The sequence below is a fragment of the Mytilus californianus genome, unplaced genomic scaffold (assembly GCF_021869535.1).
Source record: "Mytilus californianus isolate M0D057914Y unplaced genomic scaffold, xbMytCali1.0.p SCAF_9, whole genome shotgun sequence".
In the NCBI taxonomy this organism is placed as follows: Eukaryota; Metazoa; Mollusca; class Bivalvia; order Mytilida; family Mytilidae; genus Mytilus; species Mytilus californianus.
The window spans coordinates 27,224,275-27,296,363 of record NW_026262745.1 but is presented as its reverse complement, the minus strand read 5'-3'; the positions used below and the strand labels follow the sequence as shown (position 1 = coordinate 27,296,363).

Below are 72,089 nucleotides of genomic sequence, written 5' to 3'. Positions count from 1 at the left end.
AAACTAACGGCCTGATTTATGTACAAAATAATGAACGAAAAACAAATATGATATACAGCAACAAACGACAACCACTGACTTACAGGTTCCTGACTTGGGACAGGCACATATAGAATAAGGCGGGGTAAACTAGTTTGAAGGCGCCAACCCTCCCCCTAACCTGGGACAGTTGTGTAACAGTACAACATAAGAACAAATAACAATAAGAAAAGGGCTTAACTCATCAGATGCCATCATGGATACACAGCAGAAATACATCTAACAAAAACACAGAGTGGACGTGGCAGGGTACTTATACCTCCCCACAACAAAAAGACACTAAGTACAGATCTGAGAGTACTCGCAGTTACTGACAGCTAGTTCAAAGCCAATAACAACTAATAGAAAATATCATGCATCTAAGACTGAAATATCAATCAGTACACATCCAACGTCCAACGGATTCAATGTAAAGACGTCATTAACAGTCAGAGAAAAACATGACCTTGTGCAATGCCAAGATACAGGTATTTTACAGCTTGTAGAGCCATGAATGTGCATATGTACGTAAAAATGATATTTAGTTTGATATATATGTAAATATTCGTTTAATTTATGTGTTATAATAAAATAATATTTAGAAAATAATATTTATTCTACTCACGATATTAACTCCTAATTTATCAAATAAATTGACTAGTTCATTTAACAGATGAACGCGTGCATGTAGATCATTATCAAATCAAAGGTAAAACCTTGCAATAATCATCATATGAGACAATATATTTTTACTAGGCATAATTTAATAGGTCAAAGTAGTTCCACTATTGTTTCATTAGCATGTTAACACTGAGGTTGTGAGTTTGAGCCCTGCATTGGCTGGTGCGTTCGACTCTAATTTTAACTGAATAGTTAGAATAGGATTGCCAGTTTTCCTGCCGAAGGTCTGTTGTAATCTCTGTCCCCTCCGGTTTTCTCCACCAATAAAAACTGGCCGCTCCTATATAGTCAAAGTGCTGAAAGTGGGGTTAAACACCAACAATCAATCAATCAATCAACCAATCTAAAAACAATTGATCGTCTATGGCATTATAAAGGAAGATATCTAAAACTGTGAGAAGCAAACAACCTGGATGTTCTAACAAAACATTGTTATGTCCAGCATGAAGCAAGTAGAAAAGCATGCGTTTCCGATTTTCTTTGATGTATTTATCGTTCACGAATAAACGGAGGTTCGGGTATAAGTCATTGAGAAAGCAATCCATACACAAATATCAACAAAGAATATATTGAGTGGAACAGTCTTCAAAAATAAACAGGTGTATTTATACCACATGTTCAGCTCCAAATACATCAAGGCTGCAAAAGTTGTGAATAATTTTAAGAGAAACAGTCAAAGATCTGACATTAACACAAGTCTACTGTTTGCTGATACCTTTAAATGATTTTCCATTAAATGAGAAATATCGGTACTCTAAGCTAATGCAGAAAAGAGATGAGGCCAATTTTCCTAAAAATGTTCACAAAAAGGTCATTATTCATTCTTCATTCTTTCTCAAAATATTTACACTTTCATAGATTGAAATTTGTACTGTAAGATTTAAACATCATTTTGGTGGGTTTTTTTTAATAAACATCAAAATTAATAATGTCTATAGATGGCAAAACAAATGTAATTTTTACAGATTTTGACAAATTTAGAGTATTTATCCAGAAGAACATCATTAACCATTACCAATATTATAAGGAAAAAACTATATTTTTTCGATCAATTATCAATTTATTTAATTGGTAAGAGACGTCCTTCGATGCGAAATGTTTTAAAAACATGTAAAATTTGAAATATTGTCTTCAAAACCAATATGTAATGCCTAGTATTTTCTTTTTTTATTTACTTGATTTAGTTATTCAAAATTATTGACAATTTACGTTGAAACATAATACAGACTCTTTAATATTCAAATACCATTTTCCGATTTCATCCCAGTTTGTAAATCAAATTATGACAGGCGAAATTTCCCTTTTCAGCAAGAGTAGACTGGTATTTTTGCATATGTCTTGTAAAATACACTATATCTATAGAAACCAAAGATGAAAATTCAAATTTTAAGTTTCAATCTAAGTTTTACTAGGTTGTTATTCATAATTCAAATAAGGTACAATTTCAATTATGTAGTGAAAGTTATCAACTACTTAGAAATAAATGAATCAAAATTCTTATGAAAATATGAAAATAGTTAAATGTTTACCTGTTGCTCAGTCTTTGGTTTTTTATGTTCTGTTTTGTATTCTGTTGTTTGTCTTTTGGTCGTTTTCTTTTTTTGCAATGGCGTTGTCAGTTTATTTTCGACTTATGTTCTTATTGTAACAATGTTTCTCTTTCCATAGATATGCAATATAGGTGTTCTTCAGGTATATGAAAGTTTTAAAAAATGAACTCTGGTTGCAGTACTAGTTTATTATGAATAAAAATAACAATCTATCGAAAATGACAATACTGAGCTGGATTGAAAATATAATGCAAGATTTAAAATAACCTTATTGACTGTCATTTGATAATGAAGCTTGAATTGATTTACTACAAGAACTTTGTTCAAGATCTCGTTATGCAACACCCCATATCCCAAGCATCTATACTACTAAAATAACGAGGTCCAATTTGTGAGCCGGCATGACGTAAAAACGACGAATCGAAGAATTCAACTTTATATATAACTAATAAAGGACAATGGTGTTGATTAAAATTACACGATTACAGTACCTTTTGTTTTTCACATAATTAATTACCGAGTCACATGAGACTCGATCTAATTAGTCATACAGGGCACGTCACAATGGGATAAATCTGTTAAGGTTTTCTCATTGGTAAATATTAGCTTATTCCGTATGAAGTAAAGGCTTTCTTAACGTCTGATTGGTTACTGTTGGGATGCATCTATTATATGTGAGCGTATTCGTAAGTGAGGTCATGAAAATGACAGTGAAGTGTTCAATCAAGTTGATAGTGAAGTGTTGAATCAATATTTTAATTGTGTTTGCATCAGATATAAATATTATATTAACTTTCGTATTCATAACTTATTTGTTAGTGTATTTTAGATCCGAAACAGCGATTTTGTTTTAAGGTGTATAAAATGCACACGTAGTGATTTAACTAATTTACGCTATACTAAGTAACACACTGTCGCTGTCGTGATTGTGCAGAGCCATTTACAAATCATGTTACGTTCATAAAAACATGTAAATATATGAAGGATCGCGTATGCTTCTGTCTGTAGTAAACACAAATTAAAGATAAGTATCGTTTAACTGATATAAATCAAAAGTATAAAAAATTCTGAAAACAGGTTTCTTCAAATGACTTCTGATTTTCAATTAATTTCAATGTTCTTTTATCCCGGGTATTTAGCTATGATAGTATAGGAGAGGGGTGGGTTGATATAGGCATGCGTCTAATTCCTTATCCCGCCAACGTCAAGGACGATATAGTACTAGTGGGGTTCTGGTGATAAAACAAATATCCCTCCCTTTCCGAAAAATTTACCTGCATTAATTGTATCAAGTCTTATTATTTTCCCTTTTGGAAGTTGACCTTATAATTCTACTACTAGTTGACCTTAGAATTCTACTTCTAAGGTCAACTTCCAAAGGGGAAAGTAATTAAACTTCGGGAAGGGAGGGACAAGGTCAACACTCTGGTTTCTTCAATGGATACATGTCTTTATAATATTTCAAGCTCTTATTTTAAAAAAAAAATAGATAATTGTTGATAATTTTACAAAATCTTCCAAAAATATGCAATCCACACAAAATCCATTAAAAAGCAAAATTAAAATACACAAATTTAGGAGACCTTAAGGCAATGAACAGGAACAAACTCAGTTTGCTAACATCTGATGAAACAATAATCACAGCTTCATGTAAATATTTGTGTCATAATGTTCTGACAACAAATGGTATATAGTTGAACTTTGATCGATGCATGTAAATAATACTGGCGAGTGTTCAAAACCATAGTTTTAGTAAATATGTTTTGCCACGGTCCAGAAAATTAGCCAGTCAGATATTTATAACATTAAAATAAGAAGATGTGGTATGATTACCAATAAGGTAAATATTCTTAGCAGAGACAAAATAACGTAGATGTTAGCAAATATACGTCAACCTACGGCATTTAACAATGAGAAAAACTCACACCGCATTGCAAGCTATAAAAGGATCCGACAAGACAAATGTAAAAAATGTCAAACAACAAAACCAACAATGTCATTGATTTATGTACAAAAGAATTTAAAAAAAATATAATAAGCTACACCAAATGACAACCAATGCAATCCAGACTTATGATTTTGCCACAGCCACACATCCAACTTAGCGGGATTAACCATGTTTTCGGGCGCCCAACCCACCCCTTACCTAGGACTGTGATGTTAAAGCGCAACACTCATCAATAAAAGCGCTGTTCTTTTGCTGTTTGTGTTTTTGCTGTGCATGAACTGATGAACTTGTGTCATGGATGGATACCACATATCCTTTCTTTTCTATTATGTAAGAACTAATTGTAACAAGAGTGCACACGCTGAAATTTCTCGCCTGTTTTACTTATCATTGAATTCATGTTGAAAGTCTGTAATATGAAGGTTTAACTACAAGTATCACATACACTTAACACTAACAATTTTATATGAAAATAATGTCACGGTCAGATGAACCTTGCCAGACAATCATGTACACCTTACAATAATTCAATACACCAAATATAGTGGTCATATTGCCAATAGAACCTGAGAAATAGATCAAACCACAAAATCTTAACATTGACCAATGAACCATGAAAATGAGGTCAAGGTCATATGGACCCTACCAGACAGACATGTACACCTCACAATTGTTTCATACACTAAATATAATTGACATATTGCTTATAGTATCTGATAAACTGACAAAATTAAGAAAACTTATCATTGACCAATGAACCATGAAAATGAGGTCAAGGTCATATGAACCCTACCAGACAAGTACACCTGAAAATCATTCCATACAGCAAATATAGTGGCTCTATTGCTTATAGTATCTGAGAAATAGACCAAACCACAAAAACTAAACATTGTCCAATGAACAATGAAATTGAGGTCAAGGTCAGTCGGACATGTACACTTTAAAATCATTCCATACATCAAATATAGTTGACCTATTGCTTATAGCATCTGAGAAACGAACTTGACCACGTAACTTTAACCTTGATCACTGATTCATGGAATGAGGTCGAAGTCAGATGAACCTCACCTGACGGACATGTAGACGTTGCAAGGAACCGATATACCAAAAATAGTTATCCTATTGCTGATAATAAGTGAGTATTTTACTTTTCCAAAAAAACTGTAATATTTTTTTTCAAGCAGTCACTGAACCATGAAAATGAGGTCCAGGACAATGGGCATATGACAGACGGAAACTTCTTACATAAGGTATGTGCACACAAGGTATGAAGCATCCATGTCTACTACCTTTGGAAATATAGAGCTTTAAACAAATAGTTTATGCCGTCGCCGCCACCGCCACTGAATTGTAATACCTATGTCTCGCATACTGCGACTTTCGTCGCAGGCGACACAAAAACCAGTTGAAAAGGGGTTAACTTATCTGATACAAAAAGCTAAAAAAAAGAAGAAGACCTATCTAACCGACTATAAACCGATTAACTCTTTAAACAGTTTTCGCAGGAACTATGTACCCTTATATACTACTAGAACCTGTTCAAGTAGGATATCGGGACAATTAGTTCCGGTATAATAAAGATTCAGTGGGATCTAAAACGTTTGTGAATAGATATAAAAAGATGTGGTATGTCTTTTGAGTGCCAATGAGACAACTCTCCATCTAAGTCACAATTTGTAAAAGTAAACCATTGTAGGTCAAAGTACGGCATTCAACACGGAGCCTTGGCTCACACCGAACAGCAAGCTATAAAGGGCCCCAAAAATGACTAATGTAAAATTATTCAAACAAGAAAACCAACGGTCTAATCTATATAAAAAACAAGAAACACTTATGAACCACATCAACAAACGACAACCACTGAACATCAGGTTCCTGACTTAGGACAGGTGCAAACAAATGCAGTGGGTTTAAACGTTTTAATAGGCGCCAACCTTCACCCTAACCTAAAACAATAGTGTAATATCATAAAATAGAAAGACACACTATAAAATATCAATTGCAATGGCTTAACTCAATCAATTTTTTTATTCTAAACTGGATTGGATAGATGTATAGGGGGAGGGATGAGAACTCACAAAACATGTTTAACCCCGCCGCATTTTTGCGCCTGTCCCAAGTCAGGAGCCTCTTGCCTTTGTTAGTCTTGTGTGTGTGTTTTTTTGGTTTTGGTTCATTTGTATTTTTCGAAGTTTAGTGTGACGTCCATTTTCGCTGAGTTGGTGCACATTTTTGTTTGGGGGCCAGCTGGGGTCCGCCTCCGGGTGCGGAATTTTCTCGCTGTGTTGATAACCCATTGGTGGCATTGGGTTGTTTTCTGCTCTTTGGTCGGGTTTTTGTCTCTTTGACACATTCCCCATTTCCATTCTCAATTTTATTTTTACTGAACGATTAAATTTGATCTATGACACAATGTAAATACAAAATTAATAAAACAAGGGGGTTTGATGTAAAACAGTATCAGAAAGACAACCATTACCTTGGACAAAATGCCGCCAAATAAAATAACGTACACAGGTAAATAAAAATAACTTTGTTGTAAGGTATACATGGAGTACGGAAATATTTTTTACAAAAAAAATAATTTTGTTGTTCATAGTACGAGAACAGAAAAGAAAATTTATCGTCATACTAAACACTTATCAAAGGTGGTAAATATTAAAAATAGTGAGACGAGTGAGTTGGTTTATCGGGACAATTATGGAAAAATATTGATCATACTTTTCCCAAACATAAACAAACAAATAGAGAGTAAATAAAATATGACATGTCTGCTGAAAAATAATTCATAAAAAAAGTTTATCGAAATTAGTGCTGGCAAAAACGCAAGTGATTTAGAAAAAAGCTCTTTCCGGAGGTTAAAAATCGCTACGCACAAAAAGAAAACTGTAACCCTCAAAATACTATATTGGCCTTCCCAATGTTCCACTTTTTTCACCCCAATCCAATTTATATGCAGAGGATTATCTGAATGGATGATACTACAAAAAAAAAAAAAAATGTTCAACATAATAAGCTATAAAACGGCAAGCTTTTTAGAAAAGCTATTACTTGTATTACCAATAATTTACATTGATTGATTGATTGTTGGTTGCTTAACGTCCAGTGGCAAATATTGCATGCATATTCAGGACGAGAACAAATTAACAATAAATACAATAGGTAGGTTCTGTAATAGAGGCGTCCGGGATTAAGGTCGGAGAAATTTGGACTGCCACGGGAAATGAGGGTATATTGGATAGGGACAGAAATTTAGCCTTGCAACAGGTCACCTACGGACCCCTCAAAGAGTTGTTGCAAGGGCTCTTAACGTGCAAAGAGCGTGACACTCTCTTTACACGAGGCATCGGATTTAACGTCCCCATTCTGACCGGACGTTGCTGCAAATTTGTACATCCCGCACAGCCAAACGGACGCCCCACTTTGGCAAGGGTTTTACTGCCGGTCGGAGGAAGACCAATGGGGACCATACTTCTATTCCCCAGTCGTCCTTGAGGGGGCCAATAATTTACAAGTTCTGGGTCGAATCCGATACCAATATAAATAGTATATGTCACGTGTTAACTGTTGCCTGTTACCTAATCTGTACGTTCCACCTCTGCCAGGCGCACCACCGAACGGTGTATTTGGGATTTGCTATATACACGGGTCATAATCACACATGAACTTCGTCATTATACAGGGATTGACACTACTAAATTCAATCAGTGACCAAAAATATATCTACAAGTAGTTTCCGGTTGTAGTAAGATAACCAGGACGGTTTCAAACAGAAAGATTTTGAAATCCAGGCTGAAAATAAGGCGTAAGTGCTTTAATTCAGTCACAGACACGCGGGTGTGTTCTAGTAATGCATTCAATGACTTTGTTTACATTCTGTCTCCGAGTTGGAATTGCACCATATTGAGGATGTATGTTTTTTTTTATCACACAGTGATTTTTTCAACACTGCGCTTACTACATATATTTTTCAAAATATCAATGGGTTCCCACTTATGCACATACACACATTCACTTTCGCCCTCCTGTTTGGATTCAATAAGCTTTTTCAACTTACCTTTGCGACATCGATAGCAAGCCAACTCTCTCCAGTCATTTATCTTATCCTTACAATAACACTTTTCTTCTTCTTCCTTTATATTCATATAAAGTGATATTTCTTGGAGCAGTTTTCAAACCTATCTTCCCACGGTGAAATGTCTATTTTAGATGTATTTTCTGTCTCTAATTAGATTTAGAGTTGAGTTCAAACAAATATCAAAATCGTCAACAAAAAAAATAATATGCAAATATTCGTTCTATTTGATTGTGGGCTGGTGAGATCAATGGTAACAAACCCATGTGTTTCAGACCAACATTGATTGTACAGCTGACTAAATATTTCTCGGATGATAGCACTACAGTGGTCTCGATAAATATGATCTTGGTGTTTTGTTGGAAGAGACAAATAAAGTTAGTGTTTTGTCGGAAGAGTTATACACAGTTGGTGTTTTATTGGAAGAGACGATTACGTTGGTGTATTTCCGAATTGTCTGTCAGGGTAGTTTTGAAACAACTTTGTGAAAAATATAGAGTCGATGTTGTTGTGCCGTTCACAAACATAGCAATCTTCACACTTGTTTTGTTAGTAACATTAGATCATAGAATGAATTTCAAAGCTATCAGAATACATTTGTATATATATATAAAAATCATGAAATTGGGTCAGAAATTTTCCTGATGGGATTGAACGAAGTTGATATCATTGTGATAATCTGCACAACTGACATCTAAGTTATTCTTGTATGTGCCGGACTGATAATTTGCGCCCGGGAATATTATATTAAGAAAAGGTCCTGATCTTTAATATTGTCATCATTCATGTCAAATGGATTAAATTCGTATGATTACACTCTTACAAAAATCCCGCCGCGTCCAAATAGTTCTTACTCGGAGAACGGTGTTAGAATGAAATTGATGGATCATACGGATAATCAGCGAGCGGCATTGCTTCCAATTAAAGAACAGGAAACTTCAGTGAGAGACATTCAGATAAGGGTGAACTCGAATGAGGATGGAATAGTTGTTGGCGTTACAGGAACCGGAACTAATACTCAATGTTATGAACAGTCACATTACAGTTCTAGTATTAACGGGGATCAGTCAGACGAAAAGTTATGCTCTACAACAGAAGAACTTGATAAAATGTGGATAATCCTATATTTTTTGCTGACGATGAGAGATTTATTTAAATATATTGTTATTAGAAATCAGGGGAAGAATGTACTTGGAAACCGAAAGTGATACTTTCAGAATTTATGGATATGTTCTCGGACCGTGAATAAAAACTTTGAATGTTTATCTAATTTTTTAAATGCACGAATGAATAAATGTTACTATAAAAGTGTTAAAGAAGAAAAAAAGACACAAGTAACTTTATACAAATATGCCAGTCTTGGTACAAATGAAACAAATGAAAATAAAACAAAGAATAGCATTATTTTGCTTATAATATATCAAAAGAAATAAACTATTTCTAAAAACTTATAAAATCTTCGTTAAAAGTCACAAGAGGAACCCCAATGTATTATGATTTTTAAAACGAGGACCAACAAATGAAGGAACTACAAGTATAATACCGACATGTATTGTTGTCAATCCCATAAATTTCTACATTGTTCTTAAAAATAAAAAAAAACATAAACTAAGAGATAAAAAGTAAAATAACAAAAATACCGAACTCCAAGGAAAATTTAAAACGAAAAGTCCCTTATCAAATGTCAAAATCAAAAACTCAAACACATCAAACGAATGGAATACAACTGTCACATATTTCTGACTTGGTACAGAAAGTTCCTTATGTAGACAATGGTGGATTAAATCTGGTTTTATAGCTAGCTAAACCACTCACTTGTATGACAGTTGGATATAATTCCATTATATTGATAACAAGGTGTGAATAAAAAAACCCAGACATAATAGGAAAAAATGTCAAAAATAGGGGTACAGCAGTCAACATTGTGTTATAATCCTAATCACTATAAAAACAAACAAAAATGTCAACAAAGAAAAACAAAATGGCATGTAGACGAAGCACATAAGCAAAAAATGAAAGACAAGAATACAAAATAAGGACCATAGCACAATAACATAATGGCGGGATGTATAAGTACCGAGCCACGCCAAAAGGATATTACCAAAAATGAACTAAACAGTAAAGGATAATAATTTACAACGACAAATATAAGAACACTATACCACGTACTTAAGATGATAAACAACGTCAGTACCTAGAATCTATACTTCAAGACCATCATGTATTATTTGTGAAGTTAATAGGGAATATTTATCAACAAGGTCTTGGTATCTTCCGATGATCTTTTATAGAAAAAGGACGACACATTCTTTGACATAACACTGGTTCATCAATTTCTGCTCAGACACAGGTGACGTTTTATAAAGTCTGAGTAGCAGCTGCAAGCTCTTGAATACCGAATGAGTTGGGAAATGTATATCTCATATGCAAATGAAGTTGGTATATTGCTACTAAGGTGGGGGAAATTGATAATTTCAAAATCAAAATCGTCTCGTTTGTCATAGATTCTGGTACTGAGATGACCGTCAAATTCGAGGTATAAGTCTAAACATGAGGCGAAGGAAGCCGTGTCTGTTGTTTCTTTAATTTCTAGTTCTGGAGGATGTATTAATGGAAAAAGAAAGATCGCGAATTAAAATTATCCGGAAGTTAAAGGACACCACCGAACATTACTTACATTACTGTATATCACACAACAACATAATTTATGTATGATAATCGCGTTATTGAAGAAAAAACTAATGAAAGATATACAAGGCTTTTAATGTTTTCACCAGACTACATAAGACTCACCAGTGGTGTTCCGATTATCAGGTTGTCTGCGTATTGCTATTGTAGAATATAAGCTGAGAGTCACAATATGAAGCTTTTTGTCAAATGAGCGCTGCGAACGAGTTCAAAAATGCTTCGTATTGTGTCGATCAGCTGACAATATAAATATGATGAAAATCTGAAAATCGACTTATCAGATTGTATTTGTGTATTTTGCATGATAGAAACAAGTGTTTTTCATTGGTTCAGAAGCAAACCGAAATTATGAAGTCGGTGCCATGTCCAAGTCAAAGATATTAAGGCCGGGTAATGTATTCGACGTCACAAAGCCGTCATATGCAATTTTATGAAGATCTGAGCGGAGTGATACAGACAATGGAAAAACCGATAGGCTCAAATATAAGTCCAAATCGAAACTGTTTCTATGATACCAAAAACACAACCATTCCATATATATATATATACTAATACGGGAAATTTATATTATAAAACTGTTCGAATAAAATGGTACATTAAAGTGCTACATCTTAAGAATTACGCTGTTTTTGTTATATCCGTTAGGGTCAAGAAATTTGCCGTTTCAGAATCTAATGCATTCTGGGTAATATTTTCAAAAGTGTACACCAAAACGTCGTGATTGGTTAAAAACGTCATACACGTCATAAACAATGGAAATTCAACCAATGACGTGACGTTATTTTCATTTTGGGGTACGAAAAATAGAATTACCTATATTCCTTTAGATTTGAAACTGCCAATTGTCAGCAATAACATGAATAGGACTGACACTTGATTCATCCAATTATTCAAGCAAGAACTACTTGACATTTCATCTTTTACAGAGTAAACACATAATATAATGTAATATTCTAATTGATAAACCAAGGCAAATGACACATTAATAAAAGGCTGTCAAAAAATAAAAGAGGAAAATCCAGGAATGTCCTCTTTGCGGACTGAAATATGCAAAAATCATGGTTTTATCAAAAACATCCAAATTCATCAACTGTTTGCCAATTTTTGTAAACTGTTTTTGATAACTTCGATGGTTAGAAGAAATTTCTTCTCTGTAAGAAACAACAACATTACAAACTGCGTAAAATATGAGAATATTCCACGTCAGAAATTTCTTCTATCAGACCGTAATTAGAAATACATAGAGAAGTCTGTTTAATGGAAGAAATTTCTTTTATTTGATATACAATAAAATTTATTGGAAAACATTTCATCTATCAAACGTTAAATGAATAACTTCGAGTTGCATTAGCTCATTGGAAGATATTTCTCCTATCAGATTTAAACCTGAAATGAAATATATAATCTAAGCCGTTAGTTCGTTGGAAGAAATTTCTTCCATCAAAACTACATTTAGATCTTAAATGAAATACATGTAGCTGTTATTTCGGTGGAAGAAATTTCTTCTATCAAACATACACCTAAAATGAAATACTTTTAGCAGTTAGCAAGTGGAAAGAAATATCTTCTAATGTCTTCTATCAAACCTTCAATGAAATATTTGAAGCAGTTAGTTCATTAAAAGACATTTCTTCTATCAGACCTACATTTATATCTATAATAAAAAAAAATGTAGCTGTTATTTCGTTGGAAGAAACTTCTTCTAATAGAAATAAACATAAAATGAAATAATTGCGACAGTTAGTAAGTTGGAAGAAATTTCTTCTATATCAGACCATCATTTAGATCTAAATTCAGATACATGTATCTGTAATTTTGTTGGAAGAAATTTCTTCCATCAAACTAAGACCTGAAATGAAATACTTGTGGCAGTTAGTGAGTTGGAAGAAATTTCTTCTATCAGACTTAGACCTTAAATGAAATTCATGGAGAAGTTAGTTCGTTGGAGGAAATTTCTTCTATCGAACTAATTAGAAATTCAGTAAATGTTTTCCAAAGTTATTAATGTCTGAAAAAAAGGTAATTAAAAAAAATAAATAAACCCAGAGTCTATCTAAATATTATCTGCAAAAAACAATTAGTCATTAATTTATCAGTAAAATACGGAAAAGGGGGGATTCAAAATTTTTCATGAAGAAGCTTTCCTCGAAGTTTAACCAAATTTCATAAAGACTCACAAAGGGTAATTGACGTCTACAAACTTAAACTGTAGCTATATGTTCAGTTCAAAAACCAAATTTATCCGTTAATCAATAAAATTTGGAAAAATTAAGAAACAAAATATCTTCAATATGTTGCTGTAGATAGATGCTGTCTCTTGCTCAAGGAATTTAAAGTTTTGACAAAGTTTTTTAGGTCTTCAAAAAACTTCACTTCACTTCCACTCTGATGGATAATTGTCTCATAGGCAATCATGCCACATCTCTTTATTTTTAATGTTAAAACACAGACTGAACTGAAAATGTTGACGGCAGCCGACGATATTTTTTTTCTCGCCTTCTTGACTTTTGTTGCACGCAAGACAAAAATGAATGTTTATTAAAAAAACTGTTGAACCCGAAATATGTCTCGCCTTTATGTAATTTTGGTAATATATTACAAATATTTAAATTGAAATGGCAATATTCAAACATGTAAATTGTGCAAAACATTTAAAGTTAATGAACCATGAATGAAGCTGCAGGGCCAAATAACTACCATAGAAAGAAGAAATGCCAATGCTTATGAAACTTCATATCAAGTACTATTGTTTTATCATAAGTTGTTCCTTTTAAACTACCATAACCACTAACTATACAAAAGTTTTAAAGTCAATGAACCATAATGAGGGGACGGCGAAAATAATCTCCATGGAACTTAGACTTGCATTTGATTGTACAACTGCACATCAAATATCATTGATCTTATCGTAAACAGATTTTATCATGTAAACTATGCAAAACATTCAAGCATGTAAACTATGCAAAACATTCAAGCATGTAAACTATGCAAAACATTCAAAGTCAATAGAAAAGGGGCAAAGTAATCTGTGAGATGTTTCAATGCTAAATACATCTGCATACCAAATAACATTGACCTACCACTATTGGTTCACCTTAAGCTGACCTTAATCACAAAATAATACATGTGAACTTAGCAAAAGATTCAAAGTCAATAGACCATTACTGAGGAGAAGGGCCATATGATCTTTATGGAAAATATAAGTGGTAAGAATTAGATCTAATGTAAAAGAGGTTACAAAAATGATATACCTTAAACGCAAATTACAGCCAACAAGAAGGTCGTAATGTCCCCAACGTCAGAGCCGTTCTTACTGATTTAAAGGTTGTAAGTAAAAACAGGGGAAGTATGCACACAGACGTCGTGCATGTTATTTGAAAATCCATACATATGAATCAAAATGATACACCTTTTAGTAAGCTATGAACATGAATTATAAAGTACATGCGAATCTATAAAGCCATGTTTACGAAATAAAAGTATAGATTTGTCTGGTATTTGAGGCCTTGTAATATTTTTTAATCAACCTCACTACTGTTTAAATACAGTCTTCCATTAATCACAAATGAAAACCTTCTATTGCAGTCCCTGAAATTATAAAAAAAAAAAGAAAAACGAAAACTATACAAAACTGTCGGAAATTAATATGCATGCACCAAATTCCGTTTACTTTTTTTATAAAGTCATTATATGTTTTCAAATATCTCTAAAGATCAACCAAAAGCACCGGAGATATGATATTTTTACCAGGATGAAAGGATTTAATAAACTTAGGAATATATAACTAAAATATATAAATACTAAAAATTACAATGTAATAATATTTCAAAATGTCAGTAAAAAACCTTTTAGAACTATAAATAATTATTGAAAACACTAGTTATCTGAAGACTATTCAAATTTGTCCTTTTTCAAATACAATAGCATTTCATAGGATTAAAATAATGGTAAATGAGTACTGACCAGACTAACTCTAGTATCCTGTAAATGCTTTTTAGTCCAAAACAGTCCAAAATATCATATTGAGACATATAAACTGTCTCAGATTAGTAGAATGTTTAGTATTAAGAACAATGTAGATATGACCAGGTTTACCAGCTGGATAGTAATTAGTTAACTAGTGTTAATTATGAGCATTTCTATCAAGCTATCCATGTGTCCGTTGAACCAGTACAGTAATCTTTAGAATTAGAACTACCACTGGTCGGTTCTTTTTCTCACGAATGCTATGTAACACGAACGTGTAGATATAGAACAACCATAAATTGTCTCGAAATATAAATTTTATTTGTACAAGGCTTAGAAACAGGTAGAAAGCGATGCTTTGCCGAGCATTTCTATCCTGTTTTGAGCCGAGTACAATTATATTTCGAGACAATGTATGGTTATTCTTTATATACTGCAATTCCTACAACTGTTCCAGATGAAATATTTTGGGTAAAAACCATTATTTTTTAAATTGGAGCGAACGACGTAAAAAATTTCGCGAACCTGTACTTTTAATGACGTCATAAATAAAACTCTACGGAAACGCATTGTCAACGTCATAATGCGATATACGGTCAGTGACTGTATATCACAAATGATTATACGACCAATGCAAATAGCACAGCTGCAGGACATTGTAGTTTATGTCCTCAATTGACAATATGTTGTGTTATTTTGATGTTTTTTGTTTCAAAGATATTGACAACTAAACCCATTTTAACCGAACTTAATATGAATTATCATTTAGCTTGTGTCTAGTATTATGATTTTTCAACCAATATTTCAATCATGACTGAAATAGAAGAAAGGGTAAAAGCAAATAATTGTCTTATGTATTGAAAACTGTAACGGATATGGAAAATGCACGGAAAGTCGTAAATCCATCGAAACTGTAAATATGAAACCTCATTGGATTTATACATGTTATACAAGATGATTTTTTTTGAATGAGTGAATGCATTTTATTTCCCATTAACTACAAATTACATAGTAACAGATAATATATAAATATATATATATATATATATAAACAATTACATTAAATATAAAAGCACATGCGAACAATACAGACATAAGTTTAAACCCGCTGCATTTGTTTGCACCTGTCCTAAGTCAGGAATCTGATGTTCAGTAGTTGTCGTTTTTGATGTGGTTCATAAGTGTTTTCTCGTTTCTCGTTTTTTATATAGATTAGACCGTTGGTTTTCCCGTTTGAATGGTTTTACACTAGTAATTGTTTGGGGCCTCTTATAGCTTACTGTTCGGTGTGAGCCAAGGCTCCGTGTTGAAAACCGTACTGTGACCTATAATGGTTAACTTTTATAAATTTTGACTTGGATGGAGAGTTGTCTCATTGGCACTCATACCACATATTCTTATATCTATAAACATTGAAATACAAACTAACAAGGAGGAGTGACCCTCACATTTATATTTTTTATAAATCTACATAGTTTTTCAAGAACAATATAGTTACTGGAGCTCCTTAATTGTTGAAATTTATATATATTTTGACAAAAAGTACAATAGTGTGGTAACAACCTATTTCTTCCTTGATTTAGTGCATTGCATGACATAACATAATGATATTCATCACCGATGTCTCTTGATTCGCAAAGCTGGCACAACCTATTATATCTGGAGATGTTTTCCACCTTCCTGTCTCAATAGGTAATCGATGACTTCCACATCTAAATTTACACAATAAAAATTGATTACATATTGACAATTTGGAAAAATAACTTTCCAATTTAATATCAGTTTTTAAAATTCTATAACACAAGCATTTAGGAGTAGTGTTAATTTCGCTTAGGCAATTCTGCAAAAACTGGTCTTTAAGTTTCAACTCAATACTTTTAATTACCCATTTATCTAACAATTGGTTCAATCAGATATTTGACATTCCACAAGTATCAAAAACATTTTTTACAAATGATATCCATTTACAATTAAAACCATAGTTGTGAAAATTAATATACAATAGTTTATATAAAAGACATGAAATTTTACTTTCTTTACCAAGAGTAATCTACATAAGAAACTAATCATACGCACTTTGGCATTAAGAATAACAGGATATCTACCCAATTCTGCATAAATATTCAGCTAGGTGTACCATTTTAAGTGTAGAACAAGCTTACAAAATTTAAAATGGACACGTTCTATCATATCAAAATTTTCAAATCCCCACTTTTTTAATATACCATACATTGCTTTTGTAGCTTGTTCACAAATATATTTTCGGGTCTTTAGAAATGAACCACTTCTAGTCAAAAATATACCGAGGTATTTATAATCAGTTACAATTTCTAATTCTCTATTCTGTATAAAAAATCTAATATTTTTGGATTGTCTCCCTTTGGAGAATATAAGAACTTTTGTCTTATTAATATTTATTTTGAGTTGTCATTTTTCACAATAATTACAAAATTCATTTAACTTTTTTTGTAAATCTTCACTACTCTCGGAAAACATCACAGTGTCATCTGCATATAATAACATAAATATTTTTTAAAATACTGTCAACTCGTGTTCAAGGTCATCACTAATAGAGCTAACACCAAGTATATCTTTGCCTTTAAAAGAATGCTGTAAATCGTTAAAAAATATTGCAAAAAGAGCAGGGGAAAGATTTTCTTTTTGACTTACACCCATTTCACAAGCAAATAACTCTGATTTCTCACCATTAAATATATTGCGTGATTTTACATTTTCGTACATATGTTGTATAATGCGGAAATAATTGCCGTTTATATTATTCTCTAAAAGTTTAAATAATAAAAAAAAATCTGTGTAGTGTATAAAATCAAAGGCCTTTTCAAAGTCGACAAAGGCAAAGTAAAATTTGTTTTTCTTAATCTAAGTAACTCAAATAGTGCATATAATGAAAATAAATGATCAGTAGTTGAATATCCATGTCTGAAACCGCCTTGATTTTCTAGTAAAATAGAAAACTCATCAAGATAATCACATAATCTAGTGTTCAAAATAGAGGTAAAAATCTTACCAAGACATGACAAAAGAGTATTAGGACGGTAATTCTGTGGTTCGGTATTACTACCTTTGTTCGTAAAGATTGGTATGACGTTACCTATTATCCATGCCTCGGGTAAAATACCCGAATCAAAAATAATATTAAATACATACATATAAATATCAATCATAAAATCAATAGTAGAAGAAATGTATTCATTTACAAGCATATCGTCACTCGACGATTTGTTATTCTTAATATTTTTTTTATAGCTTTCAATATTTCTTCAGCTGTTATACTTTCATTTAACATAGAATTTTGAGATTCTTGGCTAACATCATTATTAATATCATAAGTATCGCCCTCATAATTGTTTTTGTTTATATCTTTAAAAAAGTTAAACAATGACTCAGTAGTGATATTACAATTGTTTTTATGCTTTACTTTATTCCAAATTTTCTAAAATTCCCATGGGTTTTTGAATCGCATATTGCTCATCTTACTGAGCACATTTTCGTTACATAGTTTGATATTCTCGTCCATGACTTTTTTGTGATGTTTTTTTGACTGTCGAAGTCTTTCTTTGAATAAATTAGATCCATAGTGTTTATAAAGTCTTCGGCTTTTTTAAAATTCTTGTTTAACTTTTTTACCGTCTTTATTAAACCAATCTTTGTTTGAAAAGTTGCCTTTCCTGCCAGTGTTTTTAGAATTTTTAGTAAATATCCCAAATGTGTCTTTTGCAGCACACAATAGAACAGTCGTAATATCACTTACAATACCATCTACAGGACCTTGATCAACTAAACTAATAGCTTCATATTTAGACATTACATTAACACTAATTCATTTACCTTTTCAACATCAATGTTGTTTTATATTAAATTGTCTTTTCATGTGTCCACTTACCAGTGTGTACATTAATGTCATTAATTACTTCACTTTCACCTTGTGTATTATTAAAACCACTTACAGTTAAAGACAAGCACAAAGGAGAGTGTATATCTGAGAATAAATTACAAAAAACAGAAACATCAAAATTATGTACTTTACATAAAATATTAGCAGTACATAATATATAATATACTACACTAACACTTCGGCTTGTAGGTTTACCAAGTACTCGGTCTTTACCGACTATTCCGTTTAATATATACATGTGATTATGAATTAATCTTCTACCATATGTATGGATTACAGTATCAGTACTATTACGTATTCTTGGTATATTAAGATCGTCTAAGACATAAATGCCATAAAACTCATTTACATCTATAAACTAAACTTAAATGTTCTTCGAAATCAGATCTATCGAAAAAATCTTGTTCATTTGGAGTGCGACTATAGAAATCACCAAGTAGAAATATACAGTTACTCTTCTTTTGTAGTTCAAAAAATTCGATTTCAATTTCTGACATTCCATTTTCAGACGTATAACGGGTATTTTCAGGCGGGATATACACTGTACCCATTATTATATCAAATGCTGTTCTTAATAATTTACGATCTACACTAAACCATAAAACAAAAGGACAATCTGTTTCTATACAATGAGTACATTTTGCATACTGTGATCTATAGCCTAAAGCTATCCCACCTGATCTAAATAAAGGCAACAGTAGTATACCGCTGTTCAAAAGTCATAAATCGATTGAGAGAAAACAAATCCGGGTTTCAAACTAAAACCGAGGGAAACACATCAACTATAAGAGGAAAACAACGTAACAACAGAAACACTGAAGTGGAACAAAAACAAACGCCAACATACATAGAAACGAAATATTTGATAACTACTGCCTATTCCTGACTTGGTACAGGACATTTTAAGAAAAAATGGTGGGTTGAACCTGGTTTTATGGCAATAAACTAGTAAATTTTTTCCTGTTTTTATAACGAAAGGTAAAAACACCAAAATTGCACAGTCACAGCAATAGGGACCGATTTGTTTTTGTTGTGATATTCCCAAAAATATCCAAATCTAGAAAAGGAAAATTATTGCTGTTGCTCTAATGTTAGATTTATTCAAATAAGTTTATACGATGAATTTTTGCAGTACAATTATAGAATTCCTTATTATTTAGAGCAAAAAAATCATCAAGTTAACGGTAAGTGTTATTGAATTAATCACCTTAATGGAGTTAATCGGATCTTTACTGATTTTTGCTATAAAATTTGATTCAGGAACAAGTCTTCTTTTTAAAGGAGTGCAATTGGTGCCTAAAGGGAAACCTACGACCTAAAGATAAACTTCCGTAACATCCATTAATGTTGTCACATAGAACATTTACAGTTTAATCATCTCATCACAGTTCTAGAAATATGTCTAGCATAATTACCTTTCCATTCCAGAAGAAGTGTTGTGTTGGGTGTTGAATAGTCATAACTGTCAACTGAATTTATAGAACCATCAAAAGCACGTAATCTATAAGCATCAAACGAGTTTTTTGCACTAAAAAATAATTATTTATATTATTTTTATATGCTATATTGCATAACTTCTGATAACAAGTTCTTGAATTTAAGTAAAGGAACTAGTTACAAGCACTGAAAGAGAAGTAGTAGAACACTTACTTGATGTCGAGATAAAACGATATTTGAAGGATTTGTTGTGTACTTTAGTTAACCAAATACATATTAAGGACCTTCAGATGATTAGAAAGGAGGCCTCCAGTTGAGACGTGGTATTGGCATGATTGTTGTGTCACTCTCTGTGTAGCGGACTGCCCTGAATGTAGTAACATCGATAGTTTCAATCATAAGAACTTTAATGTAGTATTCACCTTTATCTAATACCTCTAACCACATTGTTGGTTGCTTTTTCGGCTGGTACGATCACACAACGCTTTGTTTGTTCCTGAAATTTTCATTCCCTGAAATGAATGTTGTGTTAACCCTTTTATTAGTTTCTGAGTTATTTTCGAAATGTGATATGAATATCCACAATATTCCAACATTAATTCGAATAGGAATCAAGGGTTTTGTCAGATTTCACCCGTTTTACATATTAAACAAGTATTTAGTTGTTCTTTAATCGAAATTATGGAATGGTAAGCTACCGCTTATTTGGAACTTCAGTAGTTATAATAAACAGACATGACTGTTTCAATTAGTGACCCAAGTTCAATTCCATTCATTTAATATGTAGAATTATTACACTAGTACCAATAAATATTTAATAATCATATTACAATGCGACGAAGGATTGAAGATTATATAACGTATATAATATATATTGGATCACAAGCTGTTCAAACTCCTGACATTAGTTGGTGACTGTAAAGATTGATGGATCTTTTCATGCCTGACAACTCTATTATATTCATTTCCAGTAAGTCATCATTTACTTATTTAGTTGTTAATAATTAAAATATGATATGAGAGTTAATACCATGGTTGATTCAAGAACTCAAAAGATAAATGTGTAAGGAATAATAAGAACGAAATTAAATCTGTAAAAATAAATTTCGTGCGGATATCATGTATGTGGCTTTTAATTAAGTTTTACATGTTTTATGTAGTTTCATTAACGTATAATCAATGTCACATTTTTTTACACTTTCAATGCCTTTAGCACGTATGCATAATGATTGAAAAAAATGAAATAATCAAAAGAAAATTACTAAAGTAGCATAAGAGGAGTACGAATGGGTTGATTTAAATCGAAATCCTATGATTTCATTATTTATGTCAGACCTTCTTAATTTTTTTAATGAGACTACATACTCTTATATCGGGAAGTTTAATATCATACACATATTAAAGAAACGGCGGAAGATACTAGATGAAAAATAAAAATACATTAGTTGAAAAGAAATCGACAAAACCATTTCGTTAAACCAAATACGACATTCTACAAAACCCTACTGTACGTAGAAAACTAAAAATTTGACAATACGAACCGCACAAAAACAGGGATAATCTCAGAAGCTCCGTGAGGATACACATATCCTGCTCTTTATGTGGCATCCGTTGTGTTGCTCATGGTAAATGCAAAATCGTTGATAAGTCTCATTCGATGATGTCACAATCGAGAAAAAAAATAAGTCACGTCTACTAACAGCTATTACGCGTTCTTCTTGAATGAATTACGTCGCAAACTTATGAGTTAAAGATACTTTTTTTATTTTTTTTTTTATTATCTTGCATTGGTTAGTTTTCTTCATCTAACATTAAAAAACGTTCAAGCGATGTTGCTATTAATAAAAATCCAAAATGTCGAGGAAAAAACTCATCAAATAATATTATCTGTACAGGGAAATGGACATTATACTTATTGAAGCACGTGTGATATACTGTTGAGCCTAAAGTTCAAGAAGGAAACTAGCTACTCTTCCGTAGTCGGTAAAGTTGGTAAAATCAGCCAATACATGACAATGATAAGTAAAACGTTGTTATATACGGTGCGAATGCCTGCAAGACAATTTATCATTTGGAATGTCCTTTGAAATTAGGGGACGAACATTTGTTTTTAGGGGGAGGGGTCGGGTCATAGGGATTTTGTGAAGATTGGATATTCATTTTTGCCTCTACAAAGTATAGCAGGTGGAAAATTCCGTAAATTTAAACACAATTCAAGTTGTCGAACAACCTTTGTGATTACGGACATTATGTAATGTACATGTACAGTGATTTTAAACGTGTAAATAGACATGCTCATTCGATGTTTTTAACAAATGTTCAATTTCTGTATACAACTGTCATTTCTTAAATCGATTAATCAGAATGCGTTCATGTATCATTTAATTTCTCATAATAATATTGTATCTCAACGCTGGAACATTTTAAGTGACTCTGAGAACAGGTAATGCAGTTATATATTCTTTTGAACATTGTTTTTTAAATTAGAAAATGTAAAGTGGACATATTCCTCGAACGCACCGATCATTCTCATTCTATCTGTGCAAATGTGGGATGCCTTTTTAAATGAATTATTTGTTTGTCAAACATATTTTTAAATATAAGTTTAAAGTTGTGTGATCCGAAAATACCCTTCCCCAAAATAGGACAAAACAATTCCATACCTAATTATGTTCAGCTACACTTCTTTATACTGTTTGATACCAAAATGTCAGGTAAATTCATGTGATTTCAAGATACATTGCCATACAGGAACATTAGACCAGTTTCTGAGTATTATTGTGTTACTCACAGTCACGTTATTTGCTTCATAATTAATAGAATTTCTACCAATGATCCAACTTTTTTTAGGCTAGGAATGTTTCCAACGAACTAAGTGCTCCCAATATTTTAATTAAGATTTTATATTTTAGGTCTAAGTCTGATAGTTTGTTTGACGAAATTTCTTCCAACTTTTCTAACAGCTACATGTTTTTCATTTTAGATCTGAATGTGATAGAAGAAATCTTCCAACTTACTAACTGCCACAAGTATTTCATTTTAGGTCAGGTTTGATAAAGAAATTTCTTCCAACGAACGAACAGCTACATGTGTTTCATTTTAGATCTAGATGTAGGTTTGATAAAGAAATTTCTTCCAACGAACTAACGGCTCTGATTAAATATTTCATTTTAGGTTTAAATCCTAAAGAAGAAATTTCTTGAAACGAGCGATCAGCTCGAAGTAATTCATATTACGTTTGATAGAAGAAATTTCTTCCAACGAACTAACTGCCATAAGTATTATATTCTAGGCATAAGTCTGATAAACGAAATTTCTTCTAATGAACTTAGTGCTGCAATGATTTTATTTTGTATCGAATAATAGAAATTTCTTCCATTTAACTAACCTCTCTATGTACTTCTTCTAAAGTTCGAGAGAGGAAATTTATGTAATGCAATATTCTCATAGTTTTACGCAAGTTTCTAATTTTGTTGTTTCTAACAGAGAAGAAATTTTTCTAACCACTGAAGTTATCAAAAACCGTTTGCAAAAATTAGAAAACAGTTGATGCATTTGGTATTTTTTGATAAATTCATGAATTTTGCATATTTCTGTCCGCAAAGAGGACATTCCTGGATTTTCCTCTTTTATTTTGGACTGCCTTGTAAAAAACTTTTAAGTGTGTCATGTGTAATTATAATGGAGGCATCTGGAGAAGCGACATAAATCATACATTAGTGTCGTATTCAGACAATGTTTTAACGCACCGAACCGTAAAGGGTAATGGGAAATATATAAAATTTAGAGTATATCTCACTGCTAAAGGTATATTGAATGTAATATATGCAGTGTCACTAAAATTAAATACTGAAAGAGGAAATAAAGGGCGGGGTTTTTGGAAGTTCAATGCTAGTATCGTGAACAATGAAGAACATGTTTATGTTATTAAAAAACTAATATCTAAATACGAAAAAGAATTAACCAATTGTGATGATTTGGGGATTATTTGGGATAATTTGAAAAAAGAAGTAAGGGATGCAAGTTTAGACTATAGTTAAAGAAGATCTAAATTAAAGAAAGATGAAATAAATGTTCTGGAAGCAAAGCTGAATTATCTAAATAATGAAATAGATAATAGCACTGACACAAATAAAAAACTACAAAAAGAAATAGAGAATGTTGAAAATAAGTTAGATAATTTGTATAAAGACAAGATTAAAGGTAAAAAAAGTAAGGTCACAGGTAAAATGGTTTAAAGAGGGCGAAAAAATAGTGCATACTTTTTAGGACAAGAAAAGAGTCGTCAAACGGAAAAAGTTCTGAAAAAAAAACTGAACTATATGATGAAAATGGTTTGGCGACCAAATATCAAAATAAATTTTAGACTTGGAAGTAAAGTACTATAAAAAAAACTTTATGAATCAACTAATCCCTGTGATAATGATGTTAAGATGTATATAACAGAACCAGAACTATCAAAACAGCTAGATGGATCAGAAAATGACCAATGTGAAGGGGGTGTGACTGAGAATGAATGTACAGAAGCAATTTTTATAATGAAGTTAAATAAATCCCCTGGCTTGGATGGTCTGACAGTGGAATTTTATAGGCAATTTTGGAATTATTAAAAAAAATATTATGGTCAAAGTATTCAATAATAATTATCAGAAAAAAGAACTTACCAATCCACAAAAAAAGGAGAATTTCTTTAATATTTAAAACTAATCACCCGCTTTTATTAAATAATTACCGTCTTATTACATTACTGAATATTGATACAAAACTGCTGGCTTATGTGTTAGCCTAGACCTAAAAGAGGAACGAAAGATCCCAGAGGGACAGTCAAACTCATACCTAACTGGTTATGTAAAAAAATAGATATTTTGGCTTTAACATAAGACAAATTCAAGACATAGATAATTATTCAGAGAAATTTAATATAGAAGGAGCAGTACTATTTCTAGATTTGAGTAAGGCTTTTGATTCTTTAGAATGGATTTTTATAATGGAAACTCTCAAAAAGTTTGGATTTAAATGTGGATTTATCAGATGGGTTGAAACTATGTATAACGATATTCAAGGGTGTATTTTGAATAATAGGTGGGTCTCAAGTCCATTTAAAATATATAGTGAAATACGCAAAGGATGTACGATTTCTGCTCTACTGTTTGTTATAACAGTAGGATTAATGGCAAGAAGATTGCGAAATAATAAAGAGCTAAAGAGAATAACAATAAAATTAGTTGGACAATCTTGTAATTAAAAAAATTTGTCAATAACAGATGACACAACATTATTGCTGTAGTCTCGTAAAGATATAAGTCTGCCTCTCATTATAATTGCGACATTTGGAAGTCAATCAGGGCTGAAATTAATAGGAATAAAACAGAAGAGAAATGGGTAGGGAGATTTAAAAGCCGTAAAGATATATATGAACATATCAATTGGACAAATAAACCAGTCAAAAGTCCTGGTATTTATTTTGGTTATGATAGTAAGGAATGTCAAACATTAAACATAGAAAAAGTCTTGGATAAAACAACAAAGCTTGTAGATAGATGGTCAAAAAGAAATTTAACATTGCTCGGAAAAAATTTAATTGTAAAAGCTCTTCTGCTACCAAAGTTAACCTATGTTGCTACTAACAGTATTATTACTAAAGATAAGTTGCAAATTATAAACAATATAATTTATAGATTCGTATGGAATGGAAGATACAATAAAGAGGTCAATATTAATTGTTGAAGGGGCTTAAAAATGATCGAGTTAGAGTCTTGCATAATGTCAATACATATAAAATGGATTAAAAGAATAATACAATAAGAAAATACTAACTGGTCTGTGTTGCCTAAATTATACCTCAATAAGTTTGGCAAAAAGGTGGAAATTAATGCACTTTATCTTGCCAAATATAGAGCTGTTGTTTCAATGGAAAATTTCAGAACATAGCTTTTGTTCATATTGTGATGAACAAGATAACTACAATGATTTTTCCTCACATGTTCATATAACACAACCTTTTGGAAATCAATGAAATATGTATTTCAAAAACTAGGTATTGACAAGCATGTAATACGCCTCCATTCTCTAGTAATAGGATACAAGATTCATGATGACGCTTATTTTGGACTTAATCACTTACTAAGTTTAATGTTTGTTTCTCAGTTTATGAATCAAATTATATATCCAATAAAAAGGCAAAAAAAAAAAAAAAAAAAAACTAAATAGGTATAATGAAAATTTTCTAATATGAAATCAAAAGTACAGTTGAATTATATTGTACGGCAAATATGGAAATAAACAGAATGTTAACAAAGGTGTTACAGATCTTGAAATAAGATAAAATTAAATTTTGGAAAAACAGTTTCTTGAAAAGCAGAATGCATGTATTAATATGTTAATATTTGTGTAATTGTCAACGTTTTAAAAGTATCAGTAAGTGTACATGTATGTATATATGTGTATGTATTCACATGTACATGTATGTGAATGCATGCATCTGTGTATGTGTATGTGTGAATGTATGTAATTGTATGTATAAATGTATGCATATGTTTGTGTGTATGTATGTATGCATGCATCTATGTATGTAAGTTATGTATGTATGTAAGTGTATGCATGTATCTGTATATGTGTGTATGTATGCACATATACATGTATGTGGATGCATGCATCTTTATATGTGTATGTGTGTATGTATGTAATTGTATTTGTATGTATGAATGTATGCATATGTATGTGTGTATGTATGTATGTATGCATGTATGTAGGTATGTAAGTTATGTATGTATGTATGTTAGTGTAGCATGAAATTAATTTGGTTAAGAAAAAGGGGGGTATTATAGACAAACATTTAGTTAATATATTTCGATACATGTTTATAGATATTAACACAGCTTTTTTACAATGTTATTAACATTTATATGTATATTGATTTGTTTTTTGTTGTGAAACTGTAAGAACATACATATGAGTATAAGTATAATTGTAATGTTTACAAATATAAAGATCACGGGTAGTTAAAGTTAGGTCAAATTTGTAAATGAAGTTTCACGACAAGAGCTTATAAGAAACAAATATTTTTAAATACAACTTACAATTTTTTATTATTATCCAACATTTCCAAACAAAATTGTATTCAAATAAATCCAAAGGTATAAAGTAACAAAAGGTATCAGAAACAGCTGTCTCACATTCACATATTCGCATGTTCAATAGATCGTAACAGATTATATTATTGAAAATATTGAAAACGTCAGAACAAACAATAATTCTTCGTAAATTTTACGACACAGCATGTGTAACATGTTGTACGGTATTATGATTATTTATTAAGTAATTATAGAAAAAAATTAGAACTGTATTTGAATGACTATGTATAAAATAAAATAAGTTTTACTGTATATTCTCCCAGGATATTCAGTAATAAATGTGTGTAACAGGGATACTTGATGGAATGCTGTGCATTAAGTACTTTGTTAAAACAGCAAGGAGTGCAATAAAGAATTTATAAATGTTAAACAAAATAATACTTTCACATTTTTCGTAGACTTTATCTAAAAAAATTTATTACCCGGTTTTTGATTGTACCAAATGTACTAGACAGTTTAGAAGTGGAACAACTGCTTGAAAACGAAATAAATCATTTTTTGAAAGGTGATTTGTGCAGCTTCGGAAGCCAGTACATAGTTTGAACTTTCATGTTAGATGGTTCTGCTAATAAAGAGGTAGCAAAAACATTATGTTTGTTACCGTCATTTTCCGAAAAATGAAAGTCAGTTGAAATGTTGGTGATCATTTTGCAGAACCTCAATTGAAAAGTATGTCTATTTGGCATCTAACTGCATTTCTACTCAAAACAAAGATAACTCAAAACAAACGTGTATATAATGAAACATTTAATTGCATTTGTTTTTCCATATGGAGACAACTAAAACACATTTTACTTATTCCCATATAAATCGGGAAAAATATTTTACTGGTATCAAACATTTACCAAAGTGCTGACCTGCAAAAACACACTTCTAGTCGGAAGTTTGGACTTTTTTCTATTCACGCATGCACAAAACGATATCCTAAGATGGTCTCCTACTACGGGTGTTTCTGATCACGCGACTTGTAGTCATATGTGTGCACTAAGCAATTTAGGGAGCGAGACTTCCTGACACATTTCCAATGAGCCTATTTCCTTTCACATAATCGCCAAAAGAAGGAGATGTGAAAGATTCGAACCAGTTTCATTGATCATGTGTCTTTCTGACCAAACGCATAACAACAACGGATATCAAAGCTTTGGTCAGATCCTATATTGAATTTCTTGAATATGTCTTAAATTACAGATACTGTTCAATGTCCTTACGTGGTCTCTTTTCTTTTAAAACAAAAATTAGAAAACAGTTGAAATGTTAGTTTGTTCACAAAAAGAGGCAGATATTCAGAGTGTGAGTACAAAGAGGTGCGGATATATACGTCTATGAGACAGCAACTCAACAAAAAAAATACCGAAAGACATCTCGAAGAGCAACATACTTTTTGTCTTTTTTCATTTATAGATTGCTCAAGTCCATGTAAAGTAAATGCAAACAAAAGACTCATAACCGAGAAAATACACGAAGCGATCATACGAAGAGAACTTGACAAGAAATTCCTGTCAAACTATAAGCGACGTAAATTCAGTCTGCTATTGAAACGCAAACCGTTTTTAAAACTTGCATGCGAATCAAACATTCGCGTATGTTTTTATCAACGTATCATTAAGAATGTACGATATAATCAAACAATTTCACCTATCACTGCGTTTAGATAAATATTTCTATACTTTTTCCTCGTCAAAACATAATATACAGGACCTTTTATATATTCGTACTACTTTATAATAAAATTGAGAATGGAAACGGGGAATGCGTCAAAGAGACAACAACCCGATCAAAGAGCAAAACACAGCTTAAGGCCACCAATTGGTCTTCAACACCTTGAGAAAATCCCTCACCCGGAGGCGGCCTTCAGCTGGCTCCTAAATAATAATGTATACTAGTTCCGCAAAAATGGACGTCACACTAAACTCCGAAACATATAAATGAAGCAAAATTTAAAAAACATACAAGACTAACAAAGGCCAGAGGTTCCTGACTTGGGACAGGCGCAAATATGCGGCGGAGTTAAACATGTTTTGTGAGATCTCATCCCTCCCCCTATACTTCTAGCCAATGTGGAATAATCAAACACACAGCAATACGCACAGCTTAAAGACGTCCGAGTCCTATGTTAGAATAGGTAACAAGAAACTAAGCAACATGACAATAATCAACATAAATTAACATACTGACAATCCAGATCCAAACCTCAATTAAACTGATTGAAAGATTATGTCTTCATAATATGAAAGTCAAGCACAATCCTCCCGTTAGGGGTTTAGTATCATATCATCATAAAATATAAGAGAAGAACATAACACGTATCATGCCAACAACTGGTTTTAGAATAAATGTGTTTATTTCCGATGCAAGGACCCTATTAGTGAATCAATATTAAGTCCCAAAAATGCCATCTTAAATGCCCTGACAACAGTATCGTAACTATATCCCTTCTGAATAAGTCTGTTTATAGGGATTGTTAGCTATCGAGGTGAAAGACGACATTGTTGTGCTTTGTACAGAATATTACCATAAAAGATGGGATGTGAAATACCTGAACGTATAAAATGTCTGCACGTTGATTTATATTCACGAATATTTGTCCTTGTACCGCTGACAAAATTTAGTAAATGTTTTGACAAGTTTGTGATATCGAAAACCCTGGTGTAATAGTTTTTCAGTAATAAAGATATTTCTTTCGTAAAAATCAAATAAATACACGAGCGAATCGAACAAGTTGAGATATATAAACACCATAAGATGGTGCCAAGGGAACGTCACCATCTAAAAATTGATAATTAACAATAGGAAATGAAAATCATCTCTTTTATCGTAAATTTTAGTATTAAGCTTTCCGTTAAAGATAAAGATATCAAGATCCAGGAAAGGACAGTGTTCATTGTTAGTATTAGTTTATTTAAAGTCAGTTCAGTAGGATAAATAAGTTTACTTATATATGTTTGTAGTTAACAATATGCTAGCTGGCGTAGTCTAATGGTGAAATGCACATTCTTCGGCATATGATTGTGTTTGAAAAAAACGCGCGAATGTTGTGCATCAATGCAATTTGGTAGAATTCGCTTTGAGAGGTCGGCAGCTAAGATATTATGAGTAAGAATGATTTTTAACTTTAATCAAAAATGGATTCTCAAGAATGATCTAAAGTGAGAAGAAAGAATAGACTGACGTCAGAGAAATCTTAAGTAAGGACAATACACAGACGTCAGAGAAATCTAAACTAGGTTTATATTGGCAATTCGCAATGTCACTGTCTGTTCACCAATGTAAATCATGCATGGGCCTTTATATAGACGTTAACCGTATGGATACAAGCACTTCCGAATACTTTAGAATAAAAAGTATACAAATTTTTATTCTCCTTGGATAATTCAACTGATAAATGTCAAAATTTAAACTATCTAGTGTTTTCTTCGAAATGGATTAGTAAGAGAATGTTCTCCAGATTCTTCAAGTGTATTGCCGTCATGTCTTACGGTTAACAATAAAGTTGCATTTAACCACTCAGTAAAAGAAATTAAATTCGAAATATAGTAATTATCTAGAGATACAAAATGCATATGCAATTACAAAAGAATCAATCAAGTACGGTCTTCCGGCGGCAGTGAGAACATACGGTTCTGGCGACACTTCTGAACTCGGTATCCATAAATTCATAGATGAAGGGATTGGCAATGTAATCTATAATATATAAAATTGACAGAAATACAGAACTACTTTCCACACATTGTGATTGACAATGATTCCCAAAACTCATGATTCAGTCCTGTTATCGTAAACATTGTAGCTACTGGTGCAAAACAGATAAGAAACATAATAGTTACCATCAGGAATATGAGTGAAAATTTGTGTTTTACTTTACCATTTCGTTTTTGTAGTGTGTTTCTGTATATTAACCATCATTTGATGTTGATGTATCTATTTTTCAGAATTTCAGCAAATTATAACTTTTTTATCCTAAGACGATGTTTGGTAAATGTCGGGTTCTGCATTCTTGTCGAGTCCGGTAGAAGCACTTGAGTGTGTAATGTGTTTATATATCGAATCAGGGTTTATTTATGTTACCTTTAATTCAGAATTTGAATGGATAGATATACATAATACCTCGTTTTCAAAATGATGCTCAGTATTTACATTAACAGATCGGCTTAAATTTCTTGTTAAGCGAATAACAGCCTGTTTTAATGACAGAGCCCAAAAGTATCCGTGTAAAGTACAGCCATTTTTTATATCAAGTGCAATAACCGAGAAATGCTCAAGAAACACAAATAAAGACGCGGTTTTTGAATCATATTTAAATTTTGTTGGACGAGTTTAATTACCTTCCGGCCATGAGAGAAATCATTCACTTCATAGGAAAACGGAAGCGGATTGCAAATATCAATGCGCAAATACATGAAACAACAACCATTGACCGTCTCCATTTGAAAGTCAAAGTTTTCGGTCTATGGATTTTTAGTTATCGTTGAATAGCTTTACAAAGCACCAAATGTATTGTTGTAAATGTTAAGCTTCCATTTACAAAATAAACAACATACCAAGCTAGATTATCAGTTTTGGTAAATTGCATAAAATTCACAATGATTCCGTACAGTCAGTACAAAATAGATGCCATTAAATCAAATATTGCGAAAACAGGTATAAAATATCTTTCGTAAGACGTATTTTTTTTTTAACTCGAAATTATACATTTAGTATAACTGTAGAGTTTTCCCTCAAAAAAATTGCACAAAACACTACATAGAAAACGAAAGACTTCGCAACACGAAATCCTACCAAACACATCGAATGAACGCAGGTGTTCCTTAACGGTGAGTAGTTCTTGATTCACATGTGTCCTCCAAATGAATACAAATTCAACGTAACCCGAAACATTCAGTTACAGAAGTCTGTATACAAAACAACCACATCACGGAAATGGCCTTAAGAAAGATTTGCATTTCAACCTTTTTGACACCAACGGTTTTGTCATATTTTTTAGCCGATGTAAAAACTCCTCTTCCAGTTGGTTGTTCTAACAATTCACGTGTGGTTCGTTTGATCTCAGTTCTTCATTAGTCAAAATTCAATTTTGACGTCAAATTTTCTTGCTTTCCTCTGAATTTCCTTTTATGGCGTCACGAAAAAGGCGGCCATGCCCGATACGTCAAATATAAAGAACATATCTTTTTGCAGATCATTGAAAAAGGAAGATAGTTTTAAATTTACATTTTGATATTTAAAAAGCTCGGCAAGCCTCACGTTTAAAATATGAAGATTAACTGTCTCGAGTGGTATAATAGCGTTCCACACTCGAAGTAGTGTAAGAATCTATATTTCTATTTTGATTTCAGTCTCCGATATTGGTGATAATATCCCATATATTCCAGTACTTACTGACAGGAACTTGTTTTCTTATTATTCTTACTTAACTTGCTAAAAATTCATGTATTTTCTTTATTCTTGGTAACCATTAATCGGGTATTTAAATTAATGACTCAAAAGAAGTAAAAGTATTTCTTAGGTTTTAATACCAAAGCTATATTTATAACATCACAATACCAATATATCTTTTTCCAACTGAAGTTATTTCTTTGTTATTTTTCACCTTACAAATGTCCAGTCTTTTTTATATACTGCATTCTCTGAAATTATCATACAACTGTGGAATCTCGACTCTCAGACGATGAACGTGAACAGGAAGACATTCCCGAGGTAACCCTAGCGATGTCAGTACAACCGTACATGTACGAACCTATTAAGGGGGTACCCAACACTTTGACTAAAATAGATTTTGCTCGTTTAATTTTCATAAAAAAATACAAAATATTTAATTTGACCTGTTGACAAAAATATAAAAATTTCAAGAAATTTGAACCACACAATTTACAGGAATAATTTCATTGGATATATAGCAGTTTGACAGACACTAATTTTGATCATTGAGAAGCTTGATTTCTCTTTACTAACAGTATGTGATTAAAACGTTCAGCTTATTTGTTTGGATTCTTCCTCAAGTTCCTGCGATTCAGCACCGGTAAGGGGGTACCCAACACTTTGACTAAAATAGAATCCAACAGTTCTACATCCGACGGTGAAGATGGAATTAGAGAAACAAATCTGTCAGCCTGTTCGTAAATTAATCAAAGAATGTATTTACGCATTTTATTATCAAAAAATAATGACAGAAGTAGGTTAGTCTACACAGTACATCGCGGCCTTTAAAATGAAGGTGGGTTAGGTTAGGGGAAAGCTTTAGGGTGTAAGGTTATTTACTATGGTTAATTGAGAGTAGATCCTGATGGTTTGGATTGAATCTTTAAAGTGAAAGAAGGCCTTAAATGGATATAATATCATCAATTCTTCTTCGTTTGATCTTCTATGAGGAACCCCTCTAATATAATATTATGTCCGGTTGGCAGGTTTCTAATCCAAACACACCTATACCTCAGTATGAATGTTTGTGTAATGTAGAGAAGAAGGGGGGCTTTTTTTGATAAAACCGTAACATGTGAAACCTTCATTAAACTGATACATGTAAGTACTGTGGGTTATAAATATTGCGTTATCTTCAGTCACTTCTGCCAAATCCAACGCCTGACTCAAAAGGTCGTCCGTCTTATACCCGTCCATATTGACAACTGCGTGCAAGGATCATGGTGTATTTTTTTATAATACGAATGCACGATACGACCAACCTTGACCTGCTGATCCATATTAGCACATGGAATTAACGGGAATATGCAAAACGATAACTTCGACAATTGTAAAATCTAATATTCCATGTAAACAAATATAGGATTTAGCATCGGGTGTAAGTTAGTTATACACTTCGGGATACGGCGTGTCTGGATAAGAAACCCCTCCGGCCTCCGGCCGTCGGGGTTTCTTATCCAGACACACCTATCCCTCAGTGTATAACTATTACATAACCCTTCATCGAAAATTCTGGTGACTGAAGCACGTGTTTTGGCTATGTCAATATCTAACAGGCATTTAACCGGGAACACAATTTAAATAACAAAAGATTTCACAATTGGTTGTTTCTTAATTACACGAGCTAGAATTGAACTTTAAACTTACATCCCAACTCATTTGCTCTACATTTGTAACAGGGGTGATCTAAGTCGGATCATCCCTACCAGATCACCCTACCTTGAGTTTCTTTGTTCTGCATGCTTTCTTTTGTTCTGTGACATTTTGGCGGGAATGTTGAACACACAATAAAACTTAGAAATATTTATGCGGAATAAAGACTAACTTTCAAAATTCATGTAGAAAAAATCCACTCAATTTCAAGTGTCTATGCGGGGAATCGAACTCAAGACCTCAAGCATATAAAACCACTATTCATACCTCTACACCAGGACGACGGTTAATTTAACATATTTAAACATTGTATCCGAGGCTCATAAAGGGTATATACTATATAGTTATATATAAAGTATATTATAATTATTGTATGGCATTCTGAACTAGATGTTATGAAGCGTAAACGCTTTTTCATATAGTCTAGAAGAGCTGGGATGTAAAATAGTTATCCCACTCGGACTTGATGTGTCAGTGTAAGATCACCCTCTGGCCTCCGGCCGTCGGGCTGATCTTACACTAACACACCGCGTCCTCATGGGATAACTATTACAGTGCATAACGGTTTAAATATTTTTATAATTATATCATAAAAGGATAAAATTATATGTAAATGCAAGATTTCAAAGTGTAAAGAATCGAGGGAAGAATACAGTAACTAATTATAAACAGATGCTGTTTTTTTAATATATATATCATATTGAGTTTTTCTCTTTTTTTTCACCCATTTGTATTTTCCATGGCAAATGAGATATGTTAAATGAAAGCAGGGACCCCTCTGTCAGCTGCCCTGAACTGCTTAGGATTTATGTATTCCAGTTGATTTACAATAAAAGATATTGCTCACAAAAAAAAAAAAGAAAAAAGAAAAAAAAATCAGATCAAATCAAGTGTGTAGAAGAGGGACGAAAGATACCAGAGGGACAGTCAAACTCATAGACCGAAAACAAACTGACAACGCCATGGCCAAAAATAAAAAGACAAACAGACAAATAATAGTACAAATGACAAAACATAGAAAACTAAAGACTAAGCAACACGAACCCCACCAAAAACTGGGGGTGATCTCAGGTGCTCCGGAAGGGTAAGCAGATCCTGCGACTCTTTTCATAAAAAATCTTACGATTAAAATTGATCGTAAGTTATACTGAAATGTGTATGACTTACGAGTATTTTTACTCTTAAGATTTTTTGTGAAAAGAGCTGCAGCTCCACATGTGGCACCCGTCGTGTTGCTTATGTTATTACAAATCCGGTAGGTCTACACTGATCAGTTTTCATTTAGAAACAATAAATATGATAAAAAGTTCGAATTTTAATAACTATTTCAAAAGAATTAACGTCAAGTGGCAAATATTTCATGCATCTTCAGGACGAGAACAAATTGATAATAAATACAATAGGTAGGTCTTGTAATAGAAGCCGTCCGGGATGATGGTCGAGAAATTTTGACCACCACTGGAAAATGAGGGTCATTGGATAGGGACAGAAATTTAACCTTGCAACAGACCACCTACGTACCCCCCAAAGAGTTGTAAGGGTTCTTAACGGGCAGAGAGCGTGGCACTCTCTCTACACGAGGCATCGGATTTAACATCCCTCACTCTGATCGGACGTGGCTGCGTACTTAATACATCTCGCACAGCCAAGCGGACGACCTACTTTGGCGAGAGTTTTACTGCCGGAAGAGGACCAAAGTGACCATATTTCTATTCCCCAGTCACTCTATATAGTAGGGTGCCCAGTCAACAAATTTGATCGATTTGGGTTAACGGAATAACACACGGCTATATTTTATATCATTAGAAAGAGGAGAACAAGCCTCGTCGAGATATTGATGTCGTCGTTGTCTACAGTGGTCACGATTTTCTTAAATTTGGGTCAAAGGTCAAATCTAAAATTTCAAGTAAAACGTAGAGTCACGTTTAGACAGCTGGCCACCCCTACATATTTGCGTTTATAGCAAAAAAAATTCAAATAATTCAAAGGATTATAACTATAGTTTCAATATTTAGGACTAATTTGATAATTTTATTGCCAAATATGGTTCGAGATTGACATTTGTACTTATAGGGAGCACATTTACAATTTTCATTCAGCTGTTAAATAACAGTGACCTTGACATTTTAAAAGTTCCAAAATCGGAATTTTTACATAAGATTCGATACAAGTGATCTTTAGAGATGTTTTTTAGATATTAACATTTATAAGTTGCCCTCCAAAAATATTATTTTTTCCGTCTTTTGATAGAAGATGTTCGTCATGATTTTCTGGGTAAATATCCAATTTTCTTTTGGTGAACGTGGAAGCACATCAAATAGTACTTAGTTCCAAAACTGATGAATATTAACGCAGAATTGATTGAATTAGCAGGTCTGAGTATATATTTGCTTTACAGAAATAAAAAAAACAAACTGCAAACGGTGAAAAAGGGGGAGGGTTTCTGTTACAAGTTTTGAAAACAAAATGAGAATTAGAAACAGCAGGCTAATCACTCCATCTTACACACTTATATCAACTGTAATGTACATGACTTATCGAACATAAATTGGCCTACAATTGACATGAATTTAAAGATTATCTACAAAAAGAAAGTTTTGTACAACATCGATGTATTTTACAAACACTTGTAAACAACATCAATCTAATTAAAATACAGATCTCTGATTTCGTTATCCTCATTTGAGCTTATATATAAGAGCACGCGAGTTAATAAAGATCAGAATTTTAATAAGAGCGAAACAACATAGAAAAAATTGCCGAAGCTAGTAGTAGCTATAACGTTGTAATTTCATTGTCTACTGTTAAGTTGAAAGCCCCACCGACTTGGTTTAGGTAAGAGAGCTAATTTTAGTTGTTCTTTTTTAAATCGCATTCGACGCAAGTAGCAGAATGCGAGGCATACAGAAGACAATCTGATGGTGGTGGCGGCAACACCGTAAACTATATGTATAGCTTTATATTTCAGAGGGCAGAGGAACTGGATGATTCATACTTTGTATATAAATCCATTGTGTTACGAAGTTTCCGTCATATAATCATTATCCTTGACCTCATATTCATGGTTAAGTGACTTCTAAAAAACTGTATAGCTTTTTTCGTCATGTGAATGTCTCAATTGTTATGAGTTCTAGGATAACTATATTTGGTTACTAATATATGGTATCCTTGCAAGGTCTACATGACCGTCAGACATGATTCACCTGACCTCGACCTAATTTCACGGATCAGTGAACAATGTTAAGTCTCAGTGGTAAAGTCCGTACAGTCTCACATAGTAGTGGGTTAAATATATTTGGTGTATGGAATGGTTACAAGGTGTACATGATTTTGTGGCAGAGTTCATCTGACCTTACCTCATTTACATGGAACATTGATAGTGTTAATTTTATGTAATACTTGTTGTATAATATAAAAATTAGGAGATGTGGAAGCAAGCAATTATAGGCAACCGTACGGCCTTCGACAATGTGTAAAACTCATACCGTATGGTCGGCTATAAAAAGGCCAGTTATGAAAAAATGAAAGAATTCATTTGAAAAAAAGAACTAACGGCCTGATTTATAACAAAAGCTAGTTTTTACGGTAATGATGTTTATGATCATACTTTTCTCATACTATTGATGACGTCCTTTCATTAGGTTTCAGTAAGGGAACACCTATTTGATTTCGAAAACAGGGAGGGAATGAGGATTTTGAAAATGAATTACTTGGCCTGGTATGAACTGAAATAATTGACTTTGCACAAGACAGGGTGAGAATGAACACTCTTTAACATGAAATGCAGGATAGCTGAGGATATCAATGTGTACAAAAGTGAAAATAAATTTTCGCGCCGCCAGCCCCATCCCTTTCTTCAGAATAAAAAATGTACTTTATGTTTTTTGTCTTCATGTTAGTTGTTTTTGTGCTTCATGCCGATTTGATAAGTCAAGCCATTTCAAACTGTTTTTCAGCAGATTTTTCTTATGCTGTGTTGTTATACCATTGTCCAGGTCAGGGGAGGGTTGAAGGATCACAAACATGTTTAACCCCTCCAAATTCTGTATATGTCTGTCCAAAATCAGGAGCCTGCAATTAAGTGGTTGTCGTTGGTTGCTGTCTGTTGTATCTGGTTTTTTTTGTTGCACGAATGGTGGTATATTTTTGTTGTCGTTCCGACCGAGAGGGATTTAGGTCGAAAACATCATACAAGACTTTTGATGTGCCATATTCCGGGTGTGAAACAAAACCGACCGATTTGATTCTTTTACTACAATTATAACAAAATATTTATTCAATAAAAAGTTTAAAGTTTTGAAAAACAGACACAAAACAGATTTCTTCGAACAAAGTGACAAAATTAGCTGGCTATTCACAACAAATAAATCAACCACACAAACAAGCAAAAAAGAGAAATGTTTTGAGTGATCTCTGTCCTTGTTAATGACCTAATAGTGTAAGCAACAAAATGATTAATGGCACGAGATAATCCGTGTTAAATCAATACCAAAATGTTGACTTAATTTGTGTTTTTAATTGCTAATTTTTTTAAAACGATTTTTATTTCACGCATGCAATTTGGCACACACATGCACTGTGTCTTATTGCTTAAATCAGAGTAAAAAATATTGTGATGATACACGTAATAATTTTGCTTTCGATGAAAATAGGGTAAATTTCGGGTAAAATTTTACTCTTACTAAAATGCTGAAATACTTATAACAAAATCACTTAAATACTTTCCGATTTCGTTATATGATATATTTAATATATCAACTATATTATAGGTACTGTTTTAACTACTTACAAAGAACGCAATAATTTTATTTTTCATGTTAAAGATTCCCCGTACAATACGGTATCTGGTGGTACCCTGTAAAAACACGAAATTTAGAAAATCGTGACCACAGGAACTTACGACGACAATCATGATCGTAAAATATAATGATTTTCCTACAATGTGCAAAAAAAATCAGCCGTGTGTTATCCGTTAACATAAACTCGTTAACAAGAGGACTTTTTGGACAATGGGCATCCTACGAAAAGGTGGGAAGTTGAAATATATACTGTATTTATAAGAAAAAAAAGATAATGATATCTTATTATAATTCGCTGGCTATATATACTGGTACAAAAAGAGAGGATTTGTCTTAGGGGTTGTATTGAGATATTTGGATTGGTTAAGGACTCTTTTCTTTAAACAAGATATAGGGACGATGGAGTCATAACGTGTAACGGAACATCAGATGAAATTAAAGTTTTTTTCGTCTGGCAAATAATTATAACCACTTAGTTCCCCTATGAAATCTCAAACGATAAGATGTGTCGGTCTTAGATGTTGATGTAATTAAAGGTGATTACAATACATGAGATTCTTGACCTTGAAATGCATTTTAAAGAAACAATATGCATCGGAATAGCTGTGACTCACAGCATGCATTCCGAGGATTTATCAAATGGGAAGCAATACGGCAGATAAGAAACACAAGTGACCATGAAAACTTAATACACAGTTTAATTACAAAGTAAAATTATTAGGTCATGAAAACTTCGAAATAGATGATAGCATTACTGATGCTTTATCAATTGTCCTTTGAAGGAATGTAGTCTTGTTTCGGGGCAGTTAACACACAAGAAACAATCTAAGGGTTACGGATTCTTTATTTCGTAGTTTATACTATAATCCAAAATAAATACCCTGTAATACCAATACATTATATTAATGGATGTAATATAATTAAGTAACTATATAAAAGCTTTAAAACATTATGTTAACAATTATGAACAAGGAAACTGTTTACTTTTCCAAGCATTTCAATAATAAAAGAATACTATATAATTTCATTAAGTCGGAAATAGTGATCTCCAATTCTATTGTCTCATAAACACATCTAAATACCAAATCTAATCATAATGCATATGTCGGTGCATTAGTAACACATTATAACAGTAATGCAATGAACTGTTAAATACCAAATTTAAATAAGCATATCTAAAAATAACATATACATGCAAAGCAAGAACATACGTGCAAACAAAGCATAAAGCACTTTCTAAAGCAGACAATACAATAAGCATAACGCACATAGATTCAACATAACATAACCTACCTCACAGGTATTTGTGAAGGCTTGAAATACAATATAAAATCACATCAGGTTGATGCCAATATGGTGCATCATCAATATGGTAGATACCTAAGAAATATGAAAACCAAACTCCAAACAGAATATAATCGGAATTTACTGAACACAGAAAATGGTGTCCATCACACAAAGTGACCATATAGAAATGTAAAACTTCCCGCCAAAGAATTGACAACTAATCAATACAAATAAAACCCAATTGAAACACCTGATAAAAGTCACACCTGAGCGAATCTGAAATTTACACTCCGTATAATTTAACCATGCAATAATATAATATTACAGTATTAATTATAATATCTTCTGAAATAAGAAAAGTTATATTAAAAATATAGAAATAATCAAACTTAAATATAAAATACAAATATCCTAAAATACCACTTTACCACACACTCCCCCAGCTGTAAAATGACGTCCCGTCATTTCCAGCTAGTGGTGGTTGACAATGTCTAATATGGTCCTTGCTGCATCTCTCTCTAATCCAGTTGCTTTAAATAATGGCGTCTGGGCCAAAGACGAGATGTAATAAGCTTTCTGTCGCCACTCTGGAATACTAGTTCGTCCAGCAGCAGCCATACTTGTCTCGAACTGTCCAGATCGAAACCAAGCAGGTGGTCTTCGTTCCCTGAGGTATGTCCAGTGCACAATTTAGTGACGATATCGCCGATATTGTCAACTTCGTTCATGATTTTAAACCTGCTCGCAACATTGTCTACATAGTCTCCTTTTCTGTCTACATCGTTGACATCGCCGACATCGTGACGACGTCGTCTACATTGTCCCCTTTTCCTGTCTACATCGTTGACATCGCCGACATCGTGATGTTGACAACATCATGACGACATCGTCCACATCGTCCCCTTTTCCTGTCTACATCGTTGACATCGCCGACATCGTGATGTTGACAAAATCGTGACAACATCATCTACATCGTCCCCCTTTCCTGTCTACATCGTTGACATCGCCGACATCGTTATGTTGACAACATTGTGACGACATTGTCTACATCGTTTTTCTTGCTGTCTACATCGTTGACGTCGCCGATATCGTGATGTTGACAACATCGTCACGCCATCGTCTACATCGTCTCTCTTTCCTATCTACATCGTTGACATCGCCGACATCGTGATGTTGACAACATCGTGAAGACATCGTCTACATCGTTCCCCTTTCCTGTCTACATCGTTGACATCGCCGACATCGTGATGTTGACAACATCGTGACGACATCGTCTACATCGTCCCCCTTTCCTGTCTACATCGTTGACATCGCCGACATCGTGATGTTGACAACATCGTGACGACATCGTCTACATCGTGACGACATCGTCTACATCGTCCCCCTTTCCTGTCTACATGGCTGACATCGCCGACATCGGGATGTTGACAACATCGTGACGACATCGTCTACATCGTCCCCCTTTCCTGTCTACATCGTTGACATCGCCCACATCGTGATGTTGACAACATCGTGACGACATCGTATACGATGTCGGCAATGCCAACCATGTAGAGACAAGAAGTTTATCAATTTCAATTTCAAATAATATATATATATTACGCCTGTGTCGATGTTCTTAATAGTCGAACTTATTTGGAAATTTTTTTAATGTTTGCAAATATCTATCCTCCTGTTCTTCCTCCTCTTCTTCCTCATCATCATCTTTGCCATGTTGACATTGTAGATTACGTTGTAAAACGGTGTTTTGACATTGTCTTTTTCGCGATGTCGGCAATGCCAGCAATGCAGAAACAAAATGCTGAAAGGATATCCACAAAGTAGTACAACACCTTGTCGACCTCGTTGTATTCAAAATTAACAATGTAAACATGAGTAATGTGTTAGCGATATCGGCAATGTCAACGATGGAGACAAGAGTATGAAAGGATATCGACAAGGTTGTACACTATCGTGTTTACATTGTCTACTTCGCGATTTCGTCAATGTCAACGATGTAGACAAAAGTATGAAACGATATCGACAACGTTGTACAATATCGTGTCAACATTGTCTACCTCGCGATATCGTCAATGTCAACGATGTAGACAGGAGAATGAAACGATATAGACAACGTTGTACAACATCGTGTCGATATTGTCTACTTCGCGATATCGTCAATTTCAACGATGTAGACAAGAGTATGAAACGATATTGACAATGCTGTACAATATCGTGTCGATATTGTCTACTTCGTGATATCGTCAATGTCAACGATGTAGACAAGAGTATGAAACGATATCGACAACGTTGTACAATATTGTGTCGTCATTGTCTACTTTGCGATGTCAACAATATCGGTACTACTTTGTACACTGGACATGAATGCGTTCCCTTCCCGAACGTCTGAGTTCTACCGGTGGTAATTCGTCAGTATCCTGAGGTACATCATCATCAATCGTAGAATCTTCTGATGAAATACTTTCAGCATCCTCGGAAGCGCTTCCAGTAGGTTCAGTCTCTTCAATCTGGACGTCCCCAGAAAGACTGGTAACCTCATCAATTATATCTATTTTGGCATTGGAGTCTTCAGCAAGAGATGATTCGCTGTCCACTGTCAACACAAATCCAACCTCGGAGTCCTCTGAAATAGTTGATGCTGTGTCATCAGCTGAATCCTCCTTGGTTGCCTGAACCACTGGTATTTTCTGTTGCTTACTAGCACGTGGGCGTGGAGTTGGTCTCTGTTTTGTAGTTTGTAACTCTACTGGTTCCTGGTCTCTGATGTAGCCAACTGGAAGAAGTAGATTTCTATGGAGTTTCTTTATTTTTCCCTCTCCATCTTCCCGGATGACGGTAAATACAGGGATGTCTTGATTTGGCTGATCCAATACAACGTATGGTATATCTACCCATTTATCAGCCAACTTGTGTCTGCCAACGAAATATACGATCTTCACCAACACACGGTCACCCTTCTGTATAGAAGCTTCTCTGACTCGAAGATCGTATGCTTCCTTCTGAGTTGCTTGTGCTTTCTTGGATGCTTCTTTTCCCAGTTGGTAGGCACAGGCAAGTCTATCACGAAGACCTTGGATGTACTTTGTAGCTGGCATCTTGGTGTCTTTGTGAAGTCCAAAAGCTAAATCAATCGGTAGACGTGGCTGTCGTCCAAACATGAGGAAATACGGTGCAACTCCTGTTGACTCGTGACGAGTGCAGTTGTAGGCGTGAACCATGGGTGCAACGTAAGCTTTCTAGTTAGACTTCTGCTGTCGGTCTAATGTACCAAGCATCCCCATCAAGGTGCGATTAAACCTCTCTGGCATACCATTTCCCGTAGGATGGTACGGCGTTGTTCTGGATTTCTTCATCCCAGTCAAGGTACATAACTCTTTGATCACTTTGCTTTCAAAATTCGCTCCTCTGTCAGAGTGGATACGTAGCGGAATTCCATAGTGAACGATGTAGTTGTCAAAGAGTGCTTGGGCAGTAGTTCTAGCTGTTTGATAACGCGTTGGTATAGCCTGGGCGTATCAAGTAAAGTGGTCCATGATGATAAGTACATCTTCGTATCCTCCTTTAGAACGCTCAAGTTTTAGGAAATCAATGCAAACTAGCTCTAGTGGAAATTTGGTAGTAATGCTGACCAAGGGTGCAACTTGACTGTTAGCTGGTGTTTTCCTTTTCAAACATCTACTGCACTGCCCTATCCAATCATCAACTGCCTTGTCCATTCCTGGCCAGTAGAATCTGTCACGCAGTAGTGATAGTGTTCTATCCTTGCCTGGATGGCCCATATCATCATGCAGTGCCTCAAGGACGATCTTTATATGTGCAGATGGTAATACCAGCTGTGATTTCCTGTCATCATTAATCATCACGTCTCTGTATAATACGCCATCTTTGAGAATAAGGTATTGAAACTGTCGCAAGAGTAGTGATGATCCGATATCTGCTGTTGTAGGTTTCCTTCCTTCTCTAACATATCTCACAAACGGCGCTATCTGTGAATCCATGGCTTGTGCTTGTTTCCAATCGATGATATCTTCATCTTTGTATTTTTCTTCATCATCATCAGATTGCACAACATCTGGGTAACAGCTAAACTCTCGATGAATGTGTTCGGAAGCTGTGAGTTGCAGATAGCCTGTACGGACTCTATCGATATGATTTCTTCACTATCAAAATCTGTACTTTGTACATCTGGAATTCGGCTGAGTCCATCTGCGTCTCCATTTTTCTTTCCAGGTCGGTACAAGATGTTGAAGTTGAAGTCTGCAAGGCTGTTCAACCATCTGTGACCGGTGGCATCGAGTTTAGCTGTGGTCAAAACATATGTCATAGGGTTGTTGTCTGTCATGGCTGTAAAGTTGCTGCCTAAGAGGTAATCCCTGAATTTCTCACAAACAGCCCACTTTAAAGCGAGGAATTCCAACTTGTGTGGTGGATATCTCTTCTCAGATTTAGATAAGCTTCAGTGCCATGGTTTCTGTTCGTGTTTCTTTACTTTCTTCTTCATTGGATTCGGCATCAATTCTGTAAGTGGCTTACTGATCTTGCTGAAGTGTCGAATGAAGCGACGATAATATCCGACGAATCCAAGAAATCGTCTTACATCTTCAGGACTGGTGGGCTTTGGCCAATTCACAACCTAATCTGTCTTGTCTGGTCAACCTCCACACCTTCCGCTGAAACAACATGGCCGACGTACTTCACTTTGGTCTTGAAGAATGAGCACTTGTCTGGTGCAAGCTTCATGTTGTGTTTTCGGATCCTGTCAAATACTAGGCGGAGATTGTCCAAATGTTCTTCATATGTTCTGCCAAAGATGATGACGTCGTCTATAAAGATGCAGCAGATCTTAAGGTGCAAATCTGATAAACATTCCTCCATCATTCTTTGGTAGGTTGCTGGCGAATTGGTCAAACCAAACGGCATTCTGTTGTACTCGTAGAACCCGAGTGGACCCACTGTGAAGGCGGTTCTTTCTTTATGCTGCTCTAGGATCTCGACTTGGTGATACCCGCTCTTCATATCAACGCATGTAAAGTATGAGCTGCCTGCAAGAGCATCAAAGAGATCTTCTATCCTAGGCAAAGCATAGCTGTCTTTTTTTCGTGATTCTGTTAAGTTGACGATAATCTGTACATAGGCGCAGCTTGCCATTCTTCTTTCTTACCAGAACTACATTCGAAGCATAAGGGCTATGTGATGGTCTGATAGTTCCGTTACCTAATAACTGTTTGAGATGTGCCTTCACTTCATCATACATGGCTGGTGGTATACGCCTGTATCGTTGTTTAAACGGGTGTTCCTCTAACAAGTCTATTCGGTGTTTCACTGTAGTGTTGCCAATGTCTTGACCATTCTTAGCAAAGATGTCTTCATATGACTTTATAAAATCTTTCCCCATCTTCAACTGCTCTTCTGTTAAGTCAATGGTGTTGATTTCCACTTGATCAATAATGGGTATCTTTGCTTCAGTGTCTTCTGTTTGATGTTCAATACAGACTGGTTGTATTTCGCATAGTACTGCTCTTGGTTGAATGGTAATTGTGCGTGATGTAACATTGGCAAGTTGTACGTCTATCTGTCTATTACTTCTGTACTTGAATTCTATTAGTGATGGTTCTACTTCAAGATCGTTACAGTTGGGTTGTAAAGTTGATGGAAGAAGCATAGCTGGTGTTGTACAATATGGTAGTTCTTTGTCGATGTAACTTGGTATCTGAACCGTTGAATTTGGCTTGATGGTAACTGGTTTGCCAATAGCATTCTTGATAACAGCCAATGTGTTGTTGTGACGTTGAAGTTCCTTTTCTCTTAGTGTGATAGTTCTAAAGGTAAGGTACCATGAAGTGCTGAGTTTAGATGTCTGCAAATACCTGTTGCCATGTTGGTGTTGTAATAAGTTCATGATGTGTTGAAGGATGTTGGTGCCAATAAGTAGTGGTACGTGGATGTTGTAGTTACTATCTGGAACAACCAATATAATGCATGGGTATTTTTCAGTCTGAAGTGGTAGCTGAAGTTCTGTTTCTATATATCCTTCATATGGCAGTTGCTGTCCATCTGCACACTCTATGTCTAATAAAGTGTTAAGCTGTTGAAGAGGCAAATCAATAAAGTTGTTGTTGTAATATGTGTGGCTGACTGTTGAAACTGTTGATCCAGTGTCAAGAAGACTCTTAACTGTTTTACCATGTAATATAACCTCAGTTTCTGTAGGGCTTCCAAATAATCCTGGTGGTACTTGTGTTGTGGGACCTGTCGTAGTTGACTCACATAAGCCTAATGGTGGTCCTGACCCATAGACTTCTTGTAGTTTAAATTCTTCTTTCCATCTAGTATTGCTGTACAACCAATCTTATAGTGTTCTGGTAATCCACATCTAAAGCATTTCTTTTCTTCGTTGTGTTGATAATCAGAAGTAGCTTGTGGAGTAGATGACTCATGATATCCCTGTTGCTGTCCTTGTCCTCCTCCTCTGTTGTACTGTCCTTGGTTTCTGTTGAAATATCCTCTATTGTTCCTATAACCTCGACCTCTACCTGATCCTCTTCCTCTAAAATCTGTTTCCCACCTATCCATCCTGGTAGTAAGTTGATTAATCAATCCTCTAAATTCATTCATCTGTGATTCCTGCATTGTGGTATCAGAAATTGCAGTTGCTTTGGCTGGTTGTGGCTTATGAGCTGATAACTTCCTCTCCTCATGATCTGTTTCTATCTGTCTAAGTACAACTCTGAGCTCATCAAAATCCTTTATCGTGTCAAACTTGTGGCTTGATATATTCTTTAATTCTGTCTTCAAACCAGTCCATAGCATCGAATGTAGCATGCCATTTCTTTCTTTTTGTTGTACTAATCCTCTATCTACTGCTCGACCAATGATGTTTTCCAATCTACAACTCCATTTAGTAACTGTCTCAGTATCATCTTGTCTGGCTCGGTAAAATTGAGCAAGTAAATCTTCCTTTTTCTCCACAGCTCCATATATACTGTCAAGCTTGTGCAAGATATCTGGTATGCTGGCTTTTGCTCCAAGGTGCATGGCAACCATTCCTGCATCTCCTTTCAGTGATCGTCTAACAGCATAATTGATGTTCTCTTGGTCGTACAATTTATCAGCCATCAATCCAGTAACTTCATATCTCCAAAGTTCATAGCTGGTTTCACCTTTGGTGTTGTTTCCAGAGAAGTTGGATATCCTGGGTGGATCTCTGTACTTGGTATGTTTGGATGGTTCATCTTTCACTTTAGCTTTAGTCTCCTCACCTTTTGCAGCCAAACATTTCATCATCCATTCTTTGATATCTTCTGGGTGTTTTCCCACCTCTTTCTTCAATAATTTCAACAGAGCAATATCTTCAGGTGCAATTGCTTCTGGTTCCGCCATGTTGATATGTGTTTCACTTATAAGTGATTTATAAATAAAAATTCACTAAAAAAAAAATGAATAAAGAAAACAAAATTTCACTCAAAAGTGATATAGGAAAACAAAAATTTACTCAATAGTGAGAAAATGAAATAAAGTTTTCACTCAAAGGTGATAATAATAAACTAAATATTCTGAAAAGAAAATGATAAGTAAAGTAAGCAATAACCAAAATGTAAATAATGAAGAATAAACTAAGATAATTTTCACTAAGAAGTGACTAAATAAGTTTCACTGATGTGCTTAAGTAAATTCACTAATAAGTGCTTAAGTAAAGAATATAAAAATCAATTTTCAAATTATCTGAAAAGAAAATGTATAAATTAATCCAAAGATGTCAAATGTAAATAGCAATAAACAATAAATACAAAAGAAAATACAAGTAAATAAATATATGTCTGAAACTGAATAAAGTATAAGTCAATCAAAATCACACAGTAAAGGCTCTAAACAAAAATAGTATATCAGATATGAACGCAAAATATTAACTAAATAATCTTAAATATCACCAAAGAAAATATAATCTACTGGAAAAAAAATATTAATCAGGTAATATACCAATCAAAAATCAGATCTGCTTACTAATGTACACTATCTGAAATACAAATCAATCACTCAATGTACCAATGACAATCAGAAATTCCTAATAAAAAAAAATCAAAGTATGAATAGCTGAAAATAAAAAATAAAATAAAGATATTAATAACTACAAAGAAAATCAATATATTAATATGAAAAGCAATTCATGATAATCACTATATATATAAACAATACTAAAGAGAATAACACAAATCAATAGAAGAAATATATGTATGTAAACACAATGACTTACCAACTATATGCAAAACCTTAACTTGTATATGGGTTGCAAAGCTTGTACGTCTACAAACCCATGTCAGACAAGTATAATATCAAATCAAAGTAAGAAAAAAAAATAATATGTAAATAAATATGCAAGTTAAATATATACAAAATAATAAACAGACAACTATATATATACAACAAGGACAAGATAATCACAAGATAAATCTACTGTATCACTGTTCCAATCTACTCAAGTCAAAATACAACTAAACTAACAACAAACTATACCAAGCTAATCTAAACATGCTAAACCAACCTAAATATCTCTCCACTAAACACTAAGTCCAAGAAATAGTAATAGCAAAGTTAAATATAGTATAAGTGCCTTTTCCTAGGTATGGTGTACTATGGTGGATAAGTAAGGATGGTAAGTATGAAAGTTAAATAATCACGTGTTAATTGAAGTGTACTACTCAAGCTCACTGATCTCAATCAAACTTTTAAAGTTTAAACTTTTAATTCAAAATTTAGTCTCTAGACAAGTTTAACTACTTTATCAAATGTTAAATGTAACAAATATCAATGACAATTGTACACAAACAAATCAATTTCACAATACACATACACAGCAAACATACATGTACATATGACAATGTAAATAACAATGAACAATGTCAATTACAATACACAAACAATAAACATACACATGACAATGTACAAAATAAACAGTATAAAGTACAATGTGAAATACTAAGTCAAGGTGGAATGGACTATGTGTACAACTATGTAACTATCAATCAATCAGTGTATGTTGATATCTCACTGGTAATTTTACTAAATCCAAGTAGGACAAATAAATTTGTAAAATATTTTCAATGTACAACTAAGTGTATGTGTGTATGCACAAAAATCAAAAGTAAATTTTAAATCAGTGTATCTTACTACTAACTACTGATATGTAGTTACTAATGTAAACAAAGATGTCAATATCTAGTACTTCCGGTTGACCTCTATGACCTTTCCCGGGGGGTGGGGATACAGGTGTATAGGGTCAAAACGAACACAAAAAATGTTCAAGTCTAATTACAAAACTATGTATGAATAACGTCTATCACACTTAATTTACATGTAAATTTATATGCTCAATACCAAATAGCAATTGTCTATCTATTCAATATACAATATCAAGTGCGTTTTTTTTTCAATGTTAACTAAAACATGTATGAAAGTTTTGACAAAGTTTTTTTTTTTTAAACTCAATTAAAGTTTCTAATGGCAATTTTCAAATGAACAATCAATTACGACCGGTTCATACAATATATATGACAAACAACACAACATATATAAACATTTCACAGTACTGACCCATTAATGAATTCACAATCCAAGTTGATATCCACATGGATCCAATTTCTGAACGTGCTGATTGTTGACACCGGAAGCTAACTAAATGTTACTGGTCAATATACGTAAGTAGGTCTGTGACGTAGAATTATCGATGACGCGCACACAGGTAAAACACAAGTGACATCAGCTGATTTGATTAGTGACGAAATACTACGTTGGGCGCCAAACATGTAGTCTTGTTTCGGGGCAGTAAACACACAAGAAACAATCTAAGGGTTACGGATTCTTTATTTCGTAGTTTATACTATAATCCAAAATAAATACCCTGTAATAACAATACATTATATTAATGGATGTAATATAATTAAGTAACTATATAAAAGCTTTAAAACATTATGTTAACAATTATGAGCAAGGAAACTGTTTACTTTTCCAAGCATTTCAATAATAAAAGAATACTAGTACTATATAATTTCATTAAGTCGGAAATAGTGATCTCCAATTCTATTGTCTCATAAACACATCTAAATACCAAATCTAATCATAATGCATATGTCGGTGCATTAGTAACACATTACAACAGTAATGCAATGAACTGTTAAATACCAAATTTAAATAAGCATATTTAAAAATAACATATACATGCAAAGCAAGAACATACGTGCAAACAAAGCATAAAGCACTTTCTAAAGCAGACAATACAATAAGCATAACGCACATAGATTCAACACAACATAACCTACCTCACAGGTATTTGTGAAGGCTCGAAATACAATATTCAAATAACATCAGGTTGATGCCAATATGGTGCATCATCAATATGGTAGATACCTAAGAAATATGAAAACCAAACTCCAAACAGAATATAATCGGAATTTACTGAACACAGAAAATGGTGTCCATCACACAAAGTGACCATATAGAAATGTAAAACTTCCCGCCAAAGAATTGACAACTAATCAATACAAATAAAACCCAATTGAAACACCTGATAAAAGTCACACCTGAGCGAATCTGAAATTTACACTCCGTATAATTTAACCATGCAATAATATAATATTACAGTATTAATTATAATATCTTCTGAAATAAGAAAAGTTATATTAAAAATATAGAAATAATCAAACTTAAATATAAAATACAAATATCCTAAAATACCACTTTACCACAGGAAAAAAAAATATTCCTTTAGTTTTAATAACTAAGTATAACCCATAACGTAAAATAGAAATAAAACGTATCATAAAACACAGGCATTTATTGCAGTTTGACGAAGAATGTGTACGAGTGTTCAATGTGAGACCAAAAGTTGCGTAAAGCAAACATAAACGTGTAGGAGACATGTTTATACTAGATCAAAGTTACATTATGTAAAGACTATAACATAAAATTGACAGTTGGACCCCTGATGATGAAAGATCTGTCATAATATCTATTGATAACGAATCAAAATATAAATATATCAATGTATACATGAAATTTTTTTTTTATATTTTATCATATTAAAGTAATGCATCTTAAGATGACCATCCCAAGCTTAAAATGCCAAAATACTAAAATAGTGTCAGGTCCTATCAGGTTATATGGGATGCGTGGTTGCTTAGGTGTTTTATTATATCAAATATATCAAAATAATATTAATTTTAGTATATTTCACAAATATTGTGTTTCATGTATCTCGTATTTTGTATCTTGTATTGTTGTATCTCGCGTCATTGTATTGTCTTTTACACTTCCCGACGAATCACATGCAATAAGGATATTTTGACGAATTAAGATAAAATTTTAATCAATTTGACGCTAACGATAGCTGAAAATGACATTTTGATGCCTGACGGTAAAGGGCATTCCTACCCTCTTTTAGGGCTTTAGAATAAAAAGATAAAAGTTATAGAAAACTTTGGACACTTGTAAATGACTTTGTAAATGAACAAAAATACTCTGATGAATTATGGTCATTATTTTTATAACACTTTCATTGCAATTTTGATAAAGTTGTGTAATTTCTTTCTGAAAAAGTTCTGCTTCTTACACTTTAAATAGTATCATTGCTTTGTGTGATTTTCGAAATTACTGGCCTAGCTGGTAAGCATTTTCTTCTATTTATCTGTAGCAAGTTAACTTCTCCAGCTTAAATTTTACCAATGGTAAATCATCTGTAAAGTGTCTTATTATTGTTAAAATCATATACAATGTATGGGCATTCATATATTTAAGTTTTATAACAGCAAGAATCAACTACTAGTAAATTTCAAACATCCTTTAATAATGCAAATGATATACGAAACATTCTTACACATTTTTCGAATATTCACAAATTGAACCTTTTACTAGTGTTTATAATGTTTTGGTGAAAAACTTATATTTTCTTTGCTTGACTTGACCATTTAAAATAAATTTCAGAGGTATTAACATTATTACAAGTTATACACGTTGAATATATCCTTGGAATGCTCTTATTGAATATTCAACACGTTGCTTTCTTAAAAAAAAATGCAATCGTGAACCTAAATGCCTGTTTGGTATATAGGATCAGATAATTGTTATATATAAAGATGCAATTTTTTTTTATAAAAGATGTATAAAAACTAACATGGATTCTGAGTGAAACTGCTGTTCAATGTTGGACATATTTTTTTGTTAAAGAAATCATTTCTCTCTCTCTCTCAACCCTCTCTTTTGATAGATAATAATACAGGATAAATAGGAGGCAACCACTGTATGTTCCATTCTGAGGTGTTGTTTTGGCAGTTAGAGGTAATTCCTGGCTAAAGTTGACATTAAATGTGAAAACAGTCTTTGTTTCGAAAAAGTTTAAGGATTATTTTTTTTGTAGCCAGTTTGAAAATAGTTCAAAAACCTGAGCTATATTCCTATTTGTTAATCCCGAACTAAAACCGTTTTGGAAAACCAATTACACTGGTTTAAATGATTTGGTCATTGGCTATAATAATCATGATATGGTTTATCGCAATCTATTTGTACAAAAGGCAACAAACTTCAATCAGGCTTTCAGAGTAGAAACAGTTTGAAACCTCAATTTTATACTTAAATCAGTTTGTTCAAACAAATCTCACTTTTTCATTTCATAACTTGTCCTTTTGTAAATTAGCCATTGTTGAATTGCTGTATTTATAAGATTATGTGACAGACAGAGGGAAGCAGGAAACAGTACGCAATTTAAAAATCCTGGTTTTGCAATCGCATGTCTGTTGAATACGGATATTGATTATAAGAAAAATTATTTGTTTCTAAGTTGTGCTGAATTTTTTTTTTTTTTTTTTTTTTTTTTTTTTTTTGCTTATGAATACAACCGTTTTTGTATCGCCTAATTTGTAAAGATATCCTGATTTGTCGCCAAAAACGCTCCAGGCCTCTGTCAACTAGACCCTCTAAATTCGCTTATGAATACAAATTGCCTCAACCCCTTGAAAGCAAATTGACGGACTTCCCAGAAACTTCCACTGACCATTCTTTAGGTGCAACATGAAGTTGTACACCTGTTACTCAATTTTTAATCTGATTTTGTGTGTGTAGGGAGGAGGGTGTCACATACCACAAAGAATATCACTTAGTGTGTCTATAAATCGTTTCATATCTATAGTATTACTTTAAGTACTCAAACACATATTCTTTATTAACTGTTTCGATATGACATATATTTATTGCATTTAACACACACATACAAGGTGCATTTAAATTTCATCGTAATTTCTAGGGTTAACTTGCATTTTAAAATAAAATTTAATATGGTTTCTTTATAATAAAAAAAAGAAGATGTGGTATGATTGCCAATGAGACAATTTTCCACCAGAGACCAAATGACGTTGAAGTTTACAACTATATGTCATCATATGGCCTTCAAAAATGAGCAAAACCTATTCCGCATAGTAAGCTATAAAAGGCATCGAAATGACAAATGTAAAACCATTCATACGAGGGAATTAACTGTCTGATGTCATTGAGTTTGTCTTTTATCATTGCTTTTGTTTTCCTTCTTTATATTTTGATAAAAATGTAGAGCCTAATACAGTACAATTAGAAATTCTTTATCTTATCTGTGACTTTATCTATCATCACTCAGTCTCTAAAAGACATTCGTTATTTTATCTCTGACCCTGTATTAGTTTTTCATCACTGCTATTGCATATGCATAATATCCGACATCACAGACATATCACGCCCAAACATTTAAATTATTCTTCCAGAATCGTCATCATATCGCTAAAAATATTTTTATAACTTAAAAAATAAAATGTTTGGTCGTAGCATCTTATATCTGCATTTTACACATTTCAACGATTTTAAGGTTCAGTTTGTTTTTCTTAAATTTATTTTCTATTTATTTTAATTTGTATTTTGATAACTATAAAGGATATTTTGTTCCAATAGTCTACCAATTAAAGTGAAGGACTTCTAATAGTAATTCCAATTTTGCTATTTTAATTTTAAAAAAGGAATAATTTTAGAAAATCCTTTTTTAATCGCATCTTTCCTAGACGCCGAATTTCAATCGTCGTTTTAACAGACTTTGCTCTTTTTTAATAACACTAAAATGGCTCAGTTATTTAATCTTAAAAACGTCTATTCATTGACGGTCACTTAATCTCCAATGTGAACACAGCTTGTATTTCAAAAACCTTAACATATGCGACTCTAATTTAATTATAACTACTTATGTAGGATATCAACATCGATTAACACCTATCTCGATAGCAAATGTAAAACGACAATACATATTCATTTGCTCAATTATTTACCTATTACGCAGGCGGTCATAGACAAGAATAGAAAAGACAGTAGGTATTTCCGGTATCCCAAAAAGAATACAAAAACAACCAATATATATGCGTCAACTGAACCCAAAAATGTGAAATAAAGCCATCTTAAAACACATACGAATGTACAAATCAAAGGGGCATAACTTATGTAAAAATTGTTGGTCGGCACTCTTCAAAGATTTTGCTGATATAAGCCTTTGATATAAACCTTTTAAAAATTCGACAAGAAATGTACGTGTGGAAGTACTTACAATACAATGTTTAATTTAAATTATATTTCAAAGGGGCATAACTCCCGTAAATATAGTTGGTAAGCACTCTGCCAAGAACTTGCTTATGTAAACCTTTGATATAAATTTCAGAAATATCTGACAAAATTTGTACACTTGAGAGCCTTACAATGCAATTTTCTATAGAATTTACATTTCTAAGGGACATAACTCCTGTGAAAATACTTGATCAGCGCTGATTTTCGAAATTGTCCCAGACATTGCTGATATAAACCTTCATAACAATTCTAAAAGAAACGAATGCTCGAGAGTGTTACAATGCATTTTTTTTATGTAATTTATATTTCCAGGGATCATAACACATTCTAAAATAGTTGTTTGGCACAGATTTTCGGACTTGTCCGAGTCATTGCTAATATTAACCTTTGATATCAATTTTATAAAAGATATGGCAAGAATTCTACACGCTCATAAGACCGGACGGGCTGATGGACAGACGGACGGACAGACAGACAGGCGAACGAAAGGACATATATACACATAAAAAGACAGACAATTAAAGTTACTTTTGGACCAATTTATTGAGATTGTGACGGGCAACGACTATATTCGAACTTGTAGATGAGACATATATTAACTTAAAGTGCCATCTTTCCCTAAAATAATCTCATTTTGTCAATTTCAGATTTTTTACCATAACTTCAGATTTTCGAACATAAACCACTCTGAAAAATTTCCTAAACGACGCGCCTATGTATCCTCTTGAGAACAATATCAGGTCTTTTCACTTCCGGTGATATGATAGCTGTATTTACACTGATTCCAAAAATATATGGTTTCTATATACCGTTGCCTTTAATAAGGTAGACAACTAGGTATTTCCGGTTTATTGAAGGTCACTTCCGGTCTCAAATGATAGATTTATATATGTCTATTAAAAGATATATGGTTTCTAGGTACTCTTCCATGAAATAATTTCAAACATGGCTACTTCCGGTTTACTCAAAGGTCACTTTCGGTTGACATTTTTAATGTAATATGTAACCAAACATTTTGCAAAAGACCCTAAAGCTTTATAGTGTACCAAGTTGAAGTAATAATCAATTAACCTTAAATTAAAACATTTCAGGGGCAATAACTCCTATAAGATGTCATTGGATTGTTTCAAACCAAAATGTATCGTATCTTCATCACAATTTAGAAAAAATTTTGCACTAGTCTAGTTATTTTATATATATCTTTAAAAGTGTCAGAGGAGATCATAAAAACCGGAAAAAGTAAAAAATGAGAACATGAACTTGACCTTTGAACTTGACCTCAAACTTTTTGTGAACCAAGGACTTAAATAAAAAAACATAAGGTCTCTATCACTTTCTTTTTATGTGATACACTTATGTCAAATACAGAAGGAGAAATAACTCTCATATGGAGTCTTCGTATTGCTTCGGTCAAAATTTGACAAAACATCCTTAGGCTATGAGATCAATTTGGTAAAATAAATGTGGAGATTTCATTTACTGTTACGGAGGAGATCAACTCACAAGTCGGGGATATAACTCTTACAAAGAAAAGTATTCGGTTAAGCAGGGTCAGTGTCAAAGGCGCATAAACTGTGTGATATCATATACCAAACATCTAAGCGACATCTTGCGAAAGAAAAATTATACGCAAGAAATAATAGTGACGAAAGAACAAAAAAAAAAATAATAATCAGAACAAATTCAATAGGTCTTTCCACGGAAAAGTGGAAAGACCTAATTAATTCTCCGCACTTGCTCCTCATTTTCGTTCGGTTGTTTATATGTCGCACGTGACATATAAACAACCGAACGAAAATTAGGAGCAAGTGCGGAGAACTAATTTTAATTAGATTGAAAATGAAGGAAAATAAAAGGTAAAACCTTCTTCACAAATTCTTCGGTACATCTCAAACTTCCATTAAATCTAGGAGAAATTTCGGGAACTATCTGATAACAGTCATAGATTAATAAGTTTATAATTAACAACATATTTATCAGTCTTCAAGATATGAAAACCTTTGAATTAGTCGAAAGCATCTGGTAACTTTCAAAATAATTTATGAGGATAATATATTTGTTAACCTTAAAACAATGTATTCAGATTTTTACATGTTCAAATAAACAATAGACATTATACTTCATGTAACTGGTATGTTTTATGATGTCAAATTTGTTGATATCAAAACTATAATGTAGTTCGGAAGCCAATGTTAAAGAGGTCGAACACAACGATCAGGGGAAACTAAACAATGTTTTTTTTGGCTTGCTTCAGGTTGTTATTTTTGCAGGTGGAGGCTACACGTATACTTTCATGTCTTAACTTTAAAGCCATAAACCTTGGATAGAAGGTTTATCTTCTATCTAACTACATTTGTTTATGTTTTCAAATTATTTCTATTACAGACAAAATATCATGAAACTGAATCGGCGGATTATGCAAGCTTTGGTTGCCATTATGATGTTTTCTACATTATATTATATGAATTTCATTATCGGGAAATATGATCAAATCCCGTATATCCATGAAATACTACAAAGATTGATGTACACTTATCCTGATAACAAACTTTCAAATGGCATGAAAAATATTACCTCGCCGTTTGGAAAAACGTATGTAGCACACAATTGTACAAGGAGAGAATATGTTTTTGATAACACAGCTAATATATCAAGCAACGACAATACCATACCGACTATATTTATGTACGAAAAACACCCTTTAGATTGGTTTACAGCATTTAACATAAAAGACAAGGGTTGTACAACATGTTTGTTTACTAGTGATTCTAAGTTTTACAATATGAGCAAAGTAGTTATTTTCTTCAGAACACTTATAAAACCTCCACCTGAAAAACTAGCTGGCCAAATATGGGTTTATTTTACAAACGAATCACCTACTTACATGGTTTCTCCTACGAACATTGCCTGGACAAAGTCGATGTCAAAATTTGATTGGGTGATGTCGTATCGACCTGGATCTGATATTATCGTACCATTCGGAGTTTTGACTAAAAAGGAAAATCGGAATAAACTGAATTATACTAAAATATTTAAGGAGAAAAAAAAAGAAATAGCATGGATAGTAAGTCACTGTGAAACTAATTCCAAAAGAAAGGAATATGTGAAAGAATTACAAAAATATATTCAGGTAGATATTTATGGTGGATGTGGAAACTTGAGTTGTCAGCAACAACATCCAGTGAAAATATCAAGCGATCTAAACATATGTAAGTCATATATTAGCCAAAATTACAAATTCTATTTGTCTTTTGAAAATTCATTGTGTAATAATTACGTTTCCGAAAAAGTATATGACATATTTGAAGATGATAATATGATGTTACCAGTAATTCGTGGAGCTCCAAATATTGCATCAGTCCTTCCTGATGGAACCTTTATTACAACCAGTAATTTTACGTCTCCAAAACAGCTTGCTGCATTTCTAGCAAAGATTGGTTCATCCGAAAAAGAATATACATCTTATCTTAAGAAGAAACATTCATACAGTGTTACAAACTGGGCATTTAATTTCAAGACAGCAATATGTGATTTGTGTACACGAATCAAAAATGAAAAACTTGTAAATAAAAAAATCAATGTTTATGATCGTCTTAAAGAAGACAGGTGTTTCAAGCCTTCTGATATAATACATGAATAATAATACTTTAATGATTATTGTGCTAATAGTTACTTACTTTGTAATAGTTTTGTTCCTCCGCCATAACGTTTTGCATGAGATACAGAAAAACCGGGCTGCCGTCCATTTGTTTTCTAGTCTGTGGGTTCGTTCGACCGGTCATGAACACTTTTGGAATCTGTGTGATATCTACATGCTGTTTGATGATACTTTAAATTTTTCAATATGTTGAATTAACTTTCAAATGATCCGTCACACAGTTTTCTAGTACTACTGAACAAAATGGCTTCTTATGTGTTCAACAGCTCGGCAGTGAAGAGTTTTCAGTAACTTTGAATAAAGAGTATGGGTATGCTTTAAACGACAAAGCGTGCGTTTTTGTTGGAATTATTGCCTTCAGACTGATAAAATGTGTACATCATCGGGGACATTGGAACGTTGTTCTTTTATTGATATTATATGTGGAAATGTATATTCATTTAAAATAAGTCAATGTAAACTGGATTTATGTCATATATAAAAATAAGAAGAGTGGTATGATTGCCAATGAAACAACTCTCCACAAGAGACCAAATGACACAGACATTAACAACTTTGGGTCACCGTACGGCCTTCAACAATGAGTAAAACCCATACCACATAGCCAGCTATAAAAGGTCCCGAAATGACAAATGTAAAACAATTCAAACGAGAAAACTAACGGCCTTATTTATGTACAAAATAATGAACGAAAATCAAATATGAAATACAGCAACAAACGACAACCACTGAATTACAGGCTCCTGACTAGGGACAGGCACATATAGAATGTGGCGGGGTTAAACAAGTTTGAAGGCGCTAACCCTCCCCTAACCTGGGACAGTGGTGTAACAGTACAACATAAGAACAAATACCAATAAGAAAAGGGCTTAACTCATCAGAAGAATACAAAGCAGAAATACATATAACAAAAACACAGAGTGAACGTGGCAGGGTACTTATTCATCCCAACAACAAAAAGACACTAAGTACAGATCTGAGAGTACTCGCAGTTACTGACAGCTAGTTCAAAGCCAAAAACAACTGATAGAAAAAAATCATGCATCTAAGACTAAAATATCAATCAGTACACATCCAACGTCCAATGGATTAAGTGTGGAGACGTCATAAACAGTTAGAAAAAACATGACCTTGTGCAATGCCAAGATACAGCTATTGACAGATTGTAGAGCCATGAATGTGCATATGTATATAAAAATGATATTTAGTTTGATATATATGTCAATATTCGTTCAATTTATGTGTTATAATAAAAAAATATATAGAAAATAATATATACTTACGATATCAACTCCTAATTTATCAAATAAATTGATTAGTTCATTTAACAGCTGAACGCGTGCATGTATAACATTATCAAATCAAAGGTAAAACATTGCAATAACCATCTTATCAGACAATATATGTTTACTAGGCATAATTTATTTGGTCTAAGTAGACCACCATTGTTTCACTACCATGTTAACACTGAGGTTGTGAGTTTGAGCCCTACATTGGCAGGTGCGTTCGACTCTAATTTTAACTGAATAGTAAGAATAGGATTGCCAGTTTTCCTGCCGAAGGTCTGTGGTTATCTCTGTCTCCTCCGGTTTACTCCACCAATAAAAACTGGCCGCTCCGATATAGTCAAAGTGCTGAAAGTGGGGTTAAACACCAACAATCAATCAATCAATCAACCAATCTAAAAACAATTGATCGTTTATGACATTATAAAGGACAAATTTAGAGTATTTATCCAGAAGAACATCATTAACCATTACCAAGATTATAAGAAAAAACGATATTTTGTCGATCGATTATCAATTTATTTAATTTGTAAGAGACGTCTTTCGATGCAAAATGTTTAAAAACATGTAAAATTTGCAATATTGTCTTCAAGATCAATATGTAATGCCTAGTATTCTCTTTTTTTATTTACTTGATTTAGTTGTTCAAAATTGTTTACAATTTCCGTTCAAACATACAGACTCTTTAATATTCAAATACCATTTTCCGATTTCATCCCAGTGAGTAAATCAAATGATGGCAGGTGAAATTTCCCTATTCAGCAAGAGTAGACTGATATTTTGCATATTTTTTGTAAAAAACACTATATCTATAGAAACCAAAGATAAAAATTCAAATTCTAAGTTTCAATTTAAGTTTTTCTAGGTTGTTATTCATGATTCAAATAAGGTACAATTTCAATTATGGTAATGAAAGTTATCAACCACTTAGAAATAAATGAATCAAAGTTTCTATGTAAATATGAAAATAGTTAAATGTTTACCTGTTGCTCAGTCTTTGGTTTTTTATGTTCTGTTTTATATTCTGTTGTTTGTCTTTTAGTCTTTTTCTTTTTTTGCCATGGTGTTGTCAGTTTATTTTTGACTTAAGAGTTTGAATGTCCCTTTTGGTACCTTTAGCCTCTCTTTTACATCTATTTGAGTGTGTTTGGCCTTAATAAGATTGTTTGTTTGGCAAGTTGTATAATAATATGTATTTTATTTTTATCACATTATTGATTGTTTAATTTATTTTCCTAAAAGATTTAAGGTAGCTGGGGTGTCTTCCTCCATCTTAGATTTTGAAATAGCAGATAACAATCGGTCTAGATCTTTAAGGAAATGTGCAAATTTAGAGAGTAGTATGTAATTCATGTATAAGACTTTTCATGTTAATATAGAAAGTTATGGGTTGTATCATATTTACGGCTGTATTTTACAAAAAACAGAATATTTTTGTTTGATTCATTTTTTTTCCACATAAGGGGAGATAACTCAGATATAAGGAATGACAGCTCAGATAAAGTATCTTTTATAATAGAATGTGTTGTGAATTTACCTATTTTATTATGTTGATAGAAAACGAGTCCGGTGACCCCATTTTTTCTTAATCTTATCTGAAAGCATATTAGGCCAGCTGAAGGACGCCTCCGGGTGCGGGAGTTTCTCGCTGCATTGAAGACCCATTGGTGGCCTTCGGCTGTTGTCTGCTCTATGGTCGGGTTGTTGTCTCTTTGACACATTCCCCATTTCCATTCTCAATTTTATTAGAGCTATCTTCTCATATTTTATCTTAAAATTCTATGGTATAGTTTTCTTTTTATCACACAAAATTGGGTTTTCCATGCATAATCTGTACAATATCTGACAAATTTGCACAACCTGTAGGGTGAAAAATAGCCTGGTGATATATTTTTGAAAAAAGCATGATATAAACTACATTTTGACAAATTATTGAAAAATTCTATGGAGAGAAATTTAGACCCACCATCTACCTTAATGTTATGCATAAGAAGCCTTTGAAAGTGTCCGTGATATCCTTCAACGCGTTTTATCCGTGCATGGGATGCAAAAGTTTAGGTCAGGAGAACATATCAACTGAGTATTTTAATCTAGTATACCGTATATGTAATAAGACTTAGAAGTCTTTGGTCAAGGAAAATTAATATTTTGTATCTTACGAGATACTAATTAAATTGAAAACCTTCTCAAACCCTTAACTAATAAATAATAGATGTCATCCTTTGATATGTATGTTCCAGAAAATTGGAATTTAAGGTAGAAATTCTAATTCTATTTCAAAACGATGACAATATCCTTTTTAGTTTTGCAAACTACCCATTTAAACATTTTTTTCCGTTGAAATGTGCTAAAAGAACTGACAAATTTTTCCTTAAGACTGATGTCAAGATTGCAAACAGACACTTCTGTTCTATCCAGAGAGACGAGTTTTATGCAGCCAAAGATGCCCGACTTAACAGGATACAACATTTAAACTTTACAGATATACGTATATATTCCTTAAAAGTGTCAAAAGCATCACCTGTCCATTTGAACTTTCTAAAATACCTAATAACATGCATTTGCTTCGGAAAACTGTTTTGTGTCAAAATGGCTTTACTGTAAAAATTGGCACTTTAGTAATTTTGGCAGTATTCCTATAACGCTGCACTAGCCACCAATCTAAACATTTGAAATTACATTTAAGTTCAAATTGTGACATGATTTCCTAGTGAAATATTAGTATTTCACGAAACTTATTCCTAGTGAAATACTACTATTTGACGTCACTCATTCCTAGTGAAATACTAGTATTTGACGTAACTCATTCCTAGTGAAATATTATTACCTCACGTAATTCATTCCTAGTGAAATACTAGTATTTTACGAAACTCATTCCTAGTGAAATATAATAACCTGACGTAATTCATTCCTAGTGAAAAACAAGTATTTTACGTAACTCATTCCTTGTGAAATACTAGTATTTGACGTAAATCATTCCTAGTGAAATACTAGAACTCATTCCTAGTGAAAAACTAGTATTTGACGTAACTTATTCCTAGTGAAATATTATTACCTGACGTACCTCATTCCTATTGAAATATTAGTACTTGACGTAACTACTTCCTAGTGAAATCTTAGTATTTGATGTAACTCATTCCTAGTGAAATCCTAGAATTTGACGTAACTCATTCCTAGTGAAATAACAGTATTTGACGTAACTCATTCCTATTGAAATACTAGTATTGGACGTAACTCATTCCTAGTAAAATATTAGTATATGACGTAACTCATTCGAAGTGAAATACTAGTTATTGACGTAACTCATTACTACTAAAATACTAATATTTTACGTAACTTATTCCTAGTGAAATGCTATTATTTGACGAAAATCATTCCTAGTGAAATATTATACCTGACAAAAATTGTTCATAGTGAAATATTAGTATTTGACGTAACTTATTCCTAGTGAAATACTAGTATTTGACGTCACTCATTCCTTGTGAAATACTAGTATTTGACGTCACTCATTCCTAGTGAAGTATTAGTATTTGACGTAACTCATTCCTTGTGAAATACTAGTACTCATTCCTAGCGAATTACTAGTAACTGACGTAATTCATTCCTAGTGAAATACTAGTATTTGACGTAACTCATTCCTTGTGAAATAATAGGATTTTACGTAACTCATTCCTAGTGAAATACTAGTACTCATTCCTAGTGAAATACTAGTATTTGACGTAATTCATTCCTAGTGAAATACTAGTATTTGACGTAACTCATTCCTAGTGAAATATTAGTATTTGACGTATCTCATTCCTAGTGAAATACTAGGATTTTACGTAACTCATTCCTAGTGAAATACTAGTATTTGACGTTAATAATTCCTAGTGAAATATTGTTACCTGACGTAAATCATTCCTAGTAAAATATTAGTATTTGACGTAACTCATAATTAGTGAAATATTATTACCTGACGTAACTCATTCCTAGTGAAATATTAGTATTTGACGTAACTCATTCCTAGTGAAATACTAGTATTTGACGTCACTCATTCCTAGTGAAATATTAGTATTTGACGTCACTCATTCCTAGTGAAGTATTAGTATTTGACGTCATTCATTCCTAATGAAATATAAGTATTTGACGTAACTCATTCCTAGTGAAATATTAGTATTTGACGTAACTTATTCCTAGTGAAATACTGGTATTTGACGTCACTCATTCCTAGTGAAATACTAGTATTTGACGTAACTCATTCCTAGTTAAATACTAGTATTTGACGACACTCATTCCTAGTGAAATGTTTTTACCTGACGTAACTCATTCCTAAAAGAATTGCATACAGATGCTTTCCATTTAATGAAATTTGCTCTAAACGAACCGCCTAATGTTTTGAGAATCTCTTAAAAAGCACAATGACACATTCCATACATTCAGTACATTTGATGCAATATAATTTGCTGGTATGAAAAGTTATCAGTTTTGTATTTTCTAGTTGGATGATTAGCTAGCTATAAAAAAAGATTTAATCCACCGTTTGATTATATCATTTTTTATGGACTTCCCCCTTTTTGAATTTACCTTGGAGTTTGGTGTTTTTGTTACACTTTTTTTCTCTTTCGGGACCTGTATGGGGTACAACAAATAGGCACATCTGTGAAACTCAACAAATGCTGAACATTAATTTGCATTAAAGACATATGAGGTCAGTGGACACATATTGGGCAATATATAGTACTGCAACTGATCTCGAAAAAGACGCCTAATTAACGAGTTTAATGTACTGCAATAACGCACTGCTGGAAACTGTTTTAAATGATAGAATAGTATATCTATATTTTAATTTTTGTCTTGTCGTAAAAAGTTCTTTGGTCACATTTTTTTTTTAGCTTCTTTATGAGGTACCCCTCAATTCATAGTCTTGGGTAGTCAATTTTGAATAAAAAAATGTTTTTTTTAATTCTATTTCAGGCTTTGTTCGTAAATATTATCGATGCATATACCATCAACGGTCATTGGAATGCTGAAGACATAAATAAAACGCAATTCCCGAATAAAATATTAAAACTTAAAACTGGCAGGTTTTTTGCTTGAAATTTAACGCATTTTTCTAAAAAAAAAAACGAGAAAACATATGATTTAAAAATAGTATTTCTAATTTGAAAGAACATATCATTGAGATCCTGTATGCAAATTTCAAAGGACAAACTTCAAATTATTGTGTTAAAAATCAAGAAATAAAAACATCACTCATAAATTATTTTTTTTTCTATGCAAATTTCAATTCCATCAATGACCTCCATTATTTATAGTTACCATTTATCGAGTTCAATTATTAGGACGTTTTATTGAACAATAAATTTTCTACATAAGGAAATGCCTGTACCAGGTCCGGAATATACGGAACCCCTTAAATGCAAAAGATGAAATGTATAATATTTGTACGCGCGACTTTTAATCTTGTAAGCACAACTTTAAATCTTGTGCGCCCTACTTTTAATCTTGTGCGCACAACTTTGAATCTTGTGCGCACAACTTTAAAAATTGTGCGCGCAACTTTAATTCTTGTGCGCACAACTTAAAATCTTGTGCGCACAACTTTAAATCTTGTACGCACAACTTTTAATCCTGTGCGCTACAATCTTTATTCTTCTGCACACAATTTTTTTTAAGTTGTGCGCACATTTTTTAAACTTGTGCGCACAAATTTTAATCTTGTGCGCACAACCTTAATTTAAGTTTTGAAATTGTGCGCACGACCTTTTAAACTTGTGCGCACAACTTTTCTAAACTTGTGCACACAACTTTTTTAAGTTTGTGCTCATAACTTGGAAACTTGAGCGTACAACTATTTAAACTGTCCACCTAACTGTCAGTCATATATGTCTATAAGCTTGCTTGCATTTTCCAGTTCGTTTTATAATCACACAAGGATGGACCTGATTTTCACGAATTTCATATTGGGTATAAATTTAAAGGATATACTGCATTTTTCTGGCATTGAAGCACATACTGATTATTTTAATGAGAACATTAAAGAGAAGGCACTCTTCACACAGACTTTTTAAACGAAAAGAATATTCGAATATTCTAGATGTTGCATTATTCATCCAGAATCAGTTACGATTATCTAGTCAACTACAAGGCTATCGAATAATGCATCTTAAATGTGTGCAGATTGGATTTGTTGTGCAGAAAGAAATTGTCCGTACATTGATAGGCGTACTAGACCCGATTGGCTTTCTAACTCGTTCGAGAAGAAAACTAAGGAGGCGACTTTTTTAAAGGAAGAAAGGTAACTGAAATATATTGTAAAACTGGTGTTTTGCAGTTTAGAAGAAAATAATATTCTCATATGCTGTGATGAAAAATGATAAGCATTGTAAAAGTTGATGGATGTGAAAAGGTCAATGTCACATGTAAATTTTTTTGTCATAAATGGAAAAAAATCAGAAGATTCATTATGAAATCCATTTTGCAATGGCAGCTGTTCCTACTAATAGTTAAGCATGTCGTCAAGTTGGTTACTTATTCCTTATTCCTTACTTATTCCTTGTTCCTTATTCGTTACCTATTCGTTACGCATTCCTTAATCGTTCCTTATTCGCTTTTAATATGTTGCCCATTTTAATGCTCTTTTTTCTGTTCTTTTCTTGACTCTGGTGTACGATATTGGTTCGAGGAGGTAAAATACTCTATTATACTCCGTTTCGGCGCTCGACTAATACCCTGTTACTTATTCGTTCCTAATTCGCTTTTCATATGATGGCCCCTTTTAATGCTTTCGTTTGTTTTCTTTTCTTGACTCTGGTGTAAGATATGGGTTCGGTGAGTTGAAATTATCCTGATACGGCGAATGTATCCGTCTACGCGCTCGACTGATACCTTGTTACTTATTCGTTACTCATTTGTTCCATATTCGATTTTTATACGTTGCACCTTTTTAAAGATTTCTTTTTATTTCCCTTCATGTCTCTGGTGTTAGTTCTCGGTTGGCGCAGTTGAAATACTTGCTTCTGAGCTCGACTGATATCCTGTTACTTTTTCGCTACTTATTTGTTCCTTAGTCGATTTGTAAACGTTACACCTTTTTGATACTTTCTTTTCTTTATTTTCTTGTCTCTGGTGTTAGGTATGGGTTCGATGACATTTAATTACCCTTTTGGGGCGTTTGTCTCTGTCTCTGCGCTCGACTGATACCCAGTTACTTATTCGCTACTTACTGGTTCCTTTTTCGCTTTTAATATATATTGCCCCCTTGTAATGCTATCGTTTCTCTTTTTTTCTTGATTCTGGTGTTAGTTCTGGGTTCGTGGAGTTAAAATAACCTTGTTAGCGCATATGTACCAGTTTCTGCGCTCGACTGATACCTGTAACTTCTTCGCTTTTCATACGTTGCAGTTTTTTAAAGCTTTCTTTTCTTTTATATTCTTGTCTCCGGTGTAAGATCTTGGTTCGTAGAGGTGAAATTATCATAGAAGCGCGTATGTACCCGTTTCCGCGCTCGACAAATACCCTGTTACTTATTCGTTCCTTATTCGCTTATTATCCGTTGCCCCTTTTTAATGATTTCTTTTTATTTCTTTTCATGTCTCGGGTGAAAGTTCTTGTTTCGTGGAGTTAAAATAACCCTGTTAGCGAATATGTACCAGTTATTGAGCGCGACGGATGCCTTGTTACTTATTCGCTACTTATTTGTTCCTTATTCGGTTTTTAAACGTTGCACTGGTTGAATGCTTTCTTTTCTTTTCTTTTCTTGTCTCTGGTGTTAGTTCTTGGTTCGTCGAGGAAAAGTACTCTATAAGCGTGTATGCACCCGTTTCCGCGCTCGACTAATACCCTGCTATTTATTCGCTTCTTATTTGTCCTTATTCTCTTTTTATAAGTTGCATCTTTTAATGCTTTCTTTTCTTTTATTTTCTTGTCTCTGGTGTTAGTTCCTGGTTTGAAGAAGTCAAATAACCCTATAAGCGCGTATGTACCCGTTTCCGAGCTCGACTGCTATCCTGTTACTTACTCACTATTTATTTGTTCCTTATTCTATTTTTATACATTGTACCTTTTTAATGCTTTATTTATTTTTATTGTCTTGTCCATGGTGAAGGTTCTTGGTTCGTAGATATGAAATTACCCTTTTAGCGCGTATGTACCTGTTTCCGCGCTCGACTGATATCTTGTTAATTATTCGCTATTTATTAGTTCTTTATTAGTTTTTCATACGTTGCCCCTTTTTAATGATTTCGTAGTAGTGAAATAACCCTGTTGGTGCATATGTCCCCGTCTCCGCGCTTCACTGGTACCCTATTACTTTTCATGTCTCTTGTGTTAGTTCTGTGTTTTTGGAATTAAAATCACCCTTTTAGCGGGATGACTAAACTAAGAGATTCTTCACGTGGGCCATTGTACCAGAGGTTGAGGTAGACATGGCCTTTAAAATGGTCCATTGCACTTATTCCCAACACCCGTACTAGTTTGACAGCATAGGGTGGAAGTGTGTGGGGGGGGGGGGGGGGGGCGGTATGGTACATGGACCAACTTAACTATTGCCGGCTGGCCAAACTACTAGTGATAAATTATCCATGTGGACCATTGTGGAAAAGAGGTAAACCTGGCCTTTTAAATGGCCGATAGCACTTATACCAAATCATGTTCGGCGGATTTGATATAAGCTACAATTGCTCTACAGAATAGACTTCGTCCATTCACCTACTAGATGAATATACCCTGGAGAGGAATGTTTTTGAACGGGCTGTTTAACCGAGAATGTAACAATTCTTTTGTAGAATTTTGTACCATTTTTTCAGTACAATGCATCTTCAAGGGTAGAGGGTAATTTACCTGAGGTGAGCCATTGCATAATTTAATTCCTTACTCCGTTGTTGCCAGCTTTATAGGAGATTTTGCACAGATCTAATCGATTCAAAAACTTGTTTAGATTAGAAGAAAAACTCAGTTCGCAATCCAGTACCATTTTTGTCTTGATTGTACCTGAGGGACACAATTTCCACCCACTGGAAGCCTTAACTCGTTTTTGGCGTTTCGAAGAGAACAGAGTTATCATGGTACATGGCTCTACTATCTTTCAATTTATTTCCATAGTTAACAACATCTTTGTATTGTATTAAATCTGTAGGTACGTTCGACTCCTTATTGGCGCGTTTCTTTATATAAAGTTCCCACAATCCTAGTGTTCCTTCGTATAACACACCAAACAAAAATATATATCATTTCATACAGAGGTTACAGAGAAGATTCCAATAAAAATACCACGGTTATCATATCGCAATCCAAATATGTGGTCTGCCTGATCTATCGGATGAAAAGGAGAAATGATCCTTTCTAAAACTTTCCATCGCCAACAAACGTCTCGATGCTATCAACAGATCAACTTTGGCAATACCCTTCATCATCAATCCAAAATACCTCCCTATTTTAAAGATCAGTCTGTACTATGGAACGCCAAAACTGTCTTATTATGCCCATTTTCATTATATGATATGCATTTATCTTTATATGATGTGCACTTGTCATTATATGATGTGCAAACACCTTAATATGATGTGCAAATATCCTTATATGATGTGCAAATATCCTTATATGATGTGCAAATATACTAAATGATGTGCAAATATATCTATATGATGTGCAAATATAATTATATGATGTGCAAATATACTTATATGCTGTGCATAAATCCTTATATGATGTGCAAATATACTTATATGATGTGCAAACATATTAATATGATGTGCAAATATCCTTATATGATGTGCAAATGTACTTATATGATGTCAACATACCCCAAGTGAAGGTAATGAAATGCACTCAACAATCCTGATGAAGTATTGGGATGAAATAAGCATCCGGTAGCAAAATTGAAAGTGAGGCTTGTAATCGTGCACAGTTACGCTTCACTGAGGATGTGCAAATATCCTTATATGATGTGCAAATATACTTATATATGATGTGCAAATATCCTTATATGATGTGCATTTTCCCTTATATTATGTGCAAACATCTTTATATGATGTGGTTGTGTCATTATATTATGTGCTTGTAACATTATATGATGTGGTTCGGTTTACTTCATAATATGATGTCAAAACGTCCTTATATGATGTGCTTTCATCGTTGTTATGATCAATGAACATGATTACTATTAGAACGATTACTGTCTACGTCATAGCTGATTCCGATCTGCTTCTCCGGAATAACAATAAACCCGGCTCAAATCTGTAGCTATCGTTTGGAAAATGTTTGAGATTTTATAGAGATAAACCTTGGCACGTTGGTACCTCGTTTTAAAGATAAATAAATCGCATCTGATATTGTTTGAAAGCTGTCAAAATATGAATTGCAAAGATTAGGTTTAATCGATGGTGCTATAATAATGAACATACGCTTAAAGTTATTAAATTATGGGTCCTCGAATATGTATTGAGCACCTTGAGTTCAAATATTTGATCTACCAGAGGATGTTCTACAATACTTTTTGAATGCCAGTTTTCTGTTTCTGATCTAGCAGCTTCAGTCTCGTATCAGCTTCCGAAAAACATCAATTTTTTTAAACGCCTCGCTCCGCTCGCCTCAATTGTTAAGACCTAAATCCTAAGTTTCAATATGTTCGTCCAGCAGAGTATTTTTTATCTGAAGCTAAAATTGAATAAAGATGTGGTAAATAGCAACGAGACCATAACTGGCATATCCAAATTAAGTTCCCTGAAGTCGCAAACAACTTCAACACTTGAAGTTCTAGATCCACTACTGACGCAATACACTTATAATAGCAATAGAAATTTTAAAATACATTTTTATGTTATTACGAACAACATTATTGAGAAATGTGTGTGTGGGGGGAGGGGGGTTGTGAAATGTTTATGTCTATAGAAAGGGGGAGGGGGAGGGGTCTTGAAATTTGTTTTCTCCTTCAAGGTGGGACTTGAACAAATAAAAGAAATTCATGTTTCCTCCCACGTCCACCCTCCAAATTAAAAAAAATGACCCTTAGTAGTTGATTTATAATTTCAGTCAAATTATTTATTTGTAAATCTGTTCTTGTCTATACTATTTTGCAAGGAAAGGTTTCAAGATAATAGGCAATAAAACAACAAAACTCATAAGAGCACAAATTGCCCGAATGGGACCTTTACTATAGAGCATATTCAGACTGCGTTCATTGCACTATTCTTTTTTTTTTTTTTAATCATTCTAGTTTTCAAGATAAACGCAAAATATTAAAAGCCGCCGTCGCAAACTGAATCTCCCCGAATTGAACATTTATCGAAAAAAAAAATTATTCAAGGGTTCACAATTTTAGAATGCTTGGAGGGACAAATATTTACAAAACATTATTTGAACATTGCTCTAGATCGTGTATTGCTCAACATTTCAACTATTTAAAGTTTCTATCCAAAAACTATTATTCAAAGCCAATTATTCCTACAAGGATTCATCGCTGGAATAAATTTGGTGGAAATAGAAAGTACATGTATGTATAGATCTTGACATTCTGCACAATTTTTTTAACGAAAAAGTGGCTTACTAATACTATTTCCCGTTGTTTTTCAATGGAAACTATGTGCCACTGTGACCAGTATCGGCAACCTATCAATAGTAAATGGTAATCGTTGAAAGGGGTCTACTCATCATTAATCATATAGAGTTTCTAAACATATAGCTTTGCAGTTTCAGTGAAGAGAATTTTTTTAAATTGACCTGTCAAATTCAAAGATTGACTCTTATTGTATTATTTTTTACCAATCGGAACTAAATGAAGGTCTTTTGTATAGGATTTTCAATAAATTATTCTTGCAAAGATTAATTAAAATTGGCTGAGTAGTTTCAGATGAGGTGAAAAAGTGAAAGTTTACGGACGAAGTATGATAAATGACGAGAATAGCTCACATGGCCTTACAGGCCTGCATGACAATAACAGTTACTGTTGGAAAACTGGATTTTATTGGAAAAAACATCTTCAA

At 33.2% G+C, this 72,089-nt stretch overlaps 1 protein-coding gene across 1 annotated transcript; it reads left to right on the top strand.

Moving 5' to 3' along the window:
* The first annotated feature begins 21,198 nt into the window (after positions 1–21,198).
* Positions 21,199–60,005, top strand: LOC127716255 (alpha-(1,3)-fucosyltransferase C-like). The gene is made up of 2 exons (XM_052222404.1): positions 21,199–21,249; positions 57,571–60,005. The coding sequence occupies exon 2, from the start codon at positions 57,581–57,583 to the stop codon at positions 58,823–58,825; it is 1,245 nt and encodes a 414-aa protein (XP_052078364.1). The 5' UTR covers positions 21,199–21,249; positions 57,571–57,580; the 3' UTR covers positions 58,826–60,005.
* The last annotated feature ends 12,084 nt before the right edge of the window (positions 60,006–72,089 follow it).

What these genes read in the sequence shown, in the direction of transcription:
- LOC127716255 (XM_052222404.1), top strand. Translation starts at nt 57,581, where the DNA reads ATGAAACTGAATCGGCGGATTATGCAAGCTTTGGTTGCCATTATGATG.